Genomic DNA, 72089 nt, shown 5'->3' with positions numbered 1-72089 from the left:
ACTGACCCTATGACACATCCAAGCTACAGGCAGACAAAGAGGACAGAGCTGAAGGGAAGAGAATGGAAGGGAAGGAAGGGAAGGGGAACCACAAAAAAAACACCACCACTCAATTTGGGAGACTCGGGGCAGGCTGACATTCTCCATGACAAGGCAGGGTGTGATGGCAGCTACAACCCTTTGCCTGCTAGCAGTGGCCTCCTGAGTCTCTGAGTAACCAAAATTGACTCAGAGCGCATTTAGCATAAGAATTTTAGGAGATTTTTGTGAGCTAATGGTATACCTTATACTGAGAAAGTCAGGCAAAACTCAGGTTCAAACTAAAGCACAGAGAAAGAGACTTTTAGGAAGATTTTATGAGCACCAAAATTGTCACAACTTCCAGTGCTTCCCCAATTCATTCCGATAGCCACTGACACCAGCATCAGAGCCCATTATATCACAGAGGTACTTCATGACCTGTTTATTGACTATTACCCCCATGAGAATGTAAGTTCCACGTGGAGAGCCACTTGGTTCTGTATCTTCAGCACCAAGGAGAACGCCTGCACATGATGATCACTCAGTGCTTGTTAAATAAGTCAGCACTCGGGAGGGGGAAAAGGGGGCACAGCTTGCTGCTCTACCTTTTCCCGTAGTCTTGGGAGGATCCATCTGACTGTGTGACATTGTCAGTGAGCCACAACTGGTGCTGTTGACACCCACGCCCCAAGTCCAAATTCCGTGCGGGTAACCTGACTTCAAACATATTTGGGATGCAATCCCACATCTTCTATTTGGTATCTGTGTAACCCTGGCCCATCATTTAGCTGTTCTGAGATTTAATTTCCTCAAAAATCTTTTCACCAGAAGGTCGTTGTGAAAATCAGATCGTGAAAGTGTGTTGAAGGTGATGATGAGGCAGGGGGGCTCAGTTATCTGGTCCAGTAAACCCCAGGTTACTTGCTGCCAAGCTTGGATAAGGGAGGAAATGGAGAAAGGAGAAGCAAGGAGGGGGAAAAAAAAGGAACAAATAAAAGAAACCTGAAGAAGAGGAAGGGAAAGAGGCCAGGCTTCTCCCACAGAGGAGCTCTAGCCAGCCGGGAGGCAGAGCCAGGGTCCCCACAGAGGCTGGGGCTCACCCCCCTGAACTAATCCTTCATTTCATGCTCCCCAGCCCCTCTGATTGGGTCTGACAATTAGCGCAGCCTTGGCTCTGTGTTTATGGCACAATGCAGGCTCCAGCAGACACCATTAGCCCTGACTTTATGGGGATTTATTCAGACTATTACCATGACTCATACTTTAGTAATGAGGTCTCTCTTCCAGGGGCTCGGTGCTTTGTTGCTATTGTCCCTCCTCCTTGCTTCTCACAGTGGCCCCGTTTCCATTTTCCTCCCAGAATTTTCTGGCTTCCCACTTGGTCTCAACCACCACCACAGGTGGGGAGCAGATAGTGGTGTCTGTAACTTGTCTTTCGCAAGGATTCAGAGACTCACAGAACCACACAGCCAGACCCAGTCTATAAACAACCAGGGGCAAAACATACAGTATGAAGAAAATGGGGCTTATCTTCTACAGAGACAGGAGATGGGAGGGAAGGAGGGAGATGCTGGACCTGCTATAAGAACCCCACTTCGGGAAAATGTTTACATTCCCTTACCTTGCTTGGTGTAATTTAGAACATCAGAGGTGGAATGGAACTTAAAAGACAGACAAAAATCTCAGTTCATAGATGGGGAAACAGAGGCCCAGGGCTGGGGAGAGACTTGCCCAGGATCTCACAGCAAATGATCTTCCAATCTTGAATTTGTAACTTCTGACTCCTTTTTCCTGCCAATTATTTTAATTTTTTAATTTATTTATCCATTTAAGCGAACACTTAAATCACTGATCAAGGGCCAGCTCTATCCTGAAGGCTTCCAAGACAATTAGGGTTAGCTTGGTTCCTACCTCCCTTTTGCACCTCCTGAGCCATAAACACGTATACCAATATTGTGGACTTTAACATTGCATTTATAATTTTGTGTCTAAGGGGGAATCTCTTTCCCTGGATTGCAATCTTCGGGACGGAGCTCTGGTCTTACTCATGTGTGTATCCTTAACACTGGCACAAGGCCTGGCACAAAGTGGATGCTGTTTGTAGATACATGTTTGATGAATGAATGAACGAACACACTTTATTTTCTTATCACTTGCTAAGTATCAGAGATCACTATAGATTCAGAGGACCATTCTCTGTCCCAATTGACTCCTGGAACATGGACTCAGCCCTTTGGGAGGCACATATCATCCTTTCTCTTGTCCTCTTGATCTTTGATTTCCCAAACTACCTAGGGAATATGTACCACCTTCCTTCCTCTCAAGAGACTGATTAGTGCTGATTTAGAAGTTTATGGAAATTGATTTGAACTTGAAGGGGAAGAAATAAGCCCTTCATCCCTTGAGAGCTGACATGACCATTTTCAAGGTTCAAAGTTCCCTTTACCTATTTTAGTGAATCACTGAGGACATTGCTAGGCAAACTGAACCAAATACAGCTTTTAAAAGAAACAAAGCTGGGTCATTAAATCCCAGGAAAAAGAAGGGAAAAGAAGGAGCCAGAAAGATGTTTCACTCACCTGCCAATTTGGATGTTCTCGGGGTTGCATGATGCCTCTTAAGTCCAAGGGGGGGCAGAGATGACACTCCAGGGGAAAAGACCCCAAGACAAAGACCCACGGTGGGCTGTGAGTGGGCAAGATACAAACAGGCAGCCATTTCTGCCAGGTAGGCTATAAATCCAAACTTTATTACCTTTTATTATGTTGTTTCAACAGACTCTTAAAGACAGCACAACGGTCGGTTGATAGCTGCACTAAATCTCTTTCATTTTCTCCCCATATTACTTTCGCCTCCTGGATTTTTTTTTCCCCTCTCTCTCTCTTCATGAGTCAAATTTTATCGGTCTTCTCTAGAGGATGGAAGTAGAATAGAAACATTGTTTATGATTGGGAAACAAAACCCAACAACCCCCAAACCCCAAACTGTGAGCAAGCAGTGAATGTGTGTGTGTGTGTGTGTGTGTGTACACACACACACACACACACACACACACGTGCACGCACACATAAGCGGGGGAGAAGTATAAATCCAATTATGGCAAAAGGGGGGTGGGGGGATGGCAGGAATGAACTTAGGAGCAATTTACTGCCACAAAGTCAAAAGGCTGAAATGGGATGACAATAAACTAGGGATCGCAATTTCTAAAAGCCCTGCTTAAGGAACAGAATTCTGTTAAGGGCTAGAAAGTATTTCCAAGAATACTCTGCAATAGTGAAGTGAGGCAGAAAGGCAGAGAGATGGAAAAGTAGAATGAGTTAGTTAGGAAAAAAGTAAATTCTAGGATCTGTCTGAGCTCTAAAGTAAGGCTCAGAAACATTTTCATTACATTTGATGAAGTAATTATTAAGCAGATACTGAACAAACAGATCTTTAATCCACTTTCCTTTATTAATCAATTATTAGCATCTCTTAAACTGATTAGTAGGTGCCCATCCTTCTCTGTGACTCACACACATATGAGCACCCCCTCAGCAAATGCTGACAATCACCTTACTTTGAAAACCCCTCAATCTACCTTCCATTTATTCTTTTTTTATTGAAAAAAAAATTTTTACTGTTTACTTATTTTTGAGAGAGAGAGAAAGAATGCAAGCAGGGGAGGGGCAGAGAGAGAAGGGGGCACAGAATATGAAGCAGCTCCAGGCTCGGAGCTGTCAGCACAGAGCCCAATGCACGGCTTGAACTCACAGACCATGAGATCATGACCTGAGCCAAAGTCAGACACTTAACTGACTGAGCCACCAAGGCGCCCCTACCCTCCATTTATTCTTAAATAGTCAATTATTCCTCCTTATTGTTGAAACTCCTCCCCCCACCCCACTCTGATCTTTCTCTGAGTCCCTTGCCCTGTGTTCACACTGTCCATGTTATCTTTGGTCCATCAGATCTGGAAGACTTTTTTTCATCTTTGTTCTGTTCCTTCTTTTAGATATGATTATCAGCTCTTTGAAAACTGGAGTCCTGTACATCTTGAATTCGGCTGCCTTGTTCAAAGCCCGGCCCTACCATTTACTAGCTATGTGATCTCGGGCAAGTTACAGTCCCTCAAGAACCTCTGTTTCTTCATCTGTTATGTGGGGGAAATGCTACCATCTACATTGTGGGGTTGTATCAAGGATATAAATGAAACAACAAATGAAAAGTGCTGGCCCTGCTATGCCACTTTGTGGATGAGAGGAGATAGGCTCTGAAGTTTCCTTTACCCGTACGAAAACTAAACATAACAACCAACTATTTGGAACATCATCAGGTAGGGCAACGCAGTGGTTACAAGCTCAGACTCTGTAGCCAGACTTTACAGGTTCAGTTATCAGGTATACCACTTACTACTCTATGACCTCGGGCAAGTGAATGGTACCGCTGTCTCTCACGGGTTACTTAGCCTCCCTTTGCCTCTATTTCCTAATTTAATGATACTAGTAGTACCTGCTCTATAAAGCACTTGTAGCTACTACATGAGTTGATTCAAGTAAAGTCCTTAGAACAGTCCTGGCACATTGGAAAGGTTTAATACGTGTTAACTAGTATTATTGTGATTAAATGAAATGATACATATGAGGGTCCTAGGTACATGGTAGGAGCTTATGAAGTGGTAATCCCCATGCAGAAAGTGAAGTCTTTCTACTCCTAGGGCCAGACTCTGTTAAACCCAGATAATATCTTGCAAGAAAATGGAATTTTTATCTCCTGTAGTCAAGGTGAATGACAGATCCCATCATTACCAAGAATTTGCTTTTCATTTATATTCCTTATGCTTCAATATTTTGTTCAGGTAGAGCACCCATGAGATCTTGCCCAGAACTTGCATGTTCACCAGATAGGAAACTTTTGTTGTTTCTAACGAGGAAACCAATTCTTCAAGCCTTGTTAGAATTGCCAAACAGGGTTTCCTGCTGGGCGGTTTCATTTACTTGGCATCTCCTGCTGAGAGACACCGGTACCATTCACAGAATGGGGAAGAGAGAAGACAGACAACTGAATGAGAAATACCAACTGAAAGTTGTCATCATCTTCCAGAGAATAGGCACAGATTACTTTTAACAAAATGAATTTTAGAACTTAGACAAACTCATTGCATTTACATATCCTGAAAATGTCAGAGTTAAAAAATAAAATCTTAGAAAGCATCTAATCCTACAATGGCAGCGTTCCAGTTGGTTGGTAGCAGCTGCAGGGAGCAGTAAGGAGAGGAGGATCCTGAGGCTACTTCCTAGTTTGGTGGGAAGGTGCTTTAATCCATTAGCGATGTCTGCCACGGGCAAGGAGTTGGGCAGTGTAGGGCCAACTTGCTGTGTCTTTCTATTCCCCATCGAGTCCCACTTCCTAATTTTACAGATGGGAAAACTAATAACTACTAGTCTGCTGATGTTTTCAGATTCCCTGTGTTGGGAAAATAGGGGTTTAGACTGTGTTCATTTTTAAATGCCATTTTAGTACATGCAAATTTACTGAGATATGAAGAACTGAATATAAATAAGAATGATTTGTGTATTCTTGGCAGGCAGTTGGATACAGCTAAATAGATTTTATCTAACTCTTGAATAACGTCTGATTTCCTGGATAGTTTAAACCTTCTTTTTCCTGTCCCCATTGGTAACTTTGTTTTCAATCTTTACTGCCTAGAACTTATTAATAGTCTAATACTTGTTAAAATATCTACTGATTCTAAAATACTAAGACATATAAATAAAGTAGACTTTACTAAGAATTTAGGAATAAGTATAACAAGAAAAGCATATATGATATTTGTGGGAAGTCTTCTAAGAGTTTCAACCTAAAGACAAGTTTTTCAGGTAGTCTATGGATCCACGAAGTTTTGTTGCAAACAGTTTCTGTTGTTGCCCTAACAGTAATTTTAGCAATTTGATTTTTTAAACATACTCTCCCTTGTATTATCTCATTTGATCCTCATTAACCCTGTGAGCCATGGGAGGTAGTTTTATTCCCATTCTCTTCAGGGAGAATTGGTTGGAAATACCAATTAAATAATACTCCCCTTCCCCCCTTCTTCCCTCCCTCCCTCCCTCCCTCCCTCCCTCCCTCAGCTTTGGAAGGAAATCAGAGATTGGACACATGAATGTCACTCATTTGATCCAAAATTTCAGCCTCCTTCATCTCTCTCCTCAACCCTAATATCCCTGGACAATAAACAGGTATAAGTGAACATTGCAAAATGTTCAGTGCTAGATGAAAAAGTGAGATGAAAGGCTAGCATTCTAGAATAACTGGATAAAGAAAGTTACGTCTAGTGGTGGAGTCAGAGGACTCGTGGGTTAGAGGGACTGAATTTGATTCTCCAAATCAGATACAACGAAAAGAAGGAGGTGAGGATAAAAAAAAAAAAAAAAAAAAAAATCTCAGAAGTTTCAGAGAAGTGGTGTAGGCTCCTTACCTTGAAAAGCAATGAGGTGGGGCGCCTGGGTGGCGCAGTCGGTTAAGCGTCCGACTTCAGCCAGGTCACGATCTCGCGGTCCGTGAGTTCGAGCCCCGCGTCAGGCTCTGGGCTGATGGCTCATGATGGCTCAGAGCCTGGAGCCTGTTTCCGATTCTGTGTCTCCCTCTCTCTCTCTCTGACCCTCCCCCGTTCATGCTCTGTCTCTCTCTGTCCCAAAAATAAATAAACGTTGAAAAAAAAAAAAAAAAAAAGAAAAGCAATGAGGAAAAAGCTACTACATCGTCTCCTCAGCGTAAAAGATGAAAGACTGTTTCTGACTCCTTTTGTGTCTCGGCTGTTATTGTCAAAGCTGACATCCAGCCGCCATAAGAGTTTCTTCAGTAGTCAGTGACCCTGCTCAAACATACCACATGGCTGTTAGTGACAAATGAACCTGTTTGTGAATCTGTTCTCTGTCATTTGCTTGATGTGTGACCTCAGGTATATGATTTCACTCCTAGGCCTTTCCTTTTCCTTTTTTCCCTACACTTTGCTTAATCTGCCTGGGAGGAATAATGACATCTATCCGCCAGCGTTGGTGTGAGAATCATTACTGACATACAAAGAGCACCTGATGTATAGCATGTGTTCGGTGCATTTGTTTTCTTCCTCGTTTCTTACTGTCAGAAGTATCTATCTGACTCAAGAGGAAAGAAAATATTTGATTTTCCTCAAGTAGAACCAAGCCTGTAGATGAAAGTATCAGTGCTGAAATTGAACTTCGTGTGTCTGTGTGACATAGGGTAGAACATTTCATCAATTTCTAACTCTGTTCAGCTAGAGACTTAGGGTAGGTCTACAGGAAGGCATGGAAGTGACTCCAAATTAAATCAACCTGGTAAATTGCTCAGGGATTGTGATACTTTGCCATTAAAAAAAAAAAAAAAGACTTAGATCCCCAATGGCTTCCAGCTTGATCTAGCAGAAGTCGTTCTGTAGAAATGTTACTAAATACTTATTTAATGAGTGTGAGGCAAGAGATACAATCTAGTATGTATGAGAACAGATAATGAAAGTTATAATGGGTTCCATTTCATAGAATCAAACTTAATTCATATGAAGTCAATGGAGTGAGAAAAGAAAAACTGGAATTTTAGGATTTCGTGATGAAAAACATACACATACAGCTTTACCTGTATCCATACCTATATATGTACGTATGCATTTTTTTTTCAGATACAAGTGGTAAGTCACCTACCATATCTAAATATTTTCTCAGTAAAGATCCTTGTAGGATGGATAAGATACTATTATAACTAGCACACTATTTATTGTCATACATGTGGATGTGTCTAAAGTACAGAGAAATAATTTCCACTATTAAGCTGTCTTATCATTGCCTACCCCACAATCTTTTTAATGGTATATTGAAAAGGCTTACTAAATAAAACATTTTAAATAGTATGTGTGAAGGCTTATTTTAAGCTGCAAACTAGGATGGCCCAGATTGACCACCATCATTAGTCAATGTTATCTGGATACAAATGTTCTATCAGGTATTAGAATGAAAGTTCTCTTTAGAGAAGTCATATGTTGGTCTGGCCATTACTCGTTGCATTGTAACTGGAGAAGCTTATCAAGTATCATCAGGGCCTTAGTGGAAACTAAAAAAGCCCAAGTAGATGGTGTTTCTCTGTGAGGATGGGTAGAACATAAAAGTTACCTTGAGAAAGTCAGATGGTTGGTAAAAAATGGGAGGTTGTGATAGTGCTGATCATCTGACATGGACTAGAGATGGATAAGAGAAGAGGAGTGGAAGCATGGGAGCCCAGGAATCTGTGTTTTCATATGCTCTTCTGGGAGATTTTGAGAACTACTGGCCTAATGGAAAGTGCTCTATCATGTCAGATCCTCAAAACTCTCCTGGCCCAGAAAATGTGAATGGGAAGCACAGCTTCCTGTAAAGTGGCAGGAAAGGGACTGATACGGTTCCTTGAGTTTTTGCTTGTTTCTTTGCCTACAGTCACTTGGTCCTATTGTAATATTGCCTGGTGTATGGAGTCCCAATATTTTCTGCCCACTAGAATTACTGAAGAGCTGTTTATTCATTCACTCATTCATTCATTCATTCATTCATCCTACAAATACTTACGGAACATTTATATTAGGCACTGTTCAAGTCACATAGATGCATTGGCAAAAAAGACAAAGCATTATACTTACTCATCTAGAGTTCACAGTCAAAATGGGATCTCAGAATGTAAACAATCACAATAAGAAAATAACCATAAATATTCCACAGGAAAATAAGAAATTATGAAGTAGAAAGCTTGTCTGTGTTGGGGGCAAGGGGTGATTTGAGAGTCAGGCAGTATCTCTCCGAAGAAGCAATATTTAAGCCGAGCTGAAGGATGGATAGACATTACCCAAGAAGAGATGCTAGCCTGTGCAAAGGTCTTGGGAGAGGCCAAACCTCAGCGTATGCAAGGAACTATAAATGGAGTGTGCGGCTGGGATGCAGGGAACAAGGGAGAAGATGTCCTGCTTGAGATTGACACCCTATAGGTTGTAGAGATCACAGCATCCAACCTGGGGGGACATGGTGAGCAGGGAGAAGAGATGTAATTTAGGGTTTAAATGATCATTGTGGTCACAGGGAGGAAAATGGATTAGAACAGAGCAGCGGAAGCAGGGAGAGTACCTTAGAGGAGCCTGCTGCAGTGGCTGGAGTGCCCCAGGGACTGATGAATGGCATAACGGGGGGAAGGGCTAACAGGTAATGCTGTGGCTTAAAAAGCAGGACCCCTGCATCTAGAGCAGGTCAACATCATTCACTGGAATGGCTTCCAAGCTGTGTGGACTCACAGATCCTGGCCCCTCACCAAGCCTTGAAGACCGGATAGAGAGAGTGTGCATCTACGTGCTATTCTTTCAGTGACCTTAAGCAGGTCCTTGCTCAGAAGTCCCTTCTCCCTGGTGCCACCAATCCACTCTTACCTCTTAGCTTCCTTTTCCTAAAAGTGTTGCCCTCTCACTGTTCTTTTAAAGTGCACGTCTCCTGGGGAATTAAAGCTCTGAACTGTCTCTGATAATGCTGAGCACATCAGTTTTTCCTGACAGAGGCAGGTTAAAAGGTTCCTCGGTTACAATGCTAAATGCTCTGACATGACCTTGGTTTCCCTCTGACCCAGGTCAGGACAGGGATGTGATGTGACTGACACTTCTTACCCCACACATGGCCTCTGGTGACTGGAGGCTGACACCTTCACCAGCCCTCCCCCTAGGGTGCCCAGCCATATCTCCCTGTGGGGCTGACAGCAGGTTGGCATCGCTGACAAATGACTCATTTCCAGCCACAGAAAATGGCTTCTATCTTCTTTTCTTTGAAGTCTCACAGATTACGTCCTCCACCCCCTGCTTTTCTGACAACTTCACTCCAGCAGTGCATTATGTTAAAAACCACACTTATTATGCCAGAGTGGGGCTGGCACAATTAGAGTTCCGTTTTCATCACGGACGCTGATGTGCTGTAATGACCTGCTTGGATCCATGTTCCTGTGGGCCTTTGACTCCCGCAGAGGGGACCATAGGACCCATTGTCCTCTCCTCAGAAGTGGGAAGAGACTATTCCTCCTTCTTCATTCTCTTAGTGCTATTTGATTACAGCATGCCACCATGAACTAAGTCACCCAAGTCAGAAACCAGGCTACCAGTTCAGGTTCCTGCCCCAACTCTATCCCTCTTAGACAATCAGTCACCAAGTTTCCTTCTTTCCTTTGCTTTGGCGTCTCTCCAATGCCCACTGCCATGTCCCTGGATCACACTACCAGCACCTTTTTAAAAGTAAAGACAGCCCCCAACATACAATATTTTGACTCATAATTTTTAGATTTTATGATGGTGTAAGAGCAATCCATATTCTGCAAAAATTATACTTGGAATTTTGAATTTTGATGTTTTCTCAGGCTAGTGATATGTGGTAAGATACTCTCTCATGATGCTGGGACAGTGGCATCGAGCCACAGCTCCTGGTCAGTCACGTAGGCATGAAAGCAAACAACCAATACACTGACCACCATTCTGGACCCACACAGCCCTTCTGTTTTTCACTTTCAGTATAGTATTCAAAAAATACCTGAGATACTCAACACTTGTTATGAAAGAGGCATTGTTTTAGTTGATTTCGCCCAACTGTCTGCTAATGTATGTGTTCTTAGCATATAATGTATACATATACATAATGTATATGTAAGGCAGGTGAGGCTGAGCTAGGACATTCAGTAGGTAAGGTGTATTAAATACATTTTTGACCTAAGATGTTTTCAACTCATGATGAGTTTATCAGGATATAAGCCATCGTAAGTCGAGGAAGATCTATGTTGTGAAATCCTTGATGTCAATCTCTCTTCCTCCAGTCTTGCCCCTTTCTAAATGACCCCCAAAGTAATTGTTCTAAAATGCAGACTTAATTCATCTGCATTCATTGTCTTCAGCCCTTTGCTAGCTTCCCACTAACCTTGGCATAAAGTCTTCAGTTTGGAATTCAAGGATCTCTCTTTCTCTCAAGCCTCTATACTCCACCCCAGGCCACTTTCACCTAACTCCTGTTATGCCCCTAGGGCACCAAGCTACTTGGGTCTGCATACATCCTCCTCTTGGATTCCTTCAAATCTTTGCTCAAGCTCATTCTTATCTGGAATGCGTGCTTTTCCTCCCTCTTAAGCTCACAAATTCCTTCTCATCCTGTGGGACTCATTTCACCTCTAAGATATCTTTCATGACATGCCATCCCAAAGGAATTAAGGGTCCTTTGCGAGGTTCTAAGACTCTTTGTCCCCCTCTACCCTGCCATTAATCTCATTAACACATTGGTTCTTTTACTTGTCTTCTGTCCCACTGAAATACGACCTCCATGAGACACAGCTGGTACATTAGGTGACTCTGTACACCCAGAAACACATACACTGAAAAGTGATTAACTACAGGCTCATCCTTTAGGTCTGCAGCTCAGCTTTGATAGTGGTTAGTTATGAGAGGTTAGTGTGTGCATCCTGGGCTTCGATGTATGACACATTTTAGCATCTCTCACAACATTTAATCTTCACAGCAAACCTATAAGAAAGTCATTGTAGCCAATCTTACACAGGAGAGAAAGGAGCCTCAGGGAGGTTGAGATTCTTGTTTGTTTTCATGCTGTGAATACAAGGTGGTGTAGTGCATGTGTACCTGCTGAGGGAAATCTACATGGATGTGGGTGTGAAATGGTTATAGTTACAGAACTAGACCGTGAAGGATCAGAAGGAATTTGTCATTGACTAGGGTGATTAGAAAGATTATTCCAAGCAGAACCAAGGATATCTTCCTACACATTGACATCAATATGAAGGAGGGAGGTGGTTACGAAAAAGTCCTAGACTGAATGCATCTCTGCCAAAGACTAGCTGTGATTTAGGGCAGTTTCCTCACCTCATCTTCCTCATATGTATAATGGGAATAGTGAAAGCTCCAAACTCCTCTGATCATTGTGAAGACAGCATGAAATAATGTACACAAATTCCTAAAAACATTCTCTGACAAACAGGAATGGCTCAATACACAGCAGCTGTTTCAAGCACTGATATTCCAATTATCCGTTATTCTGGAAGAAACTACTTCCAAGCAGAGCACTGTCAACCATTTGACTTTGGGTGTCAGGATTCCAAGAACTGGTCAGCTGGGTGGTTTGTCTCCAACCCATGTGGCACTAACTGGAACATCCACCGCTAGGATGGCTTCTTCACTCACTTGCCTGGCATCTGGGTTGGGATGGCATTTGCATAGGGAAAGGATGCTAGTTGTCAGATGGACACTGAGCTTAGGCTGCTGACCAGAGAGCCTACAAAGACCAGATAGACTAGAGTGGTCTCTCCAGTGACTTGGGCTTCTCACAGGGTGGCCACTCGTTTCCCAGAGAGAAAAGAGATCTGAGCAGAAGCCACAAGGCTCTTACAAGATAGACTCAGAGGTTACAGAACATCGCTTGAAAACATTCCCTTGGCCAAGTAAGTCACTAAGGCCAGCCCAGATTCAAAGAGAGGCAATTAAATTCCACCTTTCAATGGGAAGACGACAAAGAAGTTGCAACCATCTTTAATCTACCATACACCTAGTGCTACTGATGCTATTATAACATTAGGAAGCAATAGCAGACACTCCACTGCTGTGAGAGTGTGTATGGAAAGGGGATGATGGGGCTGGGGGCATGGAGCTGCTGAGAAACGACTACACCAATGTGGCAGACTAGAAGGAAGAGCACTGTTCCAACCACTCCGCTACACCCCGCGAAGCCAGTGAGAACTAAGCAGGTGGATTTCCCAGCCCCAGGGGGTGCATATATAAACCAGGGACTCTGGGGCAGCACTCTCTGAAAACAGGTGAGAATGCCAGGAGCATCCCTGGGATTTCTTTTCTGAATCACCTGAAATGAAGCAGCTGACTCTCTCTAGCCTCTTTCTGTCTCTTACACGAGGGAGGTCACACTGAGCTATTTTTCCAAACTGTCGAGGTAAGAGGATAAAAGGTCTCCGCTATCTTGGCCATCACAAGCTGGAGTTACTCATGGGGAACAAGGCAGGAGGCATAAAGAGGACACAGCAAAGCGGATGTTGTACATGAAAGACACTTTCTAGCACAATATAGTTCACATTTCTTGTCCTTACTGACTGTGCTCATTTTTTTTAACCACGTAGGTTTTTGTTACCACAAGATATGTATGGCCTCTTTTCTCAGTTCACTGATCTGGTTTGAAAAAAAAAAAATAACATATCTCTTTGGGGCTGACCTCCTCTTACCTGTTAATTCTATTAATGCCTCTGTTATAAGCCTACAACCTGAGAAATACCTAAATAACTTAATGACTTCTGTTCTTATAAATTCTGGACACAAGTAACACACACACAAAATTAAATACAAATGTCCCTTGAGAGACATATGGTCTCATGCACACATACACACACATAAATGTCAGTGTGCCCTGGATTGCCTGGGCCAGTCATGGACTTCCCCTGGTGTCCGGGTGTAATGATCACTCACACACACACACACACACACACACACACACACACACTCACATTTCATTCTCAAACATGTCCCATATGAATGATAGATTATATAGTCACCTTCACTTTTAAACATAGACTCCTTAATAAAACATACCATTCCACAGACACATATACAAACATATGTATACCAACATACTGAATTCCCCTTCTCCCCACAAACACATACAAAGATATTCAACCATTGTACAATGTACACACACTCACCAGAATGCACGGATGCCCTCAAATTCTAAGTACGCACTTTCAAATCCTTACCTAAACGATCCTTCCCACACTAAGAAAACACCCATTCATTCACACAGACAATAACAGGTTCTCATACCCACATACATGGAAGACAGAAATCCAGGAAGATGATGTGCAAGGAAAAATGACAATAAAATACATGTAGACATACATACTAACACACACCCTCAATATTCGTTACACAAATGGCACCTTCCAATAGTCCACACACACCCCCATGAACACCCATAAATGTTTGTGCCCAAATGAAGCCCTCACACATACACATACTGAGACAAAAATCATGCATATATATTTTTAATTATGATAGAATCAATCATCTACTTCTAAACACAGAGCCACATATAGGATATAACAAAGTATACCTGTGCACAGTCACACACACACACACACACACACACACACATTCTGGTCCCAATGCTCCCTTCCTGCCAGAGCCCAGACTTCACTCAGATGAACATCACCTCAGAAATCTCCCCCAAACAAACAAGTTTTCTGTTATTTTTAACACAGACCTCCCAATGTAGATAATTCCTGTGCCTTAGATGCCCCCCACCTGCCTCGTGGCCCAGACTCACTGCCCTGGCCACCAATACAGAATCCAGGAACACTTTTGCAAACCTTTAATTGGTCCCAATCTAGACAGACTAATAGCTCTGGAAATCTCAGACAACAAAGAAATGCCGCATAAGAAGGGTGATCATGAATAATGAAAGCAAAGGACCAGGTGCTGAGTGAAACAACTTGAACTCACAAGCAGGACCTGAGCTGCCTCTGCCACAGATATGCTGGGGGACCTGGGGCAAGCTCCTGTCGCTCTCTGGTCCTGGTTTCTCCACCTGTGATGGAGAGGCTTAGACTCGACAGTCTATTTTGTAAGATCCCCTAAAAGCTGTGATTCAAAGTATTTGGATGTTTCTGAACCAGAAACTGGCAGCAGGTAATAATTTTTATTTTGATTAAGTCAGGACACTGAATCCTTTGGCCTGAGTGGTCTAGGAAAAGGCATGCAGCGCTTAGAATTGAAAGCCTCCACTTAAATCCTTGCTCCGCCCAGAAAAAATTAAATGAATCTTTAATGATGTATTTAGCAGCAACCATGCGCTATGCTGGGTATGGGGACAAGAGACTCATCCGAAACAATCTCTGTCCTCAGAGTCTAGATGGAGAGAACAATACGTCCACAAAGAACATGGGCATCAATTGTTTAAATGCTATGAAAGAGGTATTATCACATGACTATCAAACCACAGTGTTATATTATATCATACCGTGCTATTACCGTGTTACCACATCTACAAAAATCCAGCCCCATCTTCTTTTTCATATCCTCCCGCTGCCTGTTTACACATATCTGGATCTCTAAAAATCTCAGGGCAAGCTCCAAAGCTGCTTCCCAACCCATCCATGCTTTGGCACTGAGTCTCTGTTTCTCATATGGCAGGAAGGGCTGAGCAGCCCATAACTGGCTCTTGAAGTTGTGCGGCATTGCATGGCACTGATACTTAATTTCATTACTTTTATCCATCCAGCCTTGGGTACTTCAGCTCGTTGGGTTCCAGCCGCGATTAATTGGTAGATCTCCCACTGACTCCTGATTAGCTGCTTTTGATTAGGGCCTAATGACTTCATTCGGTCCCTAATTCAGGGGGATGAGTTGCAAAACTGCCAGCAAACTGCTCAAACAGAATTACATTTTCCCAAGCCCTGAAGACATCACTTAAACTCTGTGTACACAACATTCTCCCTCCCTCGTTCTTCTTCCCCGTTGCCTCCGGACTGTGCTGCACAGAAGCAGGAGAGGAAGGAAGCTTGTGACCCAGCTCCTGGCTGCTAGAGCAGATGTCACAAGAAAAAGGCCTGGAAGCTGACAGCCTGGCTGCTTAGGAGGAAGTCACCCCCCACAGCACTAACTCCCGCACTGTGCCCGAAGGGAAGGCTTGGCGTACGAGAATTTCCCTCAAGTCTACACCTTCTACCCTTACCGCTTGGCTTCTTCAGGAACAAGATACCACCCCGGAGTTTTGCCTTGATCTTTGGCTACAGACACCTAGAAACCCTGACCCAGAGCAGAAGTCAGAAGACCTAGAGAAGTCTCTACCCAGGATCTAAATTGACCATGACTGCTGCTGGTCCCTGATACTGGCTCTGACCTCCCAGACCATGCCCCCTGGCATCCTACACTAAGGAGCAAGATGCTCAGAGATACACAAGTTTGCCTGAGGATGCAAAGCCCCTGTGATACACGTGCAATGTACAGATTCCCAAGTTGTGAAGACCCACCTCAAAAGATTCTCATCTAGCCCAACATTTAATTCTACACATTCACATATTTTTAAAAGTAATTTTCTAAATATCTATGTAACACTTATCATGTGCCAGGTCCCATGTTAGGCTCCAGAGAAACACAAATGATCAAGACTCCATCCTTGCCTTCTAAGAGCCACTGTTTACTGGGGAAGCAAATCCTTTGATTGACAAGCCAACATTCAATACTAAGCGTTTGGAACATAACAGGTGGTAACTATAATTTGATAAATTTATATGTGTATATGTGTATACATGTGTATACATGTATGCATATGGGTATATATGTGTGTGCCTACACACATATGTATATACGGTGTGTGTATACATATAAAACACACAGAGAGAGATAATACACAAATAAGAGGATATGCTAAAATGCAAACCATTTAAAATGCCAAAACAAGGGAAGTAATTCTCTATTTCCCCAGTCCTCAAGGTGTTTTCTCCAGAGTCGACTGCTGTTAGCAATTACTTGTGTTCCCTTTAAACATTTTATATTCATATGCACACATTTTAAAATGAGGAAAGCGAAATTCAGGGATAAAACAAAAAAGTAACTTGCCCAAAATCACAGAGTAAGATGACAGTGATGGAGGCTGTAATGGTCCCCATGCACTCATGTTTTATTCCAAGAAATCTTTAATGGCCTCGCCTGGCTCAAGAGACTGGTCCAGCAATCTCAGTATTGGTAGACACAGGTTCAAGAGCACAGCACCTTGCAAACTAACAGATAGGTGAAAGAAGGATGTGGGAGGACGGGGGTTAGGAGGCCAATCATAGAACATCAAAGATCTCCTATGACTATGGGACATTATCCACACAGATTTCTTCCAGAACTGCTAAGTGCTCTCCCTCATATGTGTACATTTCCACCTTATCAAGGTTTAGCCAGGCATCGGGCAGGTCCTTAGATTGTGGTGCCTACCCCTACCTGGCCCTCCTTCTGCACTTGAACCAGAATCTGACTCCAGGCCATCCATCATTCGTCATGCTGGTTCTCCCCCCACCACTGGATGATCATGTTCCATTTATGTCCCTAGTATATCCCAAAACTTCAGGACCGGTTTGCAAATTCTTCGTGTCTGGGCTATGCCACCTCACAAAGACCGTCTAAGTCAAATGATTGTCACAACAATAGGTAATATCTATATAGGATCGCTCTGCATTGAGTGAGGTAGCACAGCGAGAAAAGCATGAACCTTAAAAACATCTAGACCTGGTGTCTAATTCCAGTTTTACCATTATAATTGATAAACATTGGGCAATTGCAGAGCTTCTAATTTCTTTGTATAAAAAAAAAGAATGATCATATATACTTCTTTAAATGTTTTGTATGTCCAGCATTAAACACTGTGCCTGTCTTAATAAACATCCACTAAAAGAATGAATGGAAGAATGAAAAAATGGTCATTCCTAATTATTAGCTCAATTGGAACTACAATGATAAGTCTTGGGGCACCTGGGTGGCTCTGTCAGTGAAGCATCCGACCCTTGATCTCAGTTCAGGTCATGGTTCTCACGGTTTGTGAGTTCGAGCTCTATGTCAGGCTCTGAGCTGATAGCAGGGAACCTGCTTGGGCTCCCTCTCTCTGCTCCTCCCTCACTCAATTTCTCTGTCTCTCCCTCAGAATAATAAATAAACTTAAAAAAATAAAATAAGTCTTGATTTTGTTCTTGGAGAAGAATGGAGTCGTTCAAGCTAGGGGGAGGTTACAAGTGAAGGCTAGTTAGTGTGCAGAGCCAAGGCATTTTAAGGAACTGTAGGAAAATCAATGCGTTTGGAAAAGAAGATTGATAAGCATTGCTCGTGAGTGAGGTGTTGCCTATGACAGCGTCCTGTACAGATCAGGTCCTTAATACATATACTCAATACATTATTAAGCACACCAAATACTTAATAAATGACGCTGAGAATAAACATACAGCAAACTCAACAAGGAAGTCTGAGGCGACCATAATAACTTTGTAAAATTCACCCACAATACTTGGTTGAGAAAGCCACAACGTGGGTCCACTCTGTGTCCTCTCCTTGCATCCCCAGGAGGCTGACACGGTGCTCCAGGTAGATCAGTGGAAGCCACACACACCCATCGGTGTTAGGTAGAACAGATGTCCCGGGGTGGCTGCTGCAAGCAGCCAATGAATAAGCCTGCATCTGGGTCCTGTACAATCTTAAACATTCTATAGCTTGCTTTCCATGCCTTCACCTCTCCTCTGCACAAATTGAGCAAATTGAGGTGGCAATAAATTGATGAAATGTACCAAATTGCATTTTCTTCAGTGTGCTGAATTAAAGTTTCTCTCCCAGCAAATGAAAGTAGGGGGTTTTAGCCAGGCACTATCCCTGGGGGAATCAGTGATGCACTCTTAGCAAATCAAAGACTTAGCACTGGTATTTTTTGTGATGTTCAGAGATAGGTTAACGGAAGGGGTCGCATCAGAAGGATGGGGGAAGATAGAAGGGGTTGCAGCATAAATAAGCTGGCCTTTGCCAACCCCCTGCTATGATTCTGCCACAACTCATGTCTTTTTCACTAGCAGTATTTGTAATTATACCTGTCATTTACGGAGCACTCACCAAGTCCTAGGAATTGTACTAAGCACTTTACACACATTATTTAATTTAATCTCCATAACTACTCTGTGAGGAGTACATTATTACATCCAGGTAACAGATAAAGAAACTTCAAATCAGAGAGGCCAATTAACTTGCCTGGGGTCCTATCGCAAACTGGTGACAAACTGGGGACTCTAACACAGATCCTTATGATTCCAAAGCCCAAATCCCAACACTTTCAATCTGCTCCCTCCCATTGCCAGGCCTGGTGGGAGGTCTTGCTTTAAGGCACAGCAAGGGTGTTTGCTCAATGATGAAACAAACAAACTACAGTAAGGAATTATATTTGTCTATATCCTATATTGTCTATATCCTATATTGTTACCCAGCTTTCAAAATACCTCAAAATACCTTCAAAATTTGAGGACACTTTCAAAAATACCTGCAATGAAATTGAAAATGGCAAATAGAAGCAAAATAAAAGGACCAGACCAATGTAAAGAAAATACTGGAACTTAGATATACACTGTCTGACATATAAAGGTTATTAAATCAGCTTGAGCATCCTGTCTGCTGAAGCAAAAAGGAAAACACAATTGTTCACTAGATGTCTAATATTTATACAGGAAAAGCATACCAGTTCTTGAGAGGAAATATGCTGATAAAAATTTACCATCCAGTAAAAGATGATAGTATAGTCAGCAGGCATGCTGTGAGAGTTCACTATGTGTCAATCACAGAGCTAGGTGCTAGGGGTATGGTGGTGAGCTAAATACGCACGATGTATGCCTCTCAGAGCCTTCAGGCTAGTGGAAAGATAGCCTTAAAACAAGTTAGGGAGATACACATAAAGGACTTGGGGCCCTGGACAAGGAGAATGTGACTGGGAGAGGAGTAGCATTTGCAAATGCCCAGAGGTGTGGGAGAGCATGTTCTGTTCAAGAATCAAAGTTGTGGTGCCTGGGTGTTTCAGCCCATTGGGCATCTGACTCTTGACTTCGGCTCTGGTCACGATCTCACTGTTTGTGAGATTAAGTCCTACGTTGGGCTCTGTGCTGAGAGCACAGAGGTTGCTTGGGATTCTTTCTCTCTTTCTTTCTCTCTCTCTCAAAAAAAAAAAAAAAAACATAGGTAAATAAACATTAAAAAAAAAAAAAAAAAGAATCAGAGAAGTCCAGTGGCTCTAACAGGAGTAGGGACAGAATCATAACCAGAGTGTCCTGGCACCAGTTCATGCCAGCTGCCAAGAGCCCATTGTACACATCTGTTCCTACTTGGGTAGTGGTTTGAAATCTGCCGTAATGGGAACATTTATACTATGGGATTGACTATACACGTAGAACCCTTTATTTTCTCTGGAAGAACTGACCATGTCACCATCACATATAACCATATTTCAAGAAAGTGGTCCTTCCAAGGAGCTATCTTGAATGGAGAATCATGTGAAACTGAAGAGATCAGAGACAGCTTCTTAGAAGAGATAGAATTTAGGCTAATGATAGGTGAGCAAAAGTCCAATCCAACAGGTTGGCATACGGAATCCAGAGAGTTGAGAACCCACAAGTGATGGGAAAGCACAGATACGGAACCTTATGGAGAGGCAGTGTGCAGAGATATGAGAGTATCATGCTTATCTACGAGGGTATCAGAAGACCTAACAGATCATTGTTACCAACCAGTCAGCAGTCTGGTGTTCCAGAAAAGGAATCTAGCCTCATGAAAAGAAGAGGCAGGGCCATAGGATTCCAAGCAAAAATCAGTCCTATAGTAATGTCAAACTGTGCAGGGACCCAGGGATGATATTTGGAGCCCAAGATCAATGGCTCTCCTTCTGAGGAAACTGAGGGAGTCCAGCAGCTAGAAAAATCTGGAGGACAAGTACATAATCTAGTGCAGATTGACCTAGTCTCTGTTTTGCATCTCCAAGTTTTGTGATGCATGAAATAGGCTGAGGTTGAGGCTATGTGTGAGCCTCTAGTAACACCAGGTGTGTGGAGAGGTGAGGCAAAAGCAGGAACAGACTAGGATTTGGTAATCTGGGGAAGGGGATGACTGGTGAAAAAAGGGGTGAGGGCAGAAAGCCACGGGGAAATATACAAAGCAGTTTCTGATGAAGAAGAGTGGCAGTTCTAGGAGATAAAGTTGGAAAGATTAATTAGGGCCAGCATGTTAAATGCCTTAAATACTTGGCTAGGATGCTTCGACTTTACCCAGCAGGTGTGGCGGGAGGGGGCTGGGCAATGAGGGTATCCAAGCAGGGCCATTAGTGATGTGCCCAGAGCCATGCTTTGAGACTAATCTGGTACTGATGCATACATGTGGGACTGGACAGGGGAGAGGCTAAGGGCCTTGTATTCTCATACAACTCCAGCTGCACTATGCTAACAGAATATGCTCCTAAAAAGTGGTAAGGGAAATGGCAGCTGAACATGGTGAGCACCATTCCCCCCATATATATATGTATGTGTGTGTGTGTGTGTGTGTGTGTGTATGTATATATGTATGTGTATATGTGTATATATATATGTATATACATATATATATATACACATATATATATGTGTGTATGTATATATAATTTATTTTAGGGAGAGAGCATGAGCAGGGGAGAGAGAGTGAGAGAGATAGAGGGTGGGAGGGAGAATCCTAAGCAGGCTTCATGGCCAGTGCAGAGCCCAATGTGGGGCTTGATCCCATGACCCTGGGATCATGACCTGAGCCAAAATCAAGTTGGCTGCTCAACCAACTGAGCCACCCAGCTGCTACACCATTCCTCACTATTTTAAACCCTTTTTCCCTTTTTATGTATTCTTCCTCTGCTCCCAGAACACCCTTCAGTTTACTGAAATCCTTCTATTAACCATAAGATTGTTGTATAAGGAACTAGTGCCCCAGAAAATTTTGCTGTCTTATAGTGTTCTTGAAATTTTTAAGTTTTGCTCTGTGTAAACATGGCCATGGTCTCTTCCAAAACATATGTACTATTTTTTCTGTGTTTTTCTTTCTTCAACTGAGACCAAGCATTGGAAGTAAGGTTGAGTTGATGAGGAACCCTCTCATTCCTTCTAAAATGCTACAAGGAGTGTCCTATTACAATTTCACTGAAATGACATTTAAGCAACTTGACCTCAGAACTCCATCTTTTGCAAACTCATTGGCATCACTATGGAGATAAATACTCTCATAAAAGTAATCATTGATGAGTATAGTAATATTCCTGCATTTGAGTCAGAAGATTTGGATGTAAATGTTGGCTCCAACACTTTGTGAGCTTTTAGGCAAGTCACATGGCCACTTTGAACCTCAGTTTCCCCCTCTGTAAAATGGAATGATTATGTCTGTCTTGCCTGAGAGGATTATTGTGAGGATCAAATGAGACAATGCGCAAGAAAGATTTTCTTTTTCTTTCTCTTTCTTTCTTTCTTTCTTTCTTTCTTTCTTTCTTTCTTTCTTTCTTTCTTTCAACAGTGAAGGGCTGCTCAGGTGACAAAAAGCAATTCCATCATTGGTGGCTCCTTTTCTTCGGGGTTTCCATGTACTTCCAAGCCCAAAGGAGAAGCCTCATTCCACACTGTATGTGTACACACATTTTGAGGGACCAACTGACCTTATTGACTACAGGGAAACCATAACTGTCCTCAAATCCTGGTACAGCCTCTTTTCTCACTTGAAAGCCAAGATTCAAAGGAGATGTAAGGAAATTGGCCTCAGATAATGAATCCCCCTCCTTCCCTCACTCACCTGACTCTGGGTTGTAGATGGCCAGGAAGGTGCTACTCCTGATTCTAGAAGCTCTTCCCTCAGCCACTGTTGGCTCTGCTTACTTTAGCTTCACCCTTGAAGGCTCAGGAAGGGGGAGGGCACAGCCTCTGGATGCTCCAATCTCTGGCATCTGGGAGGGATACTGGAAGCCTTTCACCCAAGATGAGACATCTCTGTCAGAATATCTGAGGGGACATTTATCTTCCTGAAACACACACCAATCTGTCAGCCCTGATGAAGATAAAGGGATAAGGAGCAGAAAGGGAAAGGAAAGTGGCCATTTGGATGGGTGCTTGGTACATTCCTGGGGTCGTGCATCCTTCCCACACTCAATGCAAAGAGGACAGCTGATACAGCACTCAAGGAGGTGAAGGAAGAGGCCTGGGAAGTGCCATAGTACCTATGAGAAAGAGAGTCAGAAGTCCTGAATTCAAGGGGCACCTGGGCGGCTCAGTCGGTTAAGCGTCTGACTTCGGCTCAGGTCATGATCTCACGGTTTGTGAGTTCAAGCCCCGTGTCGGGCTCTGTGCTGACAGCTCAGCCTGCTTTGGATTCTGTGTCTCCCTCTCTGTCTGCCCCTCCCCCACTTGTTCTCGTTCTCTCTCTCTCTCTCAAAAATAAATAAACATTAAAAAAATAGTTAAAAAATAAAAAGAAGACCTGAACTAAAATCTCAGCCTGGCCACTTCTCAGCCAGGTGACTTCTATGAGCTTCAGTTTCCTAGTACACAAAATGGACACATTGCTGGTTGGTGATGTTACTTCCTTCACATATCACAGGCTGGCCTGACAACTCCATGACATAAGACATGTAAACACACCTGCCCCTATGCCTTCCCCATAACACCATCATCCCATACCCTGAACTGCATCCCACTCTTCCTGTCAAAACTGCCCTGTTTGTGTGACTGATGAATCTGCCAGTCCTGGATTGTAAGCACGTTGGTGCAAATGGTTGTTATTTCATCGTTCTGATAAAATAGGGTTGCACATTGGCAATAGCCACATGAGGTCTTCATTCTTTAGTTTCCTAAACTAACGGGGTCCTCCAGAATCCCCGCAAGCCTGCAGAGGATGGAAGGACAGGCCCAACAGAGACTGAGCAGGCAGGCTCCATTAACCTGACCCCGATTTCCACTACAACAGACCCTGTCTCTGTTTTACATATGGGATTTTCTAGCAAGATGTCTTCTGAATACAGCAAAGGTGCTGCAAGGAAAGACCAGAAAAAAAAAAAAAAAAAAAGATAATAATATTTGAAAACTACCTTAGAAGTGCAGTGGCAGTCGGGGGGTAACTTAGGGCAGGCCTCTTCAGAAGTCTGTCAGGAACTTAGCATATCAAACATAAATGTGTTACAAATGGGTAGAAGAATGAATGAACGTTTTAAATAGGCGACGCATTCCCAGATGGAGGCAGGGAAGCTCCAACGTTACTGAGCTGACCAAGCTTTGCCGCCATCATACAGACTCTTCACCTGTTTCTGCCACTCTTCTAGATGTCACTACTGCTGTCCCCACACATGGGCCCCCAGGATCTCCACAGGGGGTGATGAAAGGGAAGTCTAAAGCATCAGCAGTTTCATTTTATGCTGAAGGCTTCCTCAAGGAAGGCCCATTTTTCAGCTTTTATCTTATGAGACTATCAGAGTATCTGTGATTCCCCAGAGGACACGGGGACGCGTCAGCAATGCTGTCTGGCTGGGTCTCAACTCACCTTCACAAGTGAGCAGTAATATATTACCAACCACAGCAGTGGTGTGCCAGGATCTGTATAAGTATGTACGAGTATTTTCTCTTTCCCCGGATCGATATCTGTACCTCTCTTTTAAAAATGAGAACAGTGAGGCTCCGAGCAGTTTAAGCAGCTAGCCCAGAGTCATATGACTGCTAAGTGGCGGTGCTGACATTTGAACTCAGAGCTTTCTTCCACTCCCAAAACTAACTTCTTTTATATTACACTAAGCTGACTTGCTCATTAAATACAGCCTCACACCTTCAAACAACCCTGGATGAACACTTCTCTGGGAAGTGCAGTGTTACACAGATTTTAGGCCACTGCGTGAGCTCCCTCCAGCCGCTTTCAGTAACTCAAACAGGCATGTGCAGGCAGGAATCCTTATATTTGTACAATGACTCTAGTCAACTTATAACACATGCAGTCTCCTTGGGCTCCGTCGGTGAAAGACTAGACACGAGACCAAAAAAGTAAACGGATGCTTGAAGGAGTGCACGGATGAATGAGTGAAGGAGAAATTAAGTGACTGAATGCCTAAGTGAATGAATGAACTCGACATCTTACAAAACCCTGAAATCCAGCTGTGAAGTCAGTGAGTCATGTCAGTGAAGCTGAGACTTAGGACAGACATGAGAAATTATCCTGGGGTGGGGGGAGTTCTAGAAGGGAAGCACAGAAATGCTCACAGAAATAGCTGAAGGCTGAGAACACAGGCCTGTATTGTAGAGCAGGAAGATGGCCACGGAGATCAGGGCTAGGCTGCTGCAAATGTAAGTCACAGCTAAAAACATATAGGCAGAGCTTTCGCCGTGGTGTAAAGGGAGAGGCAGCAGCTAGGACATCCAGCTTGGTGCCTTTGGCTGGTCTCACTGCAGGCTTTGCTCCAACCTGTGTCATCAGAAACAGGATTCAGATAATGGGAGAACCACAGGTCCTGGGAAGACCAAAGACACACGCTTTTATGCCTCAATTAACGTTCCCCTTGTAAGGCTTTCAAACACAATTTAGCTTTTCTCTGCTGGGCTGGGCGAGACACAAAGACAGGCCCTGGGTCTTTTTGGAACACGGAGCCCATGAGCCAGCGTCTGTAATTAACAGTTTCCTCCCACCAAAGGGAATAAGGTTTTGGTACACAACATAGGCTGTATGTGACAATGCAAAGGACTATTCACAGGGTACTGAGTGGGCCTTCTGCCCAGGACTGCCTGTCATAGCCTGATAAGGCTTCAGGGCACAAAAAGTTTGAGGTAGGGAATTAAGAGATAGAGTTGTAATCAGGAAGAGAGGAAGAGGGGTGGGGACGAGGAGGACAGCAAGTCACTGTGTGTGGACAGAACATCCACTTAGAGTCAGAAAACCTGTATCTGTTGTGTTCTGGCTTCCCCACTTTCTGTGTTGCCTTGGGAATTCACAGAGATCTTTCAATCATACTTTCTTGTAAGAAGGGGCTAACAAGATCGCCCTCAAGGACTGTGGCATTGAATCTATATCCCTTTTTTGGGGGACAGTGTATTTCAATATGCTCTTCCAGGCTCATACTGATTCACTGATCAACTTTCTGTGAAACCCTGAATAAGCCATTGTCCTTCCAGACAGAGGGGTGTCCTGGAGAAGAGTACTTAACATTTTCTTTTTAACCCAAGTATGATCTGTTTGATGGCTTTGGATGTCATAGGGGTGGAACCATGCCCCTAGAGCCAAGAATTAATTGACTGCCATATAGACTGGGATGACTTGGAAAGAGTTGGGGTTATAAACATCTTATAAGAATATTAAAGCAGAGGCCTCAGGTGGCTCAGTAGGTTAAGCGACCGACTCCTGATTTTGGCTCAGGTCATGATCTCATGGTTTGTGAGTTGGAGCCCGGCGTCTGGCTCTGTGCTGACAGCGCAGAGCCTGCTTGGGATTCTTTCTCTCTCTCTCTCTCTCTCTCTCTCTCTCTCTCTCTCTGACCATTCCCTGCTCCTGTGCGCATGCTCTCTCTCAAAATAAATAAACTTTAAAAAAAAAAAAAAGAATTTTAAGGCAGTTATACTGAAGACCACAGTAAGAAATGGTGCAAAGGAAGGCACTGGAGACCTGTGCACGTTAAAAACTCAACCTTTGGGCAAGGAAGAACTGACAGAAACACAAGGGAGCGGAAGCACACTTGTAGAGGCGCAGGGCGCGCAACTTCTGGAGTTGAGGGGGAAAGGCCGGATGGCCACTGTGGGTCAGGCACCTTCTCTGCGTTAAGTGACGCAGAAAATTCAAACCCAATCTGTCATTCTCAGCTCTGTCTTCCCCCTCCCCCTTCCCACTGTGTGGAAAGACCCCTCATTCAACCGGGGACCAAAAGGCCTGGGGCAAAAGCAGGAGAAAGGGGGTTGAGTGGCAGCGACCCTCCCTTCGCTAATAGAAACTGGGTTTCCAAACCTCAAACAGGGTTTGAACTCTCCATGTATCTGTCTGTTCTTTGCCTCCCAGATTGGGTCCCTCGGTAAGGCGGGATCACTGAGTGTTGTGAGAGAGAGAGAGAGAGTTATATATATCCCAAAGAAAAACTTTCAATGCTCTCACTTCAAACAGCCCATTCATCCCCCCACGGCCGGCGAGGACTCCGGGAGCCGGGCCCGTTTCCTCCGTAAATAAAGGGATGGAAGCGTGGGCGAGAACACCCACCAGACCGTCTCCTCGCTTTCATGCTCGCTGGCCGCGCGCGCGGGGGCCGCAGAGGCGGGCACGTGCGCGCCGGCCCGGCCTCCCCGACAAGCCCGGCTCGGTCCTCCAGCGCGGAGCCGGGGGAGCCCGGCCTTTCAAAGCCCCGTTTTGAAAGCGGCCGGCGGCTTGAAAGACGGCTCAGATGTAATTTGCGCGCGGCGCCGGCGGCACCGGGGGCTCGGCGCCAGCGGGGGCCCGCGGGCCGCCCCGATCCCCGCAGCGCGCCGTCCCCGGGCCTCCGCGCCCCCGCGCGGCCCCGGCGCAGCGCCCCGCGCGGCCGGCGGAGGCGCACTCCCCCCGGCGGGGCCCGCCCGCGCGGCGCCCGGGCCCCCGCAGCCCGCGCTAATGAGCTCCGCCAAGAGTGGTTACTGTGGCACGGCTGCCCACGGGACTTCGGGGCATCGGGCGGAGTTTTCAGTGCTTCTTTTAAGTTCGCTCACTTCAAAGTTTTCCATTTGAAGCTGTTGAGAAAGCCTGGTAGACGCAAGAGAAGAAAGAACAGCAAGATTTTTTGAAATAATGTTAAAACCCCCAAACACCCTGAAAAAGAATGCTTCAAGCAAAGAAATAAGGCAAGGGGCGGGGGGGAGCGGTAATTAAAAAAAAAAAATAACTCCAGCAATTGAAAACGACGAAGGCGTTAAGGGCTGCCTCCCCTCCCCCACCTCATTCCTGACCAGATACATTCTATCTAAGCTGAGAGAGACTTGGTGGGGGTGGGGGAAGGTGGGAGCCTGGGGCTTACCAGGAATTGAGGTAAACCCAGTTGAGGGGAATTGAGAGGGAAACCCACCAAGGGGAACTGCGTTGGCTTCTAAGAGTAAACCACATATTTCCTCTTTGGTAGTTTTGCAGATTGGCAAGTCAGTGTGAAAATTATCCATCCCCCAGCTAGGCTTCCTTGTTACGCACTTCCCCAGCGACGCTGGGGACACGGTTTGTACTTTGCTTCATCACAGACTGGAAACCACAGCCCAGAGACTTTAGGTACTTGACCCAACTTAACACAGCCTGGAGTGCAAAGGCCTGGATTCAAACACACCGCTGTGTTTTTCAACACGCCTTTCTGTCTGCAGGTAAATAATTAAGGAGATAAGTAAATGAACACATGAAATAAAGACAAAGGGAAAAAGCTGACGGAGGTAGGATTCCCATCCAGTGCTCTAAAGAGACTGGCACCTCAATGCAGACACCCAGTGTATACATGCATTCCTATTTCCCAGAGGAGGTAACTGAGACACTGAGTTTCTGCCCCTGCCCAGGCTCATTTACCTAGGAAACAAGGACCAAAGCTGGAGACCCAGGTCCATCTAACTCAGGTTCATTCTTTTTATGGCTGCACAATATTGCCTCCCGGAACTCATAGCAGAAGTGCAAGTTTAAATCTGACTCATTCAGAAGGTTTTCAGATCCATCTTAAAGTTTCCCTGTGCAGGGCATCTGCTAGGTATTGGGGATGCAGAGAAAAACAATATAGTTCTTAGCACCTACTTTCAACGAGGACATCATATCTACCATACCCCGTGGCAATTGAAGATGTTAAAAAAAAAAAAAAAAGGCATTCCAACACTAGCCCCCACAGTTCTTCAATGCAAGTCTTTCCTTCAAACAGACTCCCATCTTAGACTCAGCTCTCCCTACCTCCACCCATTCCTTCTATGTTGCCTGTTACACTGAAAACTTTGAAGTAAAATAAAAGTATTAGAACTTTTGGCAGGACCCAAAAGAGGGGCAGTTACATATCCAAGATGATTGAATAAACTTCCTATCCGGTACAAAGAGTGTTTTACAACATCCTTCATGGTTCTTAAAAACCTACAGAAGCAAGAACCTGAGTACCTCTGGGGGCCACCTCCTTCCAGAGGCACACAGTTCCAAGTCCCAAGGATTTCTTCTTAGGCGAAACTGTAAATTCCACCCACAATTCTAGTCTGTCCATTGAAATATACACATTCAGTCTGATCTCTCTTTTCCTGGCTTTTTTCTTTTCTTTTTTTTTTTTTTTTTAAGTTGCATCCCTCCCTTAGCCCCACCTTAATCTTTTCTTCTCTGAATTCAATATCTCTGACACACTAGATCCTTCCTTGGAGAATATGATGTCTCAAGTATGTCAACATCCCCAATCACTCTCTTCAGTAAGATCTAGAGCTTGTCTACATCCATCTTAAGGTAAAGATGCCAGAGAGGCAAAACTTTGGTCCCACCAGAGCGTTATAGCTAAACTTCTGTTTGGGCATTCTACTTTTATGAATGCTGTCTGAGTTGCGTTAGCTTTCCTCCACCTTGGGAAGGGAGGATTTGGTGCCAGGAGCAATATTGTTAGTTCATCTGCATCTCTGTTGGGGACAGGAGGAGCAGGTAATTAATTGTTTCTCTTCTGCACTAGGCAGCCGGCTTTCTTCGGAAAAGTTGAGCATCCCTCATCCAGCAGTGGTTTCTGCAATTAGAGCTATCCACAGCCAGGAGTTTGATTAATAGCTGGGAGGTTTCTCCTTTGCTGACAAATGAGAAAAAGAGAAATCAGATAGGGAGAAGCTGAATGCATTTGCTTAGCACAGGGTCTGGCTAATGTTCTTTCCAAAGAAAGAGCTGCAGTAATTTCCTAGGGACTGGCAGGGAGGGAAAAATATCCCTTAAAAGTTTGCAAAGTAATGGATCCAAAAAAACAGATGTGCCTGTTCCTTGGGAGCAGAGAGGAAAGGGCTATAATCCGAGGTCTCTGTTGCTGGAGAGGGTTGCTACGCCCAGAGCACAGATGGGGAGATAAGGCCCAGAGAACAGGACCTGGTTTTCCCAAGGTCACACAACCTGCCAAGAGCATCGAAGCCAGTTGTTGAACTTTACATCCCCCACCATCAGAGAGCCATTTCCATCTAGCTGGAAGAGAGGGGATTAGATGGTTGTGCCCAGCTATCACAATGAAAGAAGCTAAAGCCCGGAATCCAGGACCGGAGACCCCCCAGCTCAATGCTTGCGCTCTCTCGCTCTCTCTCTCTCTCTCTCTCTCTCTGTCTTTCCCATATCACAGCTGCTTGTGGCACAAGGTGTATTTAGCAGCCTAGAATAAGATCTGTAAGAGAGAGATATGCCACTTTATAAATTCCACTCACTGTTCCTAGTTTTTCCTTCCAGGATTGTCCTGAATAATTAAAGTCTCCCGCTTCTTTGCAGATCAGGAGACAGTGACCCTGTTATCCTCCTCTCCCTACTGAGTACCTCAAGTTCCTGGAACCTCAAAGGTCCTGGAAGGGATGGAGTTGGGGCAGGTAAGAATAACTGGCCAACGAAGGAAGTCTATGGGTTTATGGGACTTGGGGCTAAGCTGTCAGCATCAACACAGGCCAGCAAAGGAAGCAGAGGTGGGAAAGGTAAATGGAGGTTGCCCCAAATGCTACAGGCTCTTCCTGGGGCTCAGCCAGAGCCTGGAGACAGTAAATGTGTATAAATCATTATATGTCTAGGCAGAAAGCTAACCAGAGATTAGAACCATCAGGAGATATCAGGGGGCTGGAAAGCTGGGGTGTGTAAGACCATTCCCAGTGAATTCTTGTGGATTTTGGATCATTGCAATGAGATGGCTCTTAAAAGTTTCCAGGCCCTGTTCTTACAGGTGTGCTTCTGTTGGATTTGCATTTTTAAATAGTTGGTGGGGGGTGGGAGGAGATCAGAAGAAGAATACTATTTCATGACCTGTGAAAAAGTATTCAAAATTCAGATTTCAGTGTCCACAAATGAAATTATATGAGAACACACCTGTCCCTTTATTTACATTCTGTCAGTAACTGCTTTTGAGCTGCAAAGCAGAGTTCCATAGTCGGAGCCAAGGTAGTAGGGCCCACAAGCCTGAAGTACTTACTGTTTGGCCCTCTGCAGAGAAAGTTTCCTGGATTTAATCCTTCTAGTTTCTTGCTGGCCTTCTCTTCTAGGCTCCGTGCATTCCTGGCCCCCTGGCTCTCTAGGCTGTGCACAAGGGAGTTCTGTGAGCTCTAGATGCACACTATAACCCGTAGGTAGGGTGCCCTCGTCCTCTGACACACGCATGGTGATAATTCTTCATGTAAATGTGGACTGATAGACAATAGTCTCCAATTCCCCACAGAGAGTTGAAAAAACTCTTTTCCCTGGAGTGCGCCGCCCCCCTTCTCTGTGCAAACGCACGTGCTCTTTGCAAAGCCCTAACAATTCAAGTCATAATGGAAGGGAATCTCACCCATTTTATTGCCATAGTTACCAAGATTGCAAGTTTAGATGCTGTATTAGCAGTAAGTGCACGGTAATAATAGAAGTCAGGGAGGAGGGGACGAAAAGGATTCTGGCTCCTGTTTCTCCCTACAGCATCCTTCAGGGCAAATATACCAGAGACAGTTTGCATTAAATTGCAAAGTTGGCGGTTTTCTTAAAAAAAAAAAAAAATCCAAATAATTGCTTTAAAATCTCCTGTCTTCTCCTGACTGGTTAACCCTCACGCAGCTCGCCTCATCCTGAAACAATGAAAAGGAGGTTAAAAGAAATATAAGTGGCCAGGGTTACCATGGAAACCAAAGTGGAAGGCAAGTGAAAGTCAATTTAAGGTTTAAATGCATATGAAGCAGATGTATATGTGTGGACATATTTGCATATAGATATCTATCTCCCCTCCTCTCTGCTCTCCATAATGTGCTCTTCCTTCTGGGCCCACCTCAGGACCCTTCACCTCCAGGGAGATTGTCCTGACAATTTCAAGCCCCAGTAATCTCTCTCTTCCGTTACTTCAGTTGAACTGCAGTCTGGACGCAGGAATCAACCTTTTAATGCACACTGCCCTGTTAAGGAATCACAAGACCCTTCAAGGTCACTGAATACTCCACGCTGTCTTATCTCTGTGCCTTTGCCCTTGCCGTTCACACCACCTGGAATGTCCTTGCTCACTCCTTCCACTTGACTAGCATTTATTACCCTCCTTGTCTCAAGGTGAACAGCAATATCTGGGCAGTTCTTTCCTCCATCCCTCAGTGTCTCTGTGCTGGGTTAAGGGCCCCTCTTCAATGCTCGTGTAGCCCCTACCACAGTTCTGATTACACAGAGTGTGAGTGCTGCTTGCAAGATGGTTGCCCCACCCCTTACCCTCCAGATGAGGAAACGCTTCAAGACAGAGACTGTGTCTTACTTTGTGGACCCTCATTACTCAATAGAAATATATATATTGAATGAATGAATGAATACTAGAATAAATAATTTACATTGCACAACTTAGGTCAAGACATGCATTTCCATATGCCAAGAACAGTTGCTGATAATGATTATCGTTGCTAATTGTTACTGTTCTCTTTAAACACACAACGCACAACTTTCCCCTTTTGAATCTAAGAGGAATCGGGGATATTTGAGGAAGGTGCAGAAAGGTAAGCTGGAGAGAGTGGAGATGGGTAAAATCTTAGCTTGTGAAAAATGGTTAAAGGACCCTGGCCACTGTGGCACAGATAAGAAGCTCGAAGCTGTGTTCCACTGATTTCATTTCTCAGAAAGTTCTGGGACTGAACATATCCTCTGAGACTCCAGAAAGTAGACACAGGGACAGCAAAGGAGAGTCATAGAACGCAGTTTGTGTTTCATATGAAAAGACTTACAGAGCTTTAAAACTGTTCAGTATTAGAAAAGCCTATCCTGTGAGGTAGTGAGTCCCCAACCACAGGGAGTATTCAAGTGCACATGGAATCATCATATCCTTCAGGACACTAGGGAATGAAAAGTATGGTGTACATTCGGCAAATTACAAAGAGAAAACTAGATGTGGGGGTGATGGAGGCTGTGGTGGCAAGGAATGACAAGAAATATGCAGGACTGGGGCGCCTGGGTGGCGCAGTCGGTTAAGCGTCCGACTTCAGCCAGGTCACGATCTCGCGGTCCGTGAGTTCGAGCCCCGCGTCGGGCTCTGGGCTGATGGCTCAGAGCCTGGAGCCTGTTTCCGATTCTGTGTCTCCCTCTCTCTCTGCCCCTCCCCCGTTCATGCTCTGTCTCTCTCTGTCCCAAAAATAAATAAACGTTGAAGAAATATGCAGGACTGAGTGGAAGAAATTTAAAATGTGGCTCACAGACTAAGCATGAAGAACTGTTTATGTTTACATTTTTTCTGTAGGAATGGGGAGCGTGGGAAAGGTTTGATGTGGAAAGTTACATGATCATTGATATGCTTTTTGAAGATCATTCAAGATTGGCTGTGACCCAGAGGGCTGGAGGGGATAAGCTCTGAGTATTTAATATTATGCAACCGCTCCAATAGCCCGGGTGATACAGGCCCCGATTAAGGCAGGGGCAGCAAGGATGATGAAGAGCAGGAAGGCTGGGGACATAAATCAAAGCAGAAGAGACAGGCCGTATCACCCAGTCCCTCTAAGTTGGTTCCACTCACTGTCAGCCACCCCTGTGTTTGTCCTCCTGGAAAACAAGCCAGTCTTACTTGTTTGCAAGAGCAGCCTCGGACTGTCTGCTCTGCTGCGAAGGTTGCAGTCACCTTGAACGGATTCCCCACGCAGCTCGGTGAGAAGCAGAGCCTTCCCTCTGCTGCTCTGTCAGCTCCACTTTGCATCAAAACTGCTTTGTATGTCACCAAGTTATTAAAGTTGTGGATTGCAGTGCTGTGTCAGGCGATGTTGTTCTGAAACTGGGTCAGCGAGGGCTGTCTCTCCGGCAAGACGTGGGCTCCTGGTGTCCCCGCATGCCAGCCCTGGCTGCAGTGACTTCCTGGCTGCCTCTCCCCAGCCAGCTTTGAGAGGAGGACATCGTAACCCCGTGGATTGGCCCTTCTTTTCAGAACCTCCAGTGGCAAATAATGCCTGACACGAAGATTGAAAGGGGTTTCTCTGTTCTCCTGGTCATTGTTTTTGCTCACAAGGATGGCAAGGTCTTGTTTTTTTCAAGTCTCTTTTGAATCATTCCTTTTCATGGATAGACCAGCTATACGAAGTGAAAAATAAGTTGTTTCAAAACCCTGAGCATGCAGGTTTCCCCTCTGCTCCAGGAGGCTCAGAGACTGAGGGGGAACAGACGCACACAAACGAATGGAAACGTGGCTAGGGAGCACGGGGGCACTTCAGAGAGGGACCCAGAACTCCACTGAAGAAGCAATTGTCGCACAGCAAGGGAGACACAGAGATGTGGATTTGAGGTCAGAAGGAGGAAGGAGAATTCCTAGTGGCCCTCCTCCAAGACAGGCAGCTACTTCAGTTTTTTTCCAGTTTGATCCCATGCATCTTTATTGAACGTGTACTCTGTACCAGCTGTAGGATAAACAAAACAGACAAAAACAAAGGTTCCTGTTCCTGTAGATCTTCTATTCTAGTAGAGGGACAAAGACCATAAGTGATGAATGTGTGGTAGGTAATTAAATAACATAAGTTATATGCACCTGATTCTTTTTTTAAATATTTTTTTAGTTAATTTTTTGAGAGAGGTGGGGAAAGAGCAGGAGAGGGGTGATAGAGAGGGAGAGCAAGAATCCCAAGCAGGCTCTGCACTGTCAGTGCAGAACCTGATGTGGGGCTTGAATCCACAAACCATGAGATCACCACCTGAGCCGAAATCAAGAGTTGGACACTTAACTGACCGAGCCACCCAGGCACCCCTATATGGAGTTGATTCTTGCACAACACAGATTTGAACTGCATGGAACCACTTACATGCAGATTTTTGTTTTTTTGATAAATACAGCACAGTACTATAAATGTATTTTCTCTTACAATTTTCTTGATAACCTTTTCTCTAGCTTACTTTATTATAAGAATACGGTATATAATACATATAACCTACAAAACATGTGTTAGTTGACTGTATTTTATCAGTAAGGCTTCCTGTCAACAATAGACTGTTCGTAGTTAAGTTTTGAGGGAGTCGACCGTGCAGGGTGTTGGTGCCCCTAACCCCTGTGTTGTTTCCAGGCTCAATTGCAGTATGTTAGAAGATGATAAACTATGGGGAAAAAATATATGTGTATATATACAGACAGAGGCAGAGAGAGAGAACAAAGGAAGAGAAATGACAGAGAATAGGGTTAAAGTTTTATAAAGGGTGGCTACCATAAGCCTCATTGAGAAGGTGATATTTAAACAATGAATCAAAGAAGTTATAGAATTAACCAAATGGCTTATCTAGGGGAAGTGTGTTCCATGCAAAGGGTAGAACCGTTTCAAAGGGCCTAACTCAGTGTGGCTGGCAGATCCAGGATGCAGCAGGGAAGACAGTGGGGTAGGAATCCTGTGGAAGACAGGAGTAACAGTAGGAAAGTCAGAGCGGAATGGAGGGCAAGATCAGAGAGTCTTACATATCCATGTAAGGACTTCATCTTTCACCAAGAGTGATATGGGAAGCCATTCCCAAGATCATGAGCTGTCAGCAAAAGGTAGAACATCACTGAGAGAGAACATTCTACAATAGTAGTTCTCAACTGGGGATGATTTTACCCCTGAGGGAGCAGTTGGCAATGTCTGGGGACATTTGTGGTTGTTACAACTGAGGCAAGTATGCTATTAGCATCTAGTGGATAGAGGTCAGGGATGCTTTTAAATTTCCTGCAACGCACAGGACAGCCCTCCTCAGAGAACCATTACCCACTACAAATAAATGTCAGTAGCCAAAGCTGAAAAACCCTACTCTAGAAGGAAGTCTAGCTTCAGATGGCTGGCAGTCTACATATTCTTTGAATAAAATGTACCAACACTTGGGGCTCCTGGGTGGCTCAGTGGGTTAAGCATCTGACTTCGACTCAGGTCACTATCTCGCGTGAATTGAAGTCCTGTGTCAGGCTCTGTGCTGATATCTCAGAGCCTGGAGCCTGCCTCAGATTCTGCATCTCCCTCTCTTCTGGACCCTCCCCTACTCATGCTCTGTCTCTCTCTGTCTCAAAAATAAATAAACATTAAAAACAAAAAATGCACCAACATTTTTAAGAGAACCTAGCAAGGCCAACATATGCATTAAACATAATAGGAATAGTTCCTAGGGTCCGTGACAATTTTTTAGGGCTACTAAAACTTTTACTGTTTTTATATCAAAAGAAAGAATATATACTTCATCCTGAGTTATAGTCATCTTTATACCAATGCAGTCGTAAAATATACTTTTTATTTATTTATTTAGTTAGTTAGTTATTTTTAATAAATAAAAAAGGAAGGGACCCATGAAGGCATATGTGCCTAGGGCACCAGAAGTCATGCTGGCCCCCCTTGATATTAGACTTGGGACAACTGTGCCTTCTTGAGTCTTCCACCCCCTAGCTGTGTTCCTAGGCCTAAAGAATTCAGTCCTGTCCTCTGATACTTTCTGTCGAGGTGTGTAAAGTTATAAACACAACTTACTACCAAGTTCAGGCAGACGACAGACATTTTGTTGGAATCAAGAAGAACACGATCAGAGCTAGAAGGATCTTTAGAGCTCCTCTGGTCTGGCCACCTCATTTTCCAAGATATGGAAATCAAGGCCCAGGCAGGGGAGGTGAACAGACCACATCACACACCTAATTTGTACCAGAGTCAGAACTTGGGGGATTAAGGTTCACTTTACCAGCTTTCATTTGGTTTATACCAGTTTCCTCAGAATGAACGTGATGTTACCTGATGGGAAAACAAAACAAACAAACAAACAAACAAAAAGCAATGCTGAATGTCATGCTTTGTTATTTCTTATCACTTCTCAGTTTTCAAAGCTCTGTAATATACTAGTTTGTTTGATCTTCCAACAACTCTATGAGAATGGGTTGGAGAGAAGACAATTAATATCTTGCCTCTTTCTGAGATGCACAAACTGAGATTTGGGGAGTCCTCGTGATTTCTCCTGCATTACAGAGCTAATAAGGGGTGGAGTCACAGACTTGAATTCCAAGCCATTGACATTTCTTTCAGGACTACCTTCCAAGCCATCACCTTTTATTAGTCTTGATAGGTCACATGGTGCCTACATCAGACTCTGTGTTTAATAAATGCTTGTTAAGTGACTAGTTGAACTGTCCTGTTCCATAGATTAAATCATGCTCCCAGAAAAACAACAAATCATTTGGTCAGTGCCTGACACATAGTCATATGATGTTGGCCTTATTCATGGAAGTGTCAGCAAAGAATGGGGGATTGGGAGGCATAATTTTAGTTCACGTTTGTTTTTTAAAAATCCCAGCATGCCTTAGTTTTTTTTTTTTCCCCTGGGCCATTTTCATAAGTATAAGAAAATAAGTACAAGTTTAAAGAAATAAAAATGATAAGATGTCAAAACTCCAAACTGTCTAGGAACTACTAATTGAGAGAGCCAAACAAATCATATTACTCTAGTGATTTGCTTATCTTCTGCCTGATATTACTCTCATCCTCTGGGCTGGGGCCATTTAACCCTATACCCATGCTCCAACCTACTCCACACTTAGGAACAAGTCAGTGCCTGGCCTATAGAGATTGGAAAGGTTCTAGATCAGCAGCTCAGGGCCTCAGCACCAAATCAGTCAGCCAAGTCTGTTGGGCCAAGTCTAACCTAGTTCTACACACTGGGACCAGGATGCCTGGATGGCCTGGGTCTATTCCCCAGCCATATGGCCTAATTATAGAAATGGGGAAACTGGGTCTTTGTCTTCTTCATTCTCGCATTCATCACAAACTTAGAATGAACATCTACCATTTGTCTGCATGTGTTCTTACAATTATTAACAAATGTACGTCTAGCACCTACTCTTTGCTAGGCATTGTGTCTGGTGCTGAGAAACAGAATAAAAGACTCAGCCTAGCTCTCTGAAAAGTCCTAGTCTAGAACAATGTGTAGGATGTATCCCTGTAAGTAAACTGTAAGCTGCAAAATAATGTGATTGGACATACAAACCGAGCAGGGACAAAGCGCTCTGAGGACAGACAGTGGGGAATGACTGATTCTGTTTACAGCACAATGGGGTGGTTAGATAAGGCTTTGCAAAAAAGTGCAAAAAAAAAAAAAGAAAGAAAATGTCACAAGAGGACACTTCAGGGATGATGTTAGTTAAAGGACATTCCAGGTCCAGGGAACAGCAAGAGCAAAGTCAGGCACGTATGAGGGGCCATGTCACTTCTGAGAGACGTAGAGATATCCCAATGATGATAAACCCCAGTGCTGAGTGCTTCTGATGGCCCAGGCAATGGGTTGAGTGTTTTGCACAGAGGATTTTATTGAGTCTTCCCTTCATTTCTGAGATTTACCTGTTTCATAGATGTCATACCTTGCACTTCCAAAAAGGTGCTTGCCATCACGAGGAAGTGGTGACCTAAGCAGTGCATAGCCATTGAGATGGACCAGTAAGTAGCGGGGCAGTGTGATCTGTCCATCTACAAAATCCTATTCTTAGACCCTATGCTGTGCTGCTTTCCTATTTTACTGATGAAGAGAGGGGGGCCTGGGGAGATGGATTCCTTTGCTGAGGATTACACAGCGGTGGTAAGCTGAATCTGAAAGTAGGCCTGGGTCCATGTGCTTTCCACTACCTAAACTGTCATTCTGTGCAGGGATTTATTAAAGAGATTTCAGTGTAGAGACAGAAACAATACCAACCCCCCTCTCTAGTTAGTGACAAGAATCCAGCTACTCAGCCTGAAAAGGAGTGTTACCTTTATGATGCAAAACAGATAATATCAATGCAAATTGGCCCTGTGTCCTTTGCATCTTGAAAGGGAAGACTACCCAGCTAGAGTAGTTGCAGGGAAGAAAAAAAAAAAAAAGGAAAGACAGATAATGGGCTGATGGAAGAGAGATTTGGAAGTCCTTTGGGAAGGAAAAGGAAAAGTAAAGACAATGGATTTCAAATGGAAGCATTTGGGAGTTGGGGGCAGACAGGTAGGAGCAAGGAATATACAAGATGCAAGAAATAAAGAGGACAGTGAAGGCTGCTCTTGTCTAGAGAAGCAAACAGAACACATATCAGTAAAGACGGCTTTGTCTGAAATCCACAGAGGAGTCATGGGAAGGGGAATTGTGAGAAATTAATGGAGGAAGAAGCAAAGAGTGGAGACTAGGAGTCCCGCTGGTGAAGAAACACATATCCCAGTAGAAGGAGAAAGGCATGGCTGAGGAAGTTGCCGCCTGAGAGGAAAAGGAGTCACACAAAAAGGAAAAAGCTAAGAGGCTTAGAAAGCAAGTCTTGGAGGATGTAAATGAAATCACACAAGTAGAGAGAAAGCACAACTCAGAGTGGGAGACATACACTACAAAGAGAAAACAGAGCTTGCGGGCTCTGAGTGAAGAACAAGTAGAGATCGTTTGAGCAAGAAGGCAATGTGGATTCAGAAAATGTAAATGATTCATGAAAGGACAGAGGGTCCATAGCTAACATTTATTGATCATCTGTAACATACCCAGTGTTTTACATATGGTCTATCACTTACTTCTCCTGTTGTCAGCACGTTTAGTCATATATTCCAGATCCCGCAGGGATCATGTGTCTTGACTAAGGTCACTCTTTCAGTCATGCTAGAGCTAGGACAGAATTGAGGGTGTGCCTACGTCGAGACAGTGCTTTCCCCATATTTCAACCTGTCTCCACGAGGTCTGATGGCTTATACACTGGTCACTAGAGAAGGGCAATGGAAGATTGGAAATTCTATTTAACATACTCTTTGATGCCAGAATACCACCAATGGTGGGGCACCTGGTAGCTCTGTTGGTTCAATGTCCTGCTCTTGATCTCAGCTCAGATCTTGGTCTTAAATCCTGAGATTAGAGCCTGGGGTTGGGCTCCCTGCTGGGCGTGGAGCCTGCTGGGGATTGTCTCTCTCTCACCCTCTGCCCCTTCCCCACTCGTGGTCTCTCTTTCTCTCTCTCTCTCTTTCTCTTTCTCTCTCTTAAAAAAAAAAGAATACAGGGGCGCCTGGGTGGCGCAGTCGGTTGAGCGTCCGACTTCAGCCAGGTCACGATCTCGCGGTCCGGGAGTTCGAGCCCCGCGTCGGGCTCTGGGCTGATGGCTCAGAGCCTGGAGCCTGTTTCCGATTCTGTGTCTCCCTCTCTCTCTGCCCCTCCCCCGTTCATGCTCTGTCTCTCTCTGTCCCAAAAATAAATAAACGTTGAAAAAAAAAAAAAAAAAAGAATACAACTAATGGTAATATTATGTCAAGTGTTTTGCATAGCCCTTGGAATGCAGACATCACTCTGTAAATGTTGGTTCCCATGATTTTATTTAGTCAGAAATCAGACCTGGAAAATTGATGTGATTTTTGTGTGAGCAAGAATAGATACTTTAAAGGTTAAAGGGAGAAAATGCTGCGATTTCTGATAATTTGGCTACTGAGAGCTGGTCATAAGCATCTCTTCCTAATTGCATGTTTGGTGACATCGTGTTGGAATCGTGAAATTAGCCATGGTGGAAATATTTACACCACAGAAACCAGCCAACAGTCAAGGCTTTGTTTCCCTCCCCTGCCCCGGAGAGCTGGTTGTTAAACATTCACCAGCACACCAATAAATATTCCCCATGTGGGTGGGAAGCTGCATGATCTCAGTTATATAATAGGAAAGGACAAACATAATGTTTTTTAATGAGTTTGCCTTTCCCTAAAACACACACACACACACACACACACACACACACACAAATATATTTGTAGAAGCAAAATGAATTTTTTGAAACAGTAAAACAGATTTATTTGGAAGAAGATTTCAACTTTCTAAAGGAAGAGGAAGGCATTGGGAAATGGAGAAGTATGACCTATGAAGCTACATGTTTAAAATTGGAATTGAACAACAGATCCTCAGACACATATGTTAAAATTCTGAAGTGTAATAGTGATATTTATGAGGGTAGCTTCTGGAGTAAATGCCTCAGGATTTAAATTCTGGCTTTGCCACTTACTAGCTGTGGAATCTTAGGCCAGTTAATGAACTTCTCTGTTGCAATTTCATCGGTAAAATGAGGATAATCACAGTGTTCCTTTGAGGGAGTCCATGAAGCAACGCAAGTCAAGCTATTTACATAGTGCCTGGGACACAGAAATCACTCACTAATTGCTGGCTCTAGGACTGTTCTAAACCACAAACTGGGCCAGGTAAATAGGTACAATGTGTGTGCAAGCAAGAATAGCTGTGGTAAGAGAGGAAACAGTGCTCCTTCTTCCGATCATTCTAGGGTAATAGCTAAATTAATCTTTCAAATGCTGGAATATTTGACCATAACATCAAGGAGATGCTTAAACTCCTCTTAGAGCTGGAGAGGAATGAAAATGCGTTAAGAAGTTCTTAGTTTCTTTCCTATGGCATCTAGTGGATGGTTTCTATCACTACTTCTCAAATCTGCTTATTATCAGAGTCACCAGGTAGCTTTAAATATATATACTTCCTATTTCTAACACAGAAAAGTCTTGTTCAAGTCCTTAGGAGTTGAGGTCATGAATCTTTCTCTTTTCTAAAGCACCCTCTCTCTAGGAGATTTTGGTGATCAGCCACGTTTGGCTATATGTCATCTCTGTATCTATAAACCAAAGCTAAGGTGTTTTTTTATCTCCAGTGGCCAGCCCAGCTCCACCCTGGATGTTTCTCTTACACCAGCCCCTGCCCCAGCATTTCAGGCCACTGACAATCGAGGTGAGAACTGTTGGGGAAGTCACAGCTTGCAGGGAAGATCATCCCAATTCTGGTTAGGTCTGGTTCCCATGAGAATGATGGCTTGTGCTGAATCCACATCTGTCTGCCTTCCCTTTGAAGTCCATTTGTCACGGTAGCTGTATCTCTCAGGGTCAAATAGAGCCTGTGTAAAATATTAAGTCATCACACAGCCTGGCATCTTGGGAGGGCCTAGGCGACACCCATGGGAGACTTTAGGCCAGAAATCCTACTGGAGTTCAGTGTAGTGACAAACTCTGGGAGCTATTTGGGTCGGAGAAGGCTTGCCCCAAGAAAGAGAGTTTTAGCTGGACCTTGAAGGATAGAAAGGTTTTGAGGAGATGGAAATTGAGGTTGGGAACTAGGGAACCTCCAAATTGTAGGAAGGGATGATGAGGGACCATTGGGGAAGCTGAGGGCCAAACACGACCTAGCACACCACCCCCTCCAAAGGTGAGATATGTCTAATATTCCTCAGGAACTCCTGGCTGCCCAAGAACAAAGGAAAGGACAGAAAACAGATGGTGAAACTGTTAAAGAGTCTCCATCAGTTTACAAATATCTTAGTACAATTACAAAAAAAGGGTGAGGGGGGCAATCTTACCAATAGCCTAAAGTCCAGGAACCCTCTACTGTCTTAATGTTAATGCTTTGCTAGAGGGAAAGACAACCTTAGCTTGACAATATCTAGTCCTCTAGTAATCTGTGAGTCTTTAGCATATGGAAAATCCCTTTAAGAAACTTCCTCTTAACTTTACCTCCCCCACTCCATAGTATATAACCACTCTTCACAACCCCAGTGCAGCTCTTTCTGCCCATGGGTCCTGTCCCTGTGCTTTAATAAAATCACCTTTTTGCACCAAAGACATCCTTAAGAATTCTTTCTTGCCCATCAGCTCTGAACCCCACCATCACCCCAAAACCCCATCAGCATGATGGGAGGATTTTAAGCCCATGAGAGCCAAGGGGGTGCCTTGTAGTCATTGAGTGGGGCTCTAGTATTTATATAGCCTCTATGATACGCCCCATTCTACTCTTACCTTACTCCATTACCACCCTAACCTGAGAATGTAAGCAACCTTATCCTCACCTTAGGAACAAACTGAGGTTAAGGAAGGCTATGTGACTGTCTTGAAGCTACCTGTGCAGAAAGTGGTAAAAAGAAGGATTCAAACCCAGTTTGGCCTGTCTCCAAGTCTCAGGAACCTTGAGGCATAGGACTAAACCCCAGACAAATAAAAGAAAGGTGACAGCAGTTTTATGCAAAGAAACTAAGAGATTATGTAGATAGAAAAAAGGAGGGGAAAAAAAAAAAAACAGATACACGCATCCCCACACACATGCACACACACACACACACACACACATGAATGTATACCAGTACTTATTAGTCTGAGAAACCTCTCCACTGTCCTATGGCTAATATATTCTGGTCCAGGTTTAGGGGATCTAGGAGAGAATGACTTGTCAGCTCATAGGAAGTGAATGATAGCATGGGAATTACCAATAATCCCACTCTCCTCTTTCCAACCCTCCAAGGGACTAAGAGTCCTGTTTTGCTTTTGTTTTCTTTTTTCAGAATGGTTTCTTTCCTTGCATAACCACTGACCTAGATTGTGTCTCTCTTCCCTCCGGTGTTTGGCCAAATGCAACTGGAGACATGACGAGACTGAGCCTTTGCTAGGGGATACAGAAATAATAAAAACAAAGCCGTGCATGTTAGGCGTTTACATTCAGAAGGGCCTCCTGTCTCTTCCACTTGGGGCTTTTGCTCAAATTAAATTACCTTCTGCCTGTTGTCACCACAGTTCTATATATATCTAGTGCTTGAGCTATTGAGACGAATGAGCAGAGCCCACATTGTTGGGTCAGACCACAGGAGACACTGCTGCTGCTTTCTCCCAAAAAGAACAGATTGTTCTGTGGCCCTGAAGGTCCCATTCTATGCTTTATGAGATGGAGATAAAAGGGGCCCAGGTTCCCAGGTCTCCTGATCTTTCAGTCCTTCTGTCACAAGATCAGGAATCAGGATCCTCTTTGACATTCAGCAAAGCTGATGAGGGTATGGCCTCCGTGCTCCAGCTGACTGGCCTTTGGCTCCCCTCTTCCTTCCATCCATCCACCACTTGATCCTCTGATCTTGTCCCTTCCTGGAGAAAAGAGCTTCACCGTTTCCCAATACCTTAAACAATTTCAGTGTCCTTCCAGATCTGGTCCCCTGCTATTTTTCCAACCCTTTATATCCTTTATGTCCCCATCCTATTGATGGGGTATTGAACTGGGAAACAAAGGCAGAAGGAAATAGCAGATAAAATTAAATTTCCTTATAACCTGCAGCCCATTGACAAATACTTGAGGCAGGAAGAATGTTATATTCAATATATTCAATATAATATTCTTCCTGCAACTCCCTACTGTCTTAATGGTTTGCTGGAGGGAGAAACAACCTTAGCTTGACAATAGCTAGGCCTCCGGATCCTTTGAGTCTTCGTTAGCATATGAAAGTCCTTTTGGAGACTTCCCCTTGCCTTTACCTCCCCCTAACTCCCAAGTGAATAGTCAGTCACTCCTCACAATCTTTCCCTGTGCTTTAGTAAAATCAACTTTTCCGGGCACCTGGGTGGCTCAGTCGGTTAAGCGTCTGACTTCAGCTCAGGTCATGATCTCATGGTTCGTGGGTTTGGGCCCCACGTCGGGCTCTGTGCTGACAGCTCAGAGTCTGAAGCCTGCTTCAGGTGTTCTGTCTCCCTCTCCCTCTGCCCCTCCCCCATTTGTGCTCACCTTGCGCAAGCGCGCATGCTCTCTCCCTCTCTCTCAAGAGTAAACATTAAAAAAAGAAAGAAAGAAAAATAAAATAAAATCACCTTTTCTCATTGGCTCTGGACGCCCACCACCACTCCAAAACCATGTCAGGTATCACTTATTGAGGGCTTAGTATGTGACAGTGTGCCAATCACTCTCTATTAGTTATGTCTCTTTATTTTACACCATTCTGATTCTCTGAGGCAAGTATCTGTGCTATCCTCATTTTACCAGGCAGGATGATGAAACCTAGGAACAGAGGAGTTAAGTAACCTGCCCTGGGTCACACAGCTTATATATAGTACATCTGGCCTTTAGGTCTGTCTGTCACCCAACTCCATACCCTTAATCACTGGTCTTTGCCTCCAGTGTATCATGCTACAGTGGGACCAAAGTTCATATGTCTTTCTCTCTTTCAACTCAGTCAACAACTCTGATAGATTAAGAACAATGTTTTCCTTCTTTTCTCCCCATTGATTCTACTCCTGGCAGGAACAAAGACCTGGCAGACATTACAGAAAATGTTTTCCAGATTGAACTCTATTCTGTCTCCTTGTGGTAGAGGCATGACAAGAAGTAGAACCTAGCTCCAGAGTACTTTAAATCACGCTTCTGTGACCTCTGGGCTTGCAATGATCTAGGGCTCAGTTGTCCGCTGCTCTGTGCCTTGTGTTGCTATCTGTATAATGGGACGGATAAATGAGTGCATTCACATCACACACATTGAAGAATGCTGGCCATGGAGGAAGCTCTCCCCATAGGTAAGCCCCAGTTAGCAATTGGCTGCCTGGTCAGCCATGGCACCACGTGTGCACTTTTAGGGAAGGGTCCATTCCACTGCCCTTTCCCGTATACTATGCTTCACTTTGACCTTCCTGAGCGAGGAGGGCATGCTTTGTTTTGTTTCGTTTTGTTTTTAATATCACTCCCCTTCAGAGCCTGGCAGATAGCATGAGCTCAGTCAACGTTTTTAAATGAGTTGGCAAGGGATTCTGGTATTAATGTCTATTCTCCCTTCTGGGCTATTGGGGGGGGGGGGGGGCGGGCAGGGAGGCTACCAGATAGGGATTCTCAGTTGCTTCCTCCAGTTTCCATGCCTGTAAGAACTCCATTCTACTGCTTCTGGATGCCCCATTGAACATCTGCTCAGAAGCTGGTTACAGAAGCTGACCACACATGAACCATGTAGGAAGTACGTGCCCGGCACCATGCTGAGTGTCTTACATGCGTTGCCCCATTTCTTGTAAACACATGACATTAAACACCCTAGTATACTGGAGAGGAACGGGTGAGCAGCACAGACAAACTACATTACTGTGGAGGTCATAGAGGAAGGAACCTCTGTGTGCATTCCTTAAGCATTTCCTACCTCCCAAACAGCTCAGTCAGTGACTTGTAGAGGGGGGAACAGCCAAGTTGGAAAAATAAGAGACTCGGCAGGAAACTTCTCCAAGAATGGTGTCCCTACCCCAGGACAATGGTTTTTTTTTGCTCCCAGCTGGCCAAGAGCTCCTGATGAGCAAAAGGCGGAGTCTGACTCCAACTCCCCTTCTGGACAAGGCTCTATTTCACCTCCCCACACCTGCAAAGCAACAAGTATCAGCGCTTTTCCACATCACAGGTGAAAAATACTAGTCCAACAATGATGCAGAGGAAGGCTGACTTGGGCTCCATTTAAATCTTTCTATCCCTACCCCTGTCAACAGAGCTGTCAAACCATGAAATGAGACACTCTGGAGAATAATCAGCCCCATCCCTGGAGTTGCAGGTATAAGCGGAACAGTTATGTATAAGAGATATTGGAGGGAAGGGTTTGGAATCAGGCACACATGGATTCCAGTCTTACGTCTCACCAGCTGTGATATACTGGCTAAGTGGTTTGGAAGAAGCCGTTCAACCTCCCTGATGGTCATTCTCCTCCTCTGCCCAATGCTGATGATGAGGACAGCCACCTCTCAGGGCTTCTGGGGACATTAAATGGAGTGACGGCTGTAAAACACCCAGCATTACTGCCTGGAATATGGTAACAGCCCAAAGACTGCCTTATTTAGTATGCATGAAATTCATAATTATTTATGTTTTTCATTAGTCTCATTTTAATTCTTACTGTTTTAAGGTAGTGGGAGGAATTCCTACATTGAATAGAGTGTTGAACAAAAGTTTCTAAAATGACCACACACACACACACACACACACACACACGTACAAAGACCACAACAGTCAGTAGAAATGCTCCAGCTATTCTCCCACATGTTTCCCCACCCACTTCCTTTCACCTCTGCCCAGTTCTTTTCTTATCAGTCGTAGTGGTTTTCATATCATTTTGCTACTGCTAACTACCACCTCGACTCCGGTGTCTGCCTCATACACAGGCAGCATCCTGCAGTGGACCAGGCAGATGTGATTCCAATCTAGATCATGCCTCTTTCTGTCCCTGTGACACTACACAGAGCAGGAGATGTGTAGAGAGACACAGGGGAGCCCAGGCCTAAGCCTGCCATGGGAACACACCCTGTTGTACAGAGTCCTTTGGAAGATTTCTTTTTCTGGTGTTCCCCCTTATGTCCCTATTGCTCAAGTAGTATCTCCTTGAGGGCAGGAGGTAGTGGTCTCTTCTCTCTGTACCTTTTCACCATCTGGTAGGAAACTGTGCACTCAGTGAATATTCTCTGGTCGCTGGCTCTACAGCTGCTAATATCTAAGTGATTGATTTTAGTCAACTGCAGTGTCTCCTTCGGGGAAGTAAAACTGCCATGTCATGAATCTTTGACTCTTTGGCATAGAAATAGGGGAAGGAGAAATTATATAACCCTGTTATGCAACTGACAACGGTTTTACCACCAGTGACACATTCCCCTTACTCAGTGACTCCTCCACCCCAGATGTTGTGACATTCCAGAATGTCTTGTTTCTTGAAATGGAGGGTGGGGTCACCCCCAATTCGCAGCTTTTAAAACAAAACAAATCACAAGTCACACTTTCTCAGATCTGATCTATAACGTCCCCATAGTCACACAGCCTGGTTGCAGCAACACCAGGATGAGAATTTGGGCCCTATGAGTCCCAGACACTGCAATCCAGTGGGCCTGATGCTAGGGAATTATCTGGGCTTTCATTCTCATGGTATCTTCCCCATCTCTTAACAAAAGTACACAAAAAGAATCAGTATTTTTTAAATGTTTATTTATTTAGAGAGAGAGCATGAGGGGCACAGAGAAAAAACAGAGAGGGAGAGAGAGAGAGAGAGAGAGAGAGAGAGAGAGAGAGAGAGAGAGAATCCCAAGCAGGCTCCAGGCTCCACACTGTTAGCAGGGCTCAATCTCATAAATCATGAGATCATGACCTGATCTGATATCAAGAGCCAGACACTTAACTGACTGAGCCACCCAGGCACCCGAAGAATTAGTATTTTTGAGTGACTGTTGGGTGGCTTGCCCTTTGTTTGTGTTAACTTGTTTAATACATTATCCTTAACTGAAAGATGAACAAACTGAGAAACAGTCTGATAGGTGACTTTGCCAGGGTCAACTGATGTCAATTAATGATTGGCATCTACCCAATTAACTATTTCTACTATATTCTTTTCCACCCCTCTGTGCTATAGCCATGCCCTTGTATTAATATTTCATGTGTGTGCTATTTCTTTTATTTTAAAAACATCTCTTTAGGGGCGCCTGGGTGGCGCAGTCGGTTAAGCGTCCGACTTCAGCCAGGTCACGATCTCACGGTCCGTGAGTTCGAGCCCCGCGTCAGGCTCTGGGCTGATGGCTCGGAGCCTGGAGCCTGTTTCGGATTCTGTGTCTCCCTCTCTCTCTGCCCCTCCCCCGTTCATGCTCTGTCTCTCTCTGTCCCCAAAATAAATAAACGTTGAAAAAATAAAAAAATAAATAAAAATAATAAAAACATCTCTTTAATCATTTTTGAGAGAGAGAGAGAGAGAGCGTGAGCTGGGGAGGAGCAGAGAGAGAGGGAGACACAGAATGTGAAGGAGGCTCCAGGCTCTGAGCTGTCAGCACAGAGCCCAACGTGGGGCTCGAACTCATGAGCCATGAGATCATGACCAAAGCCGAAGTCGGGCTCCCAACTAACTGAGCCCCCAGGTGCCCCTATTTCTTTTCTCAAGAGTTTCTTTTCCTCAGCCTCCACTATGATCCACCTGCAGAGCTAGTCTTTTAAAATGTCTAGGTCAAGGGGCGCCTGGGTGGCTCAGTCGGTTAAGCGGCCGACTTCGGCTCAGGTCATGATCTCGCGGTCCGTGAGTTCGAGCCCCGCGCCAGGCTCTGTGCTGACAGCTCAGAGCCTGGAGCCTGTTTCAGATTCTGTGTCTCCCTCTCTCTGACCCTCCCCCATTCATTCTCTGTCTCTCTCTGTCTCAAAAATAAATAAACATTAAAAAAAAAATTTTTTTTAAATGTCTAGGTCAAATAGCACCTCCTCTGTAAAGCCTTCCGTGATTGCTTCTAAGCAGAACAACCCCCCCCCCCGCCATGTTGGCTTAAGAGTGTGTGTGTGTGTGTGTGTGTGTGTGTGTTAATTATTTGTTGGCACATCTCGCTAACCAACTTGAATTTTAACCCCACAACTTCGGGAACATGTCTTGTTGTTTATCTGCCACCTCACGTGCCTTGCAGTGTGCCACCGTAGGGTAGCTTCTCCGTAAGTAACAGATGGAAGGATTAATAAAATAAGGACAACTCTCAAGGAGATAAAGGAAAGTGAGAGCTTTACTCTAGCTAATGAAACTGCCAACAAATCTGAGAGGTAGGTAGGTCTCAGTATACTCATTTTACCGCTGAGGTGAACAAGACAGGTTCTCTAAGCCTTGGCATCAGAAAACAGATCTGATTCCCGAGCTCGCATTCTTCCCAATATGTTAGAAGAAGAAAAGGCACATTCTTTGGGGAATGCAATAGGCATTGTCACGTGCAGAAGCAGGTAATGGAGTTCACAGATAAGAAGGGAAGGGAAAGAGTAAAGGGAGAAAGAAATTCAAAAACCGAGAAGGCAGGATACTGGCAGTTCACGACAGAGTGGGAGACAGGACTTCCCGGGCAAGCACCGACTTTGTGCCCAGTAAGAAGGTGCGAAGGAAGGAAGATCGAAGTGACATTTAGACAGATGAGAATGGCACCAGAATTGAACACCAGATAATTGGACAAGTTTCTTTTCAAAACTGTTCTGGGAACCAGAAAAGGGCAAAGACAGGGGCCTGCAGCAGGCAAAGGAGGAAGAATGATTTAGAGGAAGATGCCACAGCGTGGGAAGGCGGCGGCTTGACCTCGCCACTTGAGAAGGGAAAGTGCCTGGAAGGTCTGGCAGCCTGGCCACTGAGTGCATCTTTGGTGGCTGTTTGCGGTGGCATATGGCTGAGGGGTGATAGCAGCCCCACGGTGATAGAAGGATAGAAGGGATAATCGTGGATGGCATTTTAAGAAAGAGAGCAGGAAGGAATGAGTAACCAGAGGTCTCTGCTATTATCAAGCGCCAATTATGAAATTTACACAGAGTGTTTACTCTTAACTGGCAAGAATTCGCAGATGGTGGAAAACACCAGGGGTCAGACCGTGCCTCCATAGCTAACTGTTTGGGAGCTTGTGAGATATCACTTTACATGTCAAGTGCGGCAAAGGGGAAGGATAATAGCAAGCATTGTAGTGCAAGGAGGTGCCTGGATTTAGACAAACTGCAGTTTTCTCCTTAAGGTAATTCAAAGTAGCCAAGTAACATGTTGCTAAAATATGGAAGAGTCTTATAAAACTGACACATGTGTTAATTTTGCAGCTTTTTTTTTTAATTTTTTTTCAACGTTTATTTATTTTTGGGACAGGGAGAGACAGAGCATGAATGGGGGAGGGGCAGAGAGAGAGGGAGACACAGAATCGGAAACAGGCTCCAGGCTCTGAGCCATCAGCCCAGAGCCTGACGCGGGGCTCGAACTCAGGACCGCGAGATCGCGAGATCGTGACCTGAGGGGCTCGAACTCACGGACCGCGAGATCGTGACCTGGCTGAAGTCGGACGCTTAACCGACTGCGCCACCCAGGCGCCCCAATTTTGCAGCTTTTTAAATGAGTGGGAAAGCTGGGAGGTATTCTTGGTTTATACAATTGAACCATACAATTTGGAAGAGAAACCCTCCCTTCAAGGACTTTTCAATCCAGTGTGATACTAACTTTTCTGATTTACATACCACTTGCATGAACTTTCTTGAATCCTCTGTTCCATTTGATTCATGCAAGTGATTCCTATCTGTCAAAGTGCCTGTATAAACCATGCACCCCATGGACAAAGAGACACCAAGGGACAAAGAGATCGAGAAGCTGTTTGTTAAACAGATAGTGGTGAGGTCAGTGCACCATCCAGTTGTCCTAATCCCTTCTTCCATAGTCTTTCACCTGCCACTCAACTCGGTTGATAGCTGAGCCTTTACCAGAAATGAGGGCGAATGGGGGAAATTATAAATGCATGAATAAACCCTGAATTCACTGTTGAGTCTCCCATTTTCATACAATATCACAAGTTTTAAGATGCTAGAACCACATGTTAAGGGTGATAGAACATCTGTACGATGGAGCTATGCCTGGAATCATAGATAGAATGGCCATAAAGGACATTTACTCCAACCCCTGCATTTTAGAGATAAGGAAATAGTCCTGGAGAAGTGAACATACTAGAATGTCAGAGAGCTGGCCTGACCCTCAGCAGCCATTTGGTCCATTGCTTTCCAATAGGCAAACTTTCTCATGCAATATCAATTTTTTTTCCACATCTGCGTACCTCTTGCATTATTCATTTTGTTTTCTGTTTTTGTTCTTGATTTTTTCCTAAAAAGGCTTGCATTATAAACTTAAAAATATTTTTAAGGGATCATATTCCTTACTATTCACACAACCTATCATAAGTAGGAAAAAAAAACATGAGAATATATAGATAATCATTAAAGGTAGCATACTCATGTGTTAACTGCATAAAATCATCTCGATTACCAACATACCACACTTTGGAAAATGCTGACACAGCCCCAGTGTCTCATTTCATAGACGAGAGACTTGAATCCAGGCCAAAGCTCTCACCCACACGACTGCTGCCTCTGCTTACTTACCTAATCTCAGCAGCAAATATTCTAATAACTGAGAAGGGTGTTCCCTGCTCTTTGGGGTTAGTTCCCAGACCTGGACGAGACATTGCAACTACGGCCAATCCAGCCAAAGATGATGTGTGTAAAGGATACACAGCTCTAGCCAGAGAGTTGCTCTCTGCCATGAATTTCAAAAGTGCTCTTTGCAGTTGGAAAGTTTCTACAGCAAATACCTCCCCACTGGGGAACAGTACACTCCACCAGAGGATTCAGGATCTCAGCCTTAAAGGACAAAATCTACTGAATACCAACCTTCAGTGCTCACTGCCCCACTTGTCTCCCAACACTATTGAAAAAGAGGTTCCTGGGAAGACTGGCAATGACTCAGCTAGTCTTTGCGTTGGAGATCCTGGTGTTTCCCAGAGAAAACTATTTTTGGAATCTTGATTGTCAAAGGCAAGCTGAGTGGTCGGTTTGTGAAAGTACAGTGGGCAGGTTTTATTTTTATTTATTTTGCAATAAAAATCAGAAAACCAGAGTTGGCAGCAGATGGCTCAGACAGCCCAGAACAGACCATGACATGTTTCTGGTATAAGCTTATGCCGGGTCTCAGCTATTCTAGAGCGTGAAGAAGGAAAATCGGAACCACACTAGGAGTAACTAGGAGAAGTGGGCAAGAGCCTAGGTCACAAGATCTAAATGGATATTGTGGGGCGCCTGGGTGGCGCAGTCGGTTGGGCGTCCGACTTCAGCCAGGTCACGATCTCGCGGTCCGTGAGTTCGAGCCCCGCGTCAGGCTCTGGGCTGATGGCTCAGAGCCTGGAGCCTGTTTCTGATTCTGTGTCTCCCTCTCTCTCTGCCCCTCCCCCGTCCATGCTCTGTCTCTCTCTGTCCCAAAAATAAATAAATGTTGAAAAAAAAATTTATAAAAAAAATAAATAAATAAATAAATAAATAAATGGATATTGTAAGCTCAGAATCAACTAGGCCACCATTAGCATCCCATCGGGTCTGACCTGGGAGGATGAGGGGAATAACTATACAGTGTGAAAGAAAGAAACTGTCTGACCAATAGGGAGTGTCTTATTTCCCTTGATAAGAAGGATCACATATTCCATCCCGTTGACCTTGCCTTGGCTGTTATGAACAGTAGCAATAAATCTCAAGGACAAAACCAGTAACCATATTAAATGTGGGGTATTATCCTCCATTTTCTATTATGACTGTCATTCTCAGATCTGTCTGTGCCTTAAAATCACTTGGGCAACCTTTCAAAATACAGATTCCTTAAGCCCCATCTCTGATACTAAATCAGAATTTTCAACAATAAAGATCATAAACACATCTAGAAAAATGGATGGAAATAGATAATTAACGTCCTCAAGTGATTCTTAAGCCAAGCGCTTTTTAAAAAGCTGGAGGTGGTAAACTTCATCATCTTGATACACTGTTTCCATGTTTAATAGTTCTATTAAAACTATCTCAATTGTAAACTGCCTAAAGTCCTTGGTGGAAATAGATTGAGTACAAATGAAGGGTGAGGGAAGATGCTAGAAGAACATAGAACAGATAGAGTGACCTAGAGACCCAAGAAAACATGGTAGATTTAGTAGCTTAATCTAACTTTGGGATCTTGGAACAGAGAAGAGACACTTCTGTTACCCTTCTAAGAAATGAAGTCAGAGACAGTTTCTCTGGGGATTTTGTGAGAAGTTCAGAGCCTCTAAAACTTTTTCACATCCCTTTTTTAAAAACTCCTTATTTCCATATAGTGCCTCCCAGAAAATCCCTTTAACAGTAAGTGCTCATTCTTTCTTTGTGTGGAGGTGAGAAGACCAACAAGAATCTAAAGGGAAAGAGAAGATAGAATCCCCTGAAGAAGATGGGCTTTGCAACCGCATCTCACAGGGCCCCCAGGGAAATAGAGGAGCGAGGTTCTTGGGGGCAGTGGATAAGATCCAGGCTGGTTTTTTTTAGGTCAGTCATGTTGCTTGGCTCGTGGGAAACAGGGTGTCATTAGTGTGAGACAAGAGCTCAAAATGGCAACTGACTGGTTTTGATTTAATTACATAGTGAGTTAGTTTCTTAAGAGCATACAACACAATCCTTTCTCCTAAACGTGGGTTTAATTTTCAACAAAACACTTCTCGCATAAACAACATGTCGTTTCCAAACCCTTATTGCCATTCCCAGAACTGCTTGCAGCCTTTCAGAAACCCATTATTTTATAATTATAATCAAGACTATTAGGACAGGACAATTTGTGCCAAAAACCACATTTACACTCAGAATTGTCACTTAGCACTGTCACAGGGAGGTATCATCTCTATTTCTGCAGAGATCAAGGCGAGGAGCAGACACTGCCTTTTAAACTTTCCATTTCTAGATGGCATGGGGGTTACTGACCTTGTCTACATTATCCTTCAGTCCTTCTCCCCATGGTAGAGTAGCCAGGGCACCATGGCAGTTGTTACATGGCGGAAGGAATGTAGCCCTGGGAATCAGGCCAGCTTGGGTTCACACACTATCCACCCCACCTTCCAACTGGACAATTCACATTTGCCCCTCAGTTTCTTAATCTGAGAAATGGCAAAACTTGGTAGCTTAGCTACCAAGTACTTGGCCACTAGGGTCATTTTAACAATTAAGTGAATTAATACACTGATTAGAACAGTCTCAGGCACAGGCCGAGGGGAAGAAAAAAGCAAATGTCAGTTATTATTAATACTATAAACTGTGTGACCTTGGATGAGTGGCTCATCCTCTCTGAGCATCCATTTTAGCAATGGGGAGAGTAGTACCTAACTCACAGGGGATCAGTAGCAATCAGAAGAGAATGCATGGTGCTCAGTGTATTTGGTTGCTTTTGATCAACTACTTATGCCACAGGGTTTCACTTTGAATTAGAAAGCTTGGGGATCTCCTTAAGGGTGTGTGATTTTATTCCAACCAGCCAGAAGGTCCTTAGCTTTTGGAACTTCCCCCCATAACCTCTGTTAAATCACCAGTCTGTGATTCCATTCAGGAAGTCAGACTGACTAAGAAATGATACAGCTACTTAAGGCTGTTGTTTTCAGGAAAATCATCATCTACTGGGCTTGATTTGTCCATTGTTAAACAGCTTTAATCATGCATATCTTTGGTTCACTTTTTCCCAGGCTCATATGGCTATGGTATTAATATCCAAAAGTAGCAATAGTAATAATTCCCTTTGGTTAATATCAGTCAAAATTATGATGGTGAGATAGGAAGTTTTATGCTTTTTTTTTTTTTTTTTTTTTTTTTTTTTTGAGAGGACCGTGCTCTGGTACAGAACAGTATTAAATAGACCTTGCTATGAAGTGGATGTGGCCTTACATCCTAACCACAGAACTCACATTTGTTAGCAGGTGACACATTAGAGAATATCTTTAAGTGTCAGTCTTCTCATCTGTAAATTTGAAATAACTAGTATCTTCTTAATTCATTGATGTGACAAAGCAAATGAGTTAGTACAGACAAAGCCTTTGCATGAAATGATTGGTTAGTTAAATCATTTTAACTAACAGCCTGGGCGGCTCAGTCAGTCAAGCATCCGACTTCAGCTCAGGTCATGATCTCGTGGTTTGTGGGTTCGAGCCCTGTGTCTGGCTCTGTGCGGACAGCTCAGAGCCTGGAGCCTGCTTCAGATTCTGTGTCTCCCCCCCGTCTCTGTCCCTCCCATGCTCATGCTCTGCCTCTCTCTGTCTCTCAATAATAAATAAATGTTAAAAAATATTTTAAAAATAAAGGTAACATTATTATTGTCAGCATTATCATTATAGCCCCCCAAGGTCTGCCAAGAAGGTACTGTTACTCCTATTTTATGTATTGAAATCTGAGTCTCCAAGGCGCTTTAATGGCTTTCCCATGGTCACATAACAAGTAAATAGAGCGCCTAGACCAGATCTCACTTTCTACCCTCCCAGGTGGTTCGCTGTCCGCTACAGCAGGATTCTGCTGCATTAAAAATAAACAGAATATGGCTTTTGCCCCTTTGTAAATTCTGGCAGCAGCATCTGGTAATTCAGTGTGTTTCAGAGCTAGGGCTCTTCCTGTGTTCTCTTTCCATTCTCCCTCCCCGAGATTCAATTTCTTGAGTAAGACTCCTGCCTTAGAGAACTTCAGGATGCCAGGTTTCTATGTCAACTTCATGTGAGGCTTGGGATATTACCTATTCTTCAGGTGGACCCTTCAAGTGGGTAAATTTAGGGTTGTGCTGTGTCTCCCTTTCACTCTCTCTTTTATCTTCATAATAGCCCTGTAGCACAGGAGAAACTTACTTACCCTTGCCACTCAAGAAAAGGAATGAGAATTAGCATAAGAAACTGGTTCCAAATTATACCGCGAGGGGCACCTGGGTGGCTCAGTTGGTTAAGCAACCAACTTCAGCTCAAGTCATGATCTCATAGTTCATGAGTTCGAGCCCCGTGTCAGGGCTCCGTGCTGACAGCTTCAGAGCCTGGAGCCTGCTTTGGATTCTGTGTCTCCCTCTCTCTCTTTGCCCCTCCTCTGCTCAGCTCATGCTCTGTCTCTTTCTCTCTCAAAAATAAATAAACATTTAAAAAATTAAAAGCAAATAAATTAAACTAAAAATTTCAAAAAAAATTATACTGTGAAAGTGTGGCAGAACCAGGATCCAAACCCAAGTGCACCATACACATCTACTGGGCTTACAGCTCCATAAACAGGTCCACATAGAATTTTGTTTTTATCTACACCCCCTATATTTAGTAACAACAGCTAGAATGTTCCACGAGAAGAAAGTAAAAGTCAGACTTTCTAGCCACTTCTGATTTTCAAAGCATCTATATTCTTCTTTAGTTAGCAAAATAGACTCTTAGTGTTTTAGGTGGTAGGCTGAAATTCACACTCTCAGACTCTGAGCTATTGGGGTCCTCTCGTTTATCTAAGCCAAAAGAAGGGAGAATAACAGTGCCAGTAGGAAACCCAGTGCAAGGTTCATGCTATGTTGCTCCTCCTCCAGACTGTCCAGCTTAAATCCTGTGTCAAGATACATTGCTAAAGTTGATGAACTCAGACTATATCAGCTTTATATCAAGTTGCTTTCCAAGGTCATTTAATGAAGACACTGAAAGGAATGGCCATATATAAAGCCATGTGGCAGAAAGGATCACTGAGTACAGGGTGGTAGGTAATTGCTATAAATACAGAATCAGCTGGGCCCATCTGGAAGGCCATTTGGATGGGCCTATTTGCTTGAAAGCCCTGGGAGCCTCATGGACAAGAATGTCCTCTATTGGAAAAGAGCATTGAAGTGAGAAGGGCTTAGTCCAGCATCATGGGAGGAAATGGTTGATTTCATGGACAGCCTGCTGTCTCTTACACAGTTTAACCTTTGGCCCAACACCCATCCTTTGGTTTCACCATCGTAGCTCAGTTCTGGTGTTGAGTGCTGGCCATAACAAAGAGAAAATAAAAATAAAGAACAGTAGTACTAAAATCTCTATAAGAAATAGAAGGAAGCCATTAGAGAAACCGTCTAGCATAGCTGACTTTTAATTTCAGAGAGACTTGTTTTAAATCCAAGCTGTGCATTTACTACTAGCTATGTGACTTTGGGTGCGTTACTTACAGTTTCAAAGTCTTTGTTTCCTAATGGGTAATAATGCTGATATCACCAGAATCAATCTCATAGTCATGGTATGGGAATTTAAATTAGATATCATACATAAAGCAGTAGAGTAGGACCTAAAAATAGCCACTACGGGTAAGTAACTATTGTAACTCCTCTTCCTCTCTTCTGCAAAGTAACTTTTGGGATACTTGGAGTTAAGGAACCGAGTGGAGGAAATAGTTGAGACCATCTATGCAGACAACAACAGAGACAGGAAGTAGCCATGGAAAGCTAGAGCCCCAGATGCTGCATGGGTGGCAGAGAACAGTGGCCTGGGACCTGGGGGCCTTGACCAGGAGGTGCAAAGGACAACATCCCCTCTGGAGATGGTTCTTCATTCACTCATTAATTCTTCAAATAGACAGATGTTGTTCTGTCTGCTGTGTGCAGGCCATTGACCTCAGGGCTGGAGCAGCAAAGGATGAATGCACATGCCCTCTGCCCTCACAGAGCAGTCAGTCATTTTTGTGAGAACTGTGTTTATGTAAGACCCTCCAAGGACCTGCTGGTGATTTCTAGAAAGGTGATAAAGTCCAGAAGGGGTCTAGGGTTCTGACAATCCTGTGGGTGGAGGCCAAGTCAGAAAGAAACTGCCTGATTACAGTTACAGTCTTCCTGTGGTCCCACAGTTTGGGAAAACAGCAATTGCTAAAATATTGTTTTTGAGAAGACCACTTAGTGTTTCTTTCTGTTCGCCCTGCATAAAGTCCCAGAGGATCACTCCTCCATAAAAGTAGTATCCCTTATATGTGCAATTATTTTGAATACTTACAACAGTTTACAGAATAATATTCTACCCTCATTTTGTATTTGAGTTGGCTCGGCTCTCATAAAAGTGAAGCCCAAAGCATACAGGATACATGGTGAATCTGAATTTTGGCTTTCTCCAGAAGCCACACTACCCAAAACACCAGCGGGGGGTAGGGGGGGGGGTCTTTCCAACGGTTGAATGGGAAACAGTATGCTAAACCTTACGCTTAGTGTCTTCCTTTCCCCTTTTCATTCTTTGTCCAGCTTTTCTGGTTCTAATCGGTTAGCCTTATTGCCCATTTGAATCTCCCTCACATCCTTTATGGAAAGAAATGTGTTATAAGTAAATCATTTGATATATAATATGTATTGCATATGTATTTGCCTAAAGATTCATGGTTTCGGTGAAAAACCCTTGACTAGCGTCAACCACACAGAAAACTACAGGGGTTTCACTTCTTGTTTTACCAACTCTCAGCATGAAGCAGTGGGGTGTAGTAGACAACTGAGCTGCCCTGAGGAGGCTGGAGGCCCAAGTCCACGTCCTGCCGTTCATTTACACTGTGGCCTATTGACAATAAATTTACTTCCTTTAACTTCAGGTTTAATGTCAGTAAAATGAGGAAACTAACTCTTAACCTGCTACCTCACCTCAATGATAAGAAATTTATATGTGGTCCTAATTGTGTGACTATATTCCAAGTTGTGAGGTATTACACAAATTTAAGGCATTCCAATTAGTATTACTTTCTCTCTATTCCACTCTTCATGTCTTTTCAATCCAGAGGACTTAAGTAGCTGCAAAGAATTTGCCCTAGGCCTGACTTTCTTCTTTCCTCCCCTTACATTTCCATCGTATCATTTCTTTCCTTTCTGGTGTACCTCACCTGCAATTTTCTGAATTCCCATCTGGGAGAGGAGGCTGATGGGAAGAAGGCCAGCATCAGCCTTGTATACAAGAAACACTCTAGTTACATTTTGATTTTCCTCCTTAGAGTCTTGTATGTTTGCTTGAACTAACACACATGTGCAAAACACACACTCACTATAGCGTGGACACGCACAGAAAACACATGCCTTCAGGCATACTCAGAATCTAATGTAGACATTTGTATATAAGTAATCACATACAAACACAAGAGTAGAGAACCTATCTCAGACAGCTGTAGGGGCACCTGAATGTCTCAGTCGGTTAAGCATCCGACTCTTGATATCAGCTCAGGTCACAATTTCACAGTTCCTGAGATGGAGACCCACATCGGACTCTGCACTGACAGCATGGAACTTGCTTGGGATTCTCTCTCTCATCCTCCCCCGCTTGCTCTCTGTCTCAAAATAAGTAAATAAACGTTAAAAAATAATAAAAATAATAAAGCAACAGCTGTAGACATTCACATCAGTCACATATTCCCCTTGCAATATAATCACACTGTTCCATACAGACAATCACACAGACACACACACAAACTCTTGCATCCACACGCAGACAGTGATACTTAGAGACATGCACAAATACATAGATCCACTATCCACTTTCACTACCCAGCTGTGTGCAACACCTCCCACTATATTGCAATGAAAATGCACTCTGAAACACTCCGTCACAAGCACACTCTTGGGTGTGGCCATGTTTTCAGTTTTGACAAGCATATTTTCCAAGTGTCTTCACTGATCTTCCTTTGAATGTACCATTCTGGGGAAGATAAGTGCGTGCTCTTCGAAGAATTCTCCTCAACATGACCCACTTTACCCTCAGTGACATTATTTTCTCAGTCATAACATCCACTCCTTCCTAAATGTGGTCACAGAGTGATACCCAACAGGAAGCCACAATGTATGCTCCCCACCTTAACCTGTTTCACAATCCCTGAAGGCATCAATGTCCTGTCAGGCAATATTCATCTGCTGTGGAAGAGACTGCTGCAGCTCTCGTCATGTGGTCACCTCAACTGTATCAGCCATATGTTTCTAGGACCATCAAAAAAATGACCTCCTGAGGCCATCCCATTTCTTGGCCTGCCCTTAGCCTGAATTGCTCTTTATAAGACCAGGAATTTGGACTTGTCCCTCTCTCTTACAAAAAGTGCCACTTTAAACAAAATCATTGTAATGCTTCCTTCATGACAGTCATGACTTAGTAGTTAATAACTTTAGAGTGACATCAAGCGACAAAGTGATGGAGTGAATTTCACATATTTTCTTGAATGATAGTGCTTAAATATGGAAATTTCTAGCATGTCTCTAAAAGCCTTATTTATGGTAAGAGTTTATAGAGAAGACATGAAAAATGAGAACTAGATTTATAAAAACAAAAATATATCAGGCACAGTTAGTTAATATTTGGAACATACAAAAGAAAGACCAGGATGTTTGTGGATATGTATTACTCAGATTTCCTTCGGAGTTAGTTACAGACTTTAGCCTACGTAAGGAAACAGGTTGAAATTGGAGGGGAGGTGGTCTCAATCAGGAGCCTTCTGAGTTATCAAGTGGAATTTAAATTGCATTCGATAGAAAAGGGAAAAGTGAGTAAAGACCTCATTCAGTTAAATTTAAGCTGGCTAAAATGTAGAACATGAGGTAGTTTCCATTCAGAAGACTCAGGTGAAGAACGATACCTTCTTCTGATTTCACTAGGGCCCAGGGTCTTGGGTCTAATTCAGTTTGATGGGGTGAGTGTTGAGTTGACTTTCCCTGCCGTGGACTCCTTAGCTGATTTGGTTGAAACATCCACCTGGAGATTCTGTAATTTAGCACAGTACTTACTCCCCCTGCACTGTAAACCCCATGAGGTCAGCAGTCCTGGGTTCCTCGGGCGCCACTGAATCATCTGCCCTTGGCACAGCGCCAGGTATGTCACAGCATTTAATTCTCATTCAGTGAACGAAGGTACTGGGTCAAGCTGGGCAACAAGCACTGCAAGAGTGTTTCCTCCTCAGGCAGAGGTTACTCTTCCACGCTAGCTGCCTTCTGCATCTGCCATTCCTTCTGGACTGCGTGGTTTACCATCCAGCAAGGCTTTTCTGAGTCGTCTCCAGAAGATGTGCCTCCCCAGGACACTGTCCTCCCACTCCAGGTAGGTGTTCCTGTTGAGAAGGCGATACAGCTCCACCTGCTGCCGCAGCAGGGACTTCTCCAACTTCTGCAGGACGATGAAGATGATGCCGGCACGGCTGCTCAGAAACTGCCAAGTCTGGGCAATCTCATACTCAAAGATGCACCACCGACTCTGGATAAAGTGCTGGGACACCACGACGATAACCTTCCGGCTTTTATGGAAACCTTCCTGGATGATGTTGGCGGCGATGGCCACACCAGGAATAAAGTCTCTGTAGTGAAGGCAGAGCTGAAAAGGGGGCACCCCCTCCTCCAAGTTCTTTACCAATTCATTCCTCACCCAGTCTTCGTCCTGGCTTGAGTAGATAACGAAGGCGTCATAGGTGCTTTCACCTCTGCTATACTTTTTACAGCCAGCAAGAAGCATCAGGTGGAAATAGAACTTATACACCAGAACCACCACCAGAGAAACCAAGAGTACAGTGAAAACCGACACAGTAATGATGGTCTTGCTCACCTGACAGGTAGCATTCCTAAAATTCAGCATGGGCATGCCCTGCATGTCCAAAGGTTTTGCACACACCATCTGTTCAACTTTCACCAAGAGCTGCCTCTGGTCCTTGACCCACTGCAGGAAACTCTGGTGTTCACAAACACAAGCAAAATCATTCCGAGTAAGATTTAAGGAAGATAGATTACTTGGAAAATGCCGTAGTTCTTGCTCCTTAGAGGCCACTATACGATTAAAACTGCAGTCCAGAGTCTGGAGGGAGTGAAGAGGTTCATAAGGAAGTGTATCCAATGATAAGAGGTGGTTGTGACTCATATTTAGCAACTGAAGTTTAGGGAGTGAGTTAAATGCCACTCGGGACACCTGTTCCAGCTGACAATCAGAGAGGTCTAGAATGGTCAAGTTAGTCAGCTCCATGAAAATATTTGGAAGGAAGTTGTCCTGGAAAGAATTGCCAGCCATTTTTAAGATTTGGAGGCTGATCAAGCCATTGAAGATGCCATGGAAAGCAACTTGGGTGTGAGTGTAAGAAATATCAAGATAACGGAGGTTTTTGAGGGGTAGGAATACTGAAAAATCACTGACCTGTTTCAAACTGGAATGCTGGAAATCTAGATATTCTAACTGTTCTAAGCCCAAGAAGTTTGAACTTATGGTAATAATATTGTTGAAGCTTAGATCTAAATGCTTCAGTCTGGTTGTCCCCAAATCTTTCTCAGAACAGCAGCTCTTGAAACTAAAGTCATTTCTACTGAGATCTAGAAACTCAAGGCTTTCCAACTTAACCTGAGTAAAAGTGTTCCCAACTTCGTTGGCAGAGAAAACAAGCTCCTTGAGAGAGTCCAGCTTCCATGTGGGAAATTGTTCAAATTCACAGTTAACCAATTCTAACCGTTGCCATCCGAGATTTTTAGGGAGCTGTTTTAGCCCGTTGAAATACAGATGCACCAGAGAAATGGTAGAAACGTTTGCCAAACAATTAAATGAGTCAATAGCATCCTCTGAGAACTCGTCAAAGTATGCTATCCGGAATTTTTCTATGATCAAATTGCACAGTCCCTCCAGGATAGATTTGTCAAATCTTTCCAAGTTCCTTTCATTTTTAAATTCTCCCAGAACCAACTGATGGATCTGTAAACCTGCCAGACCTTGAATAGCAGCTTTCATTACATCTGTACTATTAAAATTACTTCTCAAAGTCAGTTCACGGAGCTTAATTTCTTTAAAGGCACCTGGTTGGATAAAGTCTAAAGGGTTTAGGGACAAGTCTAAAGAAAGGTTGAGTAGAGGCTTTTGATGTAGAACCTGTAAGTCTTTATGATAAATATTTTGGATCTTGTTATTGGAAAGATCCAAATACTCAAGGTTGGGCATGTTAGAAAAATATTCAGGTAATTTGAAGGAATGGATAAGATTGTGAGCCACATTAAGCTCCTTCAACGTTTTGAGATGTCCAATGGGGAAGTCCTCTAGAGATGCTATATTTGTCTCCACAACCACCAGCGTCTGTAAACTTGATAGTCCAGAAAAAGCTCCTGGGAATAACCTCTGGATAGGATTTCCTGTCAATATCAAGATGGAGAGGTGGTTTAGGCCCTGATATGCATCATCTTCAATTATTTGAATTTCACACCTACAGGGAAAAGAGATACAGATTATATAATATTTCTGCTGAATCAAAACTCAAAATGGAGTAACCATCCCAGTCACCTAGCTCTTCACACAGATGTGACATGCCATATGATCTATGCCATCGACAAAGACATGAAGCAGGACAGATCATGACACGAGCAAATAAGAAACCCCACAGATGCAGTATTATTACGCTGGACACAATGACAAACTCTTTTTAGCACACTAGGCACATGTGCTAAGCAGAGGCAACACATCCATCAGAAAGAAGTCAGTTAAAGATCAATAATTGGGATACGTGAAGACTGTATGGCTGATAGAGTATGTAACCACCTTGGATTAACTTTAGCTATTTCCTGCCATACATAATTGTGATTGTCCATCAGATTGGCACAGATGATATGGATAGCTGTTAGTTGTTAGGCATGCTAAATAACCGGTCAATGTCAATTTTAAAGACATAAAAAATTACACATTTGTGTTACCCTCAATGTCTATGCAGAGTTCTCCATGTATGATAGCTAGATATTTGAAAGTTGTGGTTATCACAGGTAAATGTTAGTAGTAACAGGTGATGGGAGTGAGTTGTATGGAAGAAAAGGAAAGTATACTATGAAACCTTATATGGAAGGAATGTACCTAGACAGAGGGGACCAGAGCAGGCTTCCATGAGAGCACTTAAGTTGAAACCTGAAAGATGAGTAGAAACCTGAAAGATGAGTAAGGATTACCAAGAAAAGGAAGTGAGTCTGAGGTAGGCAACAGCCATGATACAGGAACCATAAGAAACTGCTTCTGTGTCTGGAGTACAGAGAGGGAAGTGGAGGAGTGTGAGACGAACTTGTGGAGAAAGGAGGATACAAAGCAAAGGCTTCAAGACTGGATAAAGGATTTTGAATTTTATCTCCAGAGAAACGGAAGCCATGCTGTATACAGTGTTCATAGAGGTGTCCTACAGACAAGGTTCTTATCCAGCCAATGAATGGCAAGTCAATGGTAAACACCTGCCAGTCCTACAAGTGCATGACAGTTACAATTTGCAAGTGAGTTATTTCCTAGTCCAACCTGAATCACGTTAACAATTTCTCCACTTGTCCTATCCCCTCCATGTGGGTCATGGGTAATCAAAGCATTTTGGCCCAAGCTTTTGTTATCGATTGGTAATTCAATAGAAGGTGGAAGATGCTATAGAAAGAATACTGGAAAAGTGGGCAAGATATCTTGGCTCTGGTGTCTTTGATGTCCTCTCTCTCATATCACATGATTTTGGAAACTTCCTCTCTGGACCTCAGTTATCACCTTTCTAAATGAGGCAGCTAAACTTGATTATTTCTCAAGTTACTTTCAGTTATAGGATGTTGTAACCTATAAACTTATGTATATTGCTGTGTGCATCAGATGACTGGAGAGGTCTTGCTGTTGCTCTGTCTCATCAAAGGGGGCTCATCACTTTAGAGAAACAGAGCATTAAGATGAAGAGAACATTTAACTTGGAAGCAGCAGATGTGACTATGAATCTCTGCTGCAGCAAGCTCTACAAAACATAGAGAGTGAATGTAGATACATTACTTAAACTCTCTGTACTTCAGTTTCCTTGTCCAAAAAAGCAAATACATGTGTCAGTAGGTTTCCATAAGAATAACAGGGTGCCTGGTCTATTATAAAGCATCCTAGAGGACTAGTTGAATCACTATATGTGAACATTGTGAAGGGATATGAGAAGGGAAAGGATGTCTACAATACTGTGTTTGTCCTTGCCCTAAACTGTAATCAAGAGAGAGAGAGCTGGCCTCTCTTGAGGCACATAGTTAAGGCCTCTGAGAAAAGTTCCTTAAGTATTCCTTATAAAACACATGGTCTGATGAGAAACTACTTCTTGCTTTAAAAAAGGGGAGGGGTGATCTGTTTATCTTAATTATAGTTCTTGAAAAGGTCTTATTCAGAAAAATGAAGTTCAGAAACTAATGAAGTGCTATAACAATAGTAATATTTTTATTCTTACAAAGTCTGCCTTATAAGGTTTTTAATATATATGCATGTTAACATCCATGATCACATTTAGCCCTGTGTGGTAAGTTTCATCATTTCTGTTTCACAGATAAGAATACTGAGACTCAGGGAGATCAAGTGACATGCCTCAGTCCATGTGGCTGTAAATGTTGGAGGAAGATCTGGCTCAGGTCTTCTGAGCCCCACAGAGCTCTCTCCTCAACCCCCACTGCCTTTCAAAACGCTCCATTCCCTCTTTGTTACACACTTTCACTGTCCAAGTTAGAGTATAAAACATCAGGTGTCCCCTCTTCTTTCTATATAAAGATCTGCTCTAAAGAAGGTTTTCATGCTATGGTCTTAGAATTTATTAAAAGTTTCTATAATAAATAGCCATATATATAAATGCTTCTGCATTTTCCCCAAACTCTTATATAGAATATGATCCATTATCTAGTACATTTTAAAGTAAGGCCCTGATGATGAAAATAATTTTAGAATCCAATTCTCTCCCCAAAATAATGATAATAATTTCACCTGCCCTAATAAATGTTACATTTCCCTGAATCAGAAAAGAAAAATCTTAGTCACTGTTCTTTCTTACAGCAGATATTTTTCTTTGATCTTGTCATCTTTCTTCTTGGGTTACTTATATCTTCCTACTTCCCTATCTCTATCACACTTTCAATATTCTAGATATTTTTTTGAATCCTACTCAGTTCATGAAATCTGTCTTGATTACCCACTGCAGAGAAGGCCTCTCTTTTGAACGACACAACATTTTGCCTCTAGTTGGCACATAGTTTATCACTTACTGGTGCGTATTCCCATGCTTATCTCAGGTTCAAAAATCCCAAATCAGAATCAAGTAACATTTATTGAATGCCTACTATGGGCCTAACATCATGCTCAGGATTTTAATATGTTACTTCATTCAAGTGTGTATGCCCTCTTTAATAGCTGGAGTTGTATATATCAATAAACTTTTATTTCCTAGTAGACTCTATACTATATAGCAAATAGTACTCAATAAATATCTGCTGGTGAAAGAGTTTGAGTCAATTTTCTCCCCTGTCCTAAAATCGAAAGATAGAACTGTTCTTAGAAATTGTCTTGTCCAGGGGCGCCTGGGTGGCGCAGTCGGTTAAGCGTCCGACTTCAGCCAGGTCACGATCTCGCGGTCCGTGAGTTCGAGCCCCGCGTCGGGCTCTGGGCTGATGGCTCGGAGCCTGGAGCCTGGAGCCTGTTTCTGATTCTGTGTCTCCCTCTCTCTCTGCCCCTCCCCCGTTCATGCTCTGTCTCTCTCTGTCCCAAAAATAAATAAACGTTGGAAAAAAAAAAATTAAAAAAAAAAAAAAAAAGAAATTGTCTTGTCCAGGTACTCATTTCACAGATGAGGCCACTGAGACCTGGAGAAAGGAAGGGGCTTGTCCAAAGTTATACAGCAAATAAGATACCTGTTGAATGACTAAGTGAATAAAGAGGAGACTCCTGACATAAGAACAAAATGATAGAACAATGAGCATTTCACCTTGTGCCGTGTGTAAAATCTGTCATTACCTGGATAAATCCAGCACCTGCAGTTCTGGGAAGTTGGAGAAACTATGGCTGCCTAAATTTCTCAGGGGGTTAAAGCTCATGTCCAGGTCCTTGGTTGATGAGGGGATGTTGTCGGGGATTTTGTGAAGATTCAGGTCCATGCATTGGTAAGTAATGTTAGGAACCACCTGCAATGATCACATATTAGATACAGTGTCTTAATACATGCACCTCAATGGACTGCCCTCTCCACACCCTTCTCCTAGGCCAGACCCATGGAGACCTCCTGGACTGGGGCCATCCAACCATCTTTCATCCATCCATCCATCCACTCATTCATTCATTCATTTATCCACTCACTTTATAAAATCTCTTACTCTAGATTTGGAAGGGGAGACAACTTCCTATGTCCTGTTTTCTAACCTCTGCTATCACAATGGCAGCATTTAGGGAGAAGCAAGGGAATCAACTGCTGAAAGGCTAAGGCTCTGGAGTCCAGAAGCCCTGAGTTTCACCCCAGTGTTCCATGGGATTTGGGGCAAAACCTTTTTTTACACCAAGTACCCCACAATTGTATACAGCCTCGAGAAGACTATCAGTTCAGGTGCCTGGACTTCATAGTCATAACTCAATTTTTGCCAGTTGCATTCTCTTTTTTGGCTGATTGACCTTTGAGTAGGTCACACAGACATGGGGAAAAATCCTTCAGATGCTTGGACTTCAGTGGTGTAACCTAGCAAATAAGGCCAAGTACTTTATGCTCCCTTGGTTCCTATGCTTGTTTCCATCATATTTCCCAAATTCTTTGTAGGCCTTGTTCTCTAACTTCCCATTTAATTTCTGAATTCTCTGATTTATTCAACAAAATTTCTTGCTTAAGCCACTAATTTTGGTTTTCTGTTTAAAACCAAACCAAAATAGAATCTGTTAAAAGGATTAAATGAAATAAGGTATTTGAAGAGATTATCCCAAAGCCTATTACAGTGTAAATGATCAATACATGTTAACATTTATTGTTATTAGTTATTATTAATCCCCTACCATATGTGGGCCTATTTCTTACATGTTATATACTTTAATCTTCAAATAAACCTTTTAAAGAAGAAGAAGTCAGAGTGATGGAATAATCTGCATAAGGTCTTACAGGTCACGTGTGCAGCTCTTCACTTCATCGATGGACATGTCTCTGGAAATGCTATCCCCTGTAGGAGCCTCCCAGACCATACTGTCTCATAGAGGATGGTACCAGGCATCCTTTCCTTACGCTCTGTCATCTGCCTTCGCAGGCTGTATCACCATCTAACATTACACTGTCTATGTGATTGTACCATGTGTCTTGTTCATTACCCTCACTACATTGTGAGCTTTGATATTCTCACCCTCTGCTATGTCTCCAGCACTCACAGTTATGCCTGGCAAATGGTGAATGCTCACTAAGTATTTATTGACTAAATGAGAGAATACCTGATTGAATGAAGATTTGCTTAAATCCAAATTGTAGCCATTTTATCTAAGTGCTACGGATAGTACAAAGACCAGTGTGAAATGGCTCCAGACTTCAAGAAGCTTACAGTCTAGAGGAAGAGCTAAGATAGGAACACAACTCACACTAGTGTAATGGACCGTAAACCAGGCCTGGAAATTTTTTTTCCCCAAAATAGTTCCTTTGGCACATAAATGGTAGAGGTCAATTCTGGATCCAGGGATTATAGAAGGCCTCTGAGAATGAGAAGGTTTCAAGGTGGGTCTTCAAGGATGAGCAAGATTTGGATATGTGGAAAGAGAAAGAAGGAGAGAATAATGTAAGCAAGAAAAGGATGGAAACTATTTCAGAGCGGCTGGTCCATAGTGGGAGAAATGGATCCTAATCCAGTGGGGAAGATAGAGCCCTGTGGCAGTATTTTTAATCATCTAAAATATGTAAGTTGAGCAATTTCTATGTGCTAGGTACTGGGTATAGTCTAAGCTTTGACAGTAGGCATTTCTTGTAATTCAGGTGTCTGGTTTAAGCTTTAATTGGGGGAGGCATCAGCTTCGAAGAGGGCTAAGATAAACACAGCACCAGCCACATGACTAGGTAGAGCCAGGACTTCTTCCCCCACTGAGCCTTCTTTTTTTTCCCCCTCTACCTCCTCCCTTTAACTCCCTGCTGTTATGTTTTAAATTCACCACTAAGAAGGGAGCCAGGGAAACCCTAAGGCCCCATTCTCAACCCCAGTAAAAACAGAACCCCACATGCTTGAGCAGTTTTTCTCTCTACCCTCAATATTGAGGCCACATGTGTGGCCCTACATGTGCTATATAATTTCCAGGTCTTATAAGTTATAAATTTTTAGTTTTTCAAAGTTTCCAGATGGTTATTGCTGAAAGGTACCTTACAATCCAAAAGAACCACAAGGGCTGGTCCAACCCAACATTGGTTATTGATAGACTGAGACCAGCACAAAATGCTGGGATATAGTGATAAATAAAATCAGCAATGTTATCCTTCACTTATAGATTCCATTTTAAAAGGACAGAAAAATAGTGAACAAATACACAAAAAGTATTTAATGATGTGCTATAAAAAGTAAATCGTCATAGAGATTAGAGGCAAATATGGGGCATAGGGAGTTCTACATGAGGTGATCAAGGAACACTTCCAAGAGGAGGTGACATTTTAGCAGAAATATGAAGTGAGGGATTAAGTCATGATGATAACTAAAACTGCACTTTCCGTCATGGTAGCCACTAGCTACACACGGCTATTGAGGATGAGAAACAGTCTAAATTGAGAGGTACATTAAATGTAAAATACATACTAAATCTCAAACCCTCTGTGCCACAGAAAGGCTGTGAAATATTTTATTAATAGTTTAGTATATATTACATTTTCAAATAATATTTTGAATATATTGGGTTAAATAAAAATATTAAAATCAGATTTATCAATTTTTATTTTTTTAAAGTGGCTATCAGAAATTTTAAAGCTACATTTTAAACTTAGCTACAATTTAGTTAAGTACAACCTTGGCTAAATTTAGTTGGTTACATTTATTGTTTAAATAAGATCATGTGACCCACATGATATTGCCTTTGGGCAGCACTGATTTAGGAGCAAAGCATTCTAGCTAGAGGAAGCCAGTGCAAAGGCCGTGGGGTAGCAAACTGTCCTAATAGCACTCAAAAGTTATCACAAGTTGTTAAGAGGGCAATTTGTTGGAACTGAGACTTAGGCAAAACAACAAATAAAACAAACAAAAATGTGCAGAGTTAATTAGAGTGGGGGACTCCAGAGGCAGGAGACCAGTCACTATCCAAGACTCAAGGCCAGGAAAACTGAGGACCTGCCCTAGGGTGGCACTTAGGGGATAGGCAGGGTTGGACAGGTTTTGAGACTGAGGATATGGGGTGTGGGAAAAGGGAAGGTGTGATTTTATCTAGTGGTGACTTTGATTAGAGGACCATCCCCATTAACCTAACAGCAGGAGGGACACAGAGGAGACAAGGAGTAGGGCTCTGGGCAGGAAATTGGAGGAAGGGAAGACTCTGAGATGACAAATTTGTCTTTGTTACATATGGTATGTATTTCCCCCATGGTATTTCCGCCATGCCCTCAATCTCTGCACACCACTGCTTATGCTTTTCTTGAGTTTCTGACCCTGTCACACATTAAATCCCAGGACATTCTCTTGGTTATTGGGTCCTACCATGGGCTCCCAAAGCACTTGTGAAAGTCCATGCACAGGGTGGGGAGGGACAAAAGAGATCCATCATGAATGAGATTATGCAAAAGTTGGTTGGTATTTCACAAAGAAAGAAGCCATTGCATTAGCTGTCATTTAAATGGTTCTTTCTTCCGCCACCCCTTGTATCTTTGTTTCTCATTTTCCATTTTGCCTTTATTTCTCTTTCTCCCCTTTTCTTTTCTAAACTCCTTTCTTTTCATCTTTTGGAACCAGGGCTAGATCCACAAGTCTGAAATCCACTTAGAAAGTTCTCCCTATTGGGGCGCCTGGGTGGCTCAGTCGGTTGAGCGGCCGACTTCAGCTCAGGTCATGATCTCACACTCCGTGAGTTCGAGCCCCGCGTCGGACTCTGTGTTGACAGCTCAGAGCCTGGAGCCTGTTTCGGATTCTGTGTCTCCCTCTCTCTGCCCCTCCCCTGTTCATGCTCTGTCTCTCCCTGTCTCAAAAATAAATAAAACGTTAAAAAAATTAAAAAAAAAAAAAGAAAGTTCTCCCTATTAAGAGAAAACACACACCCCCCACACACCGCCCCACACCCCCCCCCCACACACACTCACACTCACACACTCCTTCCTGACATTGAAAGGGGTGAAGTGAGTGCTTGAAGCTGAGAGCACAGACCACTAGCAGAAGGAAATGACAGGAAGCAGACTTCTTACAGCTCTCTGTTTAAGCAGGTATTATTATAATGCTTTCATAGATGTGAAATCTAGCTTCAGAGAGGTTTAATAATTTCTTCAAGATCACACAGCCCAGAAGTCAAAGCACAGTGATTTTAAGCAGATCTGACCTAAAGCCCCTATTAGCACTTAAAGTCCTGAATGGGACATGACCCATGGGCTACCTGTTGGTGCCATGGAACCATGAATTGTTTGGTCGCTGTGCCTTCTCAAGTCCTTAAGGTAATTTGACTCTTTTTTGCAAATGAAATTCGGCAACTAGCAGGGGATCCACAGTGGAAAGTTCTGGGCAGAGAGCAGTTTTTCAGAAGCAAGGCAAATCTCATAGGAGATGAGCTGACACTAACCACGTACCTCCACACAAGGGTCCCAGCTCTCAGGTCTCAGGCAGGAGAGGAAGGCCATGGCTGGGATCAGAGTCCCAGCCAGGCGGGTAGGAGGCATCATTCTGGCATTTTCTGTGTCCAAAAATGGCTCGGTGAAACATGACACGCTGTATCCGCCTGCTGGTGTGGCCTCGGGGGTACTGCCGCTTTCTCTCCCCTGCTCAGTGCCCTAGGACAATGACTGTATTCAAAGCAATGCTGCGTTCAGAGGCAAGAGGAAGTGAGAAAGGCAACCTTAGCATTCTGGGCTTTTGTTTCTCTAATATTTATGTCCCCAGTCACAGGAGGGGAAGTTAGAAGAAGAAAATGTCTGCAGATCAGTGGTCCAAGTAACAGCAAGAGGAAGCTGACTTTGATCCTGGGAAGTCATCTGACCTCCTGGTTAGTGAACTTAGGAAAGCAATCAAACTGGTCAAACAGCCTGCGCAACAATCCAGGACGTGGCTTTCCAGTTTCGTTTTAGTAGAGGAAACTCACTGTATGTATTCATTTCCTAAAGCTACCGTGACAAATTACCACACACTGGGGTGGGGGTGGGGGGGCTTCAAGGGCAGATGTTTATTTCCTCTTGAAGTTCTGGAGCCTGGAAGTCTGAGATGCAGGTGTGGGCAGGGATGACGGCTCTTCAGGCTCTCTCCTCGGCATACAGGTGGCTGCCTTCACTTGCTCTTCCCTGTGTGTGTGTGTGTGTGTGTGTGTGTGTGTGTGTGTGTGTGTGTCTGTGTCTGTGTCTGTGTCCCAATTTCCCCTTCTTAAGAGGACATCAGTCATTTTGGATTAGGGTCCATCTATATGACTTCATTTTACCTTAATTACCTTTTTAAAGCTTCAGTATCAAAACACAGTCA

The 72089-nt window shown here is 43.6% G+C and overlaps 1 protein-coding gene across 2 annotated transcripts; it reads right to left on the bottom strand.

Moving 5' to 3' along the window:
* Positions 1–60000: 60000 nt before the first annotated feature.
* Positions 60001–71671, bottom strand: TLR4 (toll like receptor 4). 2 transcript variants are annotated; one of them, XM_045467871.1, is made up of 3 exons: positions 71210–71671; positions 66469–66635; positions 60001–62920 (listed from the first exon to the last, which is right to left on the bottom strand). In XM_045467871.1, the coding sequence occupies exons 1-3, from the start codon at positions 71300–71302 to the stop codon at positions 60679–60681; spliced, it is 2502 nt and encodes an 833-aa protein (XP_045323827.1). In that variant the 5' UTR covers positions 71303–71671; the 3' UTR covers positions 60001–60678. The 2 variants fall into 2 exon arrangements, with proteins under 2 accessions (XP_045323827.1, XP_045323828.1); XM_045467872.1 differs by lacking the exon at positions 71210–71671 and having other exon boundaries at positions 60001–62849; positions 66469–66577.
* Positions 71672–72089: the final 418 nt, after the last annotated feature.

Source organism: Leopardus geoffroyi, chromosome D4 (assembly GCF_018350155.1).
Source record: "Leopardus geoffroyi isolate Oge1 chromosome D4, O.geoffroyi_Oge1_pat1.0, whole genome shotgun sequence".
Taxonomy (NCBI): domain Eukaryota; kingdom Metazoa; phylum Chordata; class Mammalia; order Carnivora; family Felidae; genus Leopardus; species Leopardus geoffroyi.
The sequence above is the reverse complement of the archived record's forward strand: the minus strand, read 5'-3'. Positions and strand labels throughout refer to the sequence as shown.

Bases quoted from the DNA above. Each gene is read 5' to 3' on its own strand.
- TLR4 (XM_045467871.1), bottom strand. From the start codon at position 71,302: ATGATGCCTCCTACCCGCCTGGCTGGGACTCTGATCCCAGCCATGGCC. The intron at 66,636-71,209 runs GTACGTGGTTAG...TGATCATTGCAG, and splicing joins GCTGGGACCCTTGTGTGGAG to GTGGTTCCTAACATTACTTA. The intron at 62,921-66,468 runs GTAATGACAGAT...TTTTCCCTGTAG, and splicing joins CAGGTGCTGGATTTATCCAG to GTGTGAAATTCAAATAATTG.